The 60,690-nt window shown below is 38.7% G+C and overlaps 1 protein-coding gene across 1 annotated transcript; it reads right to left on the reverse strand.

Moving 5' to 3' along the window:
* Positions 1-632: 632 nt before the first annotated feature.
* Positions 633-52,151, reverse strand: ubxn4 (UBX domain protein 4). The gene is made up of 13 exons (XM_028806544.2): positions 51,974-52,151; positions 50,764-50,866; positions 33,027-33,055; positions 32,461-32,579; positions 31,355-31,535; positions 30,908-31,007; positions 22,059-22,113; positions 21,788-21,952; positions 21,529-21,656; positions 18,057-18,159; positions 7,117-7,248; positions 6,531-6,742; positions 633-1,486 (listed from the first exon to the last, which is right to left on the reverse strand). The coding sequence occupies exons 1-13, from the start codon at positions 52,053-52,055 to the stop codon at positions 1,348-1,350; spliced, it is 1,548 nt and encodes a 515-aa protein (XP_028662377.2). The 5' UTR covers positions 52,056-52,151; the 3' UTR covers positions 633-1,347.
* Between the last annotated feature and the right edge of the window lie 8,539 nt (positions 52,152-60,690).

Genomic DNA, 60,690 nt, shown 5'->3' on the forward strand with positions numbered 1-60,690 from the left:
TCTTCATATTGCATCCTAATTGTTTGAAGCTTAAATTCATTACAATAATTATTTCATTAATTCATTACCATCTCTTTTGACCACGAGAAGGGTCTCTCGTTTTGAATAATCACTGCTTTCCCTGCATCAGCAAGCTGCAACAACAATGAAAAGCATTCCTTGTGAAATTTTCCTTTTTAATATGTTGTTATTGTAAGCCCTTGAGTTATAACAAACTAGACATCCAGTTTAAGTTACAGACTGATCATGTTTGGGTATAATAGTGTTATCATATTTACTTTTTCCAATTCTTGTGTTTTCATTATAACTTTCTCAATTCAACTATAAATTTTATACAACACTAGTAGAAAACATTTTTTTCAAAACGAGTAATGAAAAACATCTTCTAAATACGAAGGTTCAAATGATAACCAGAAAGCCAACAATTAGTCATTAAAATCTCTTTTACACTAATAAACCTAATTAACAAAAAAAAAAAAAATATATATGTAGCAGCATTTAAGGACAAAAGTTCCTGTCCATACTCATGGTGTATGCTGTGAGGACATACATTAGATTCATAAAGGTGTCCTGGTACCAAAACACAGATATATAAAAAGATAACAGATGTGAAGAGACAGGCAAGTGAAGAGACAAAAATAGCTACGCAGCTGGGCTGTTTGTAGTATTTAATTTAGGAATTACAATGCTGAAAAAGTTTATATTCTTATTCCCTTTGGTGACATCTATTGTATTACAAGAGATTTTAAAACTGCAAATTAGGAGTTCTGGAAAAAAAGGTTAAAAAGAAAAAAAAAAAGAATTTTACCTGCAATGAACACACAGATCTGCCTGCATAATCCAAGAACGTAAAGATGTTCTTCAATGCAGTAAGTACCGAGAAAGCAAACGAGCCAATATTAAATGACAGCAGTGTTTTAAATACAGCATCATTGCCTTCTTCCATCTAAAATATTTAGCTGATACCTTAAACAGATCATATTACCACAACATCATTTGTATTAATTAAAAAGCAATATGCACTGTGAAAGTATGAAATTTACCAGTCAACACATGCATAGCTGTATCCTAATTTCCTTATGTAAAGGAAAGTAAATACAATTACTGTGCAAGGTCTGCTTATTTTAATGAAAGCAAACTGGCTTAACAGCGTTAAAGAAATTGTACATACTGCTTGATCCAGTTTGGAGAAGTCTAGTTATATTCCACCATGCAAAAGAGTGGCTAATAATTAAGTTCCACATCTGTACACAAGCAACAATGCCTTGTGTTCACAGATTTGCCAATATAATTTAATTCAACAGTATTAAGTAAAAAATGTATTGCACAATATTAGGTATCTTTAGACTACATCTGCTGGGTGGAATTTCCATTCCATGTGTTGTTGTCATCCTCATTATCTTCCTGAGTCCTTAATCTATAGATTTTCCCATCTCTTTTAAAATCTTCAGTACGTTTCTCAAGGATTCTTTTTCTCATATTTTCTCTGAAATGGTAAGAAAAAATAATGAGGTTTTGTAAAAGAATTAATTCTCTTAATTTCACTTATAGCTCATTATATAAAGAACACCTTTCTCTTTAGCTTATCTTAAGACTGAATCGGATTAGCCTTGGAAGAAATTTTCATGGGGATTTGAAAGACTTTAAAAAAAACAAAAAAAAAACCAAAAAAAAAAAACCAATTAATTATACTGTATGTACTGCTTTTTGAAAATATCCATCCAGTTGACTTTCACCTTTTTTTGTCAAATAACAGCTTCAGTATTTTGGTCCCTTATTCATACAAAGGTACTATATCATATGCCTTTCAGAATGCTGACACTCCTGAAAGAGTCATTTTATTTAAGATGAGCTTTTCAATTCATGCTTATATAACAAAAGAGTCTGAAGTTGAAGGTATGTATTGTGACAGGTTGCAAAATTATGGTTATTTATTGTCTGTGGCAATCTATTTTCTAACCAAGGACCAGTAAGGAGGGCAAAAGAGGGCCAACCACCAATAGAAGCCTTTATGGGTGACATGAGAATTATGGTGTGGTCCATCATAGAAGGCAAGTGGGTATTACAAGAGATTGAGAGACTTTTTACATGAGCAAGGGCGACCATTAAGTTAGGAAAGTCTAGGAGTTTCGTTCTGATGAAAAGTGGACAATAATACCTGGTTCAGAGTTGGTGGAGAGGAAATATTTATGAAATACTAATTCAACTTGGGGGTGAGGGGGGGTTTTAAAAAACCTATGGAAACAATTTGTTAATGTCCTTAAGGACATGACATCTAAGGAGGTGGTAGTGGTGCAGGCAAAAAAAAAGTTGAAAATTAGACCACCACTCAGATCTGCTTCAAAGCCATTTCATCAATTTTATACAAAATATAAACATGCTAGCATAGCAACTCTTATTTATTAACACTGGCTTATTGGTAATGGTAAGTCTGCCTGTTTCGATTGAGCCTTGCATTTATGAACCCCTGTTCATTGGATACACTTTACATCCCTCTTTCTTTGCATGTAATTGCCTCTTTTCATTGGACATTCTAGCTCTTACATCAATCTCTCATTGTGCTTCTTGTTGCCTTTTTTCATTGGCCATTCCATACTTCGTCGTACGCTGTGCAGTTTACTACTTCACACTGGCCACACTTGCCTTTATTCATCAGACATTCCCACCCTCTTGTGTTCACTGGATGACATTACCCCCAGGCAACAGCACCAACAACAGACGTCTTATTTCTTTATATACATACTATCTGTGCTACTTGTCTAACACAGGTTGAAATCTAAGTAATCAATGCACACCTCAGCATTAATGTTTGCAATGCACCATTCAATGCATGTCTTTGTTATATGCCATTTATTATAAGATTGTTAAAAGCAGTGTTGATGTCTGTGATGCGCCTTCTATTACAATGAGAGACGCAATGCATTTTATTACTAAAACCTGTTATAATGGACGGTCACAAAGACAGCCAAACTTCTTTTATTAAGGTAGACTAGCTGTGCTACCTGTCTAAGATGGTAACATTTGCAGTGCACTAGCATTGCATTTGTCATCCCAACAGATGGCATATCGCAAACAATTTTAATAAAATGCATTACTAGAAATGTTTGTAATGCACCATCTATTTGGATGTCAAATGCAATTCATTTTATTACAACTAATGTTTTTGATGCACCATCTGTTTGAATCAAAGAGACGTAGCTAGCAGATGGAGGATACAAAAATACAGACACTCGACCTTCTACTAATATAGATGGATAGAGACCGTACTGTATACAGTTATGGTGCATGCCAGATACTTGATTCTTTTTAATGCATTTCTTTGATTCACAAGAACACACACAGTGATGCTAGAAACTATGTACAGTGCATCCGGAAAGTATTCACAGCGCATCACTTTTTCCACATTTTGTTATGTTACAGCCTTATTCCAAAATGGATTACATTCACATTTTTCCTCAGAATTCTACACACAACACCCCATAATGACAACGTGAAAAAAATGTGAGGTTTTTGCAAATTTATTAAAAATAAAAAAACTAAGAAATCCCATGTACATAAGTATTCACAGCCTTTGCTCAATACTTTGTCGATGCACCTTTGGCAGCAATTACAGCCTCAAGTCTTTTTGAATATGATGCCACAAGCTTGGCACACCTATCCTTGGCCAGTTTCGCCCATTCCTCTTTGCAGCACCTCTCAAGCTCCATCAGGTTGGATGGGAAGCGTCGGTGCACAGCCATTTTAAGATCTCTCCAGAGATGTTCAATCGGATTAAAGTCTGGGCTCTGGCTGGGCCACTCAAGGACATTCACAGAGTTGTCCTGAAGCCACTCCTTTGATATCTTGGCTGTGTGCTTAGGGTCATTGTCCTGCTGAAAGATGAACCGCCGCCCCAGTCTGAGGTCAAGAGCGCTCTGGAGCAGGTTTTCATCCAGGATGTCTCTCTACATTGCTGCAGTCATCTTTCCCTTTATCCTGACTAGTCACCCAGTTCCTGCCGCTGAAAAACAACCCCACAGCATGATGCTGCCACCACCATGCTACACTTTAGGGATGGTATTGGTTTGGTGATGAGCAGTGACGCATGGCATTCACACCAAAGAGTTCAATCTTTGTCTCATCAGACCAGAGAATTTTCTCTCATATGTTCTTGAGAGTCCTTCAGGTGCATTTTGGCAAACTCCAGGCGGGCTGCCATGTGCCTTTTACTAAGGAGTGGCTTCCGTCTGGCCACTCTACCATACAGGCTTGATTGGTGAATTGCTGCAGAGATGGTTGTCCTTCTGGAAGTTTCTCCTCTCTCCACAGAGGACCTCTGGAGCTCTGACAGAGTGACCATTGGGTTCTTGGTCACCTCCCTGACTAAGGCCCTTCTCCCCTGATCACTCAGTTTAGATGGCCGGCTAGCTGTAGGAAGAGTCCTGGTGGTTTTGAACTTCTTCCACTTATGGATGATGGAGGCCACTGTGCTCATTGGGACCTTCAAAGCAGCAGAAATTTTTCTGTAACCTTCCCCAGATTTGTGCCAGAGGTCTACAGACAATTCCTTTGACTTCACGTTTGGTTTGTGCTCTGACATGAATTGTCAACTGTGGGACCTTATATAGACAGGTGTGTGCCTTTCCAAATCATGTCCAATCAACTGAATTTACCACAGGTGGACTCCAATTAAGATGCAGAAACATCTCAAGGATGATCAGGGGAAACAGGATGCACCTGAGCTCAATTTTGAGCTTCATGACAAAGGCTGTGAATACTTATGTACATGTGCTTTCCCAATTTTTTTATTTTTAATAAATTTGCAAAAATCTCAAGTAAACTTTTTTCACTTTTTTCATTTTACTAAATGATCCACATTCTCTTGAACTTCAGTTCACAGACAGATACCCTGACATGCTCCTGTAGAATATGGTGCTACAACTCGGAATTCATAATTCCATTAATGATGGCAAGCTGTCCTGGTCCAAGCAGCAAAGCAGGCTCAAACCATGATCCTGCCTTCAGCATATTTCACAGATGGGATAAGATTATTATGATGGAATGCAATGTTGAATATTCACCAAAAACAATGCGTCTCATTCAAGCCAAAAAAATTATATTTTGGACTCATCCACGGAACACTCTTCCAACAGCCTTCAACCTAATCCACATGGTCTTGAGCAAACTTTAGACAGGCAGGAATGTTCTTCTCGGAGAGTAGTGGTTTTCTTCTTGCACCCTGCCATTCACACCACTGTTTTTCAGTGTTCTCCTGAGGATGAACTCATGAACAATAACATTAGCTAATGCAAGAGAAGACTTTAGATTTGACATTACTGTGGGGATCTTTGTGATCTCCTAGAACATTACATGCTTTGCTCTTGGAGTGATCTTTGATGATCAGCGACTCTTGGGATGGGTTAACAGTAGTGCTGAATTTCTTCCGTTTGTACACAATCTACCCGATAAGGGACTGCTGGAGTCCAAAGTCTTTTGAAATGGTTTTGTAACCTTTTCCAGCCTGGTGATCATGAAAAACATGTTTCGAGGTTGTCAAAAAATTTCTTAGATCAAGGCATGACACACATCCACAAATTCATGTTGTGAAGACTAGATCTGGATATTGAGGACCCAGATTAATGATCTTTAAATAGAGCAGAGCCTCTCACACTAGCACCTGATTGACATCCCATTGATTGAAACACCTGACTCCTAATTTCCCATTAAAACAAACTGATAATAAAGAAGTTCACACCCAAAAATGTGTAACATTAGATCGTTTTCCTCAAATAAAGTAACATGTCTTTGTGTCATCTTTTTAATTAGATTCTCTTTACTAAATTTTAGGACTTGTTTGAAAATTTGATCATATTTTAGGTCATATTTATACAGAAAAAGAATGAACTCTAAAGGGCATCAAAAACTTTCTGGCAGCACTGTAAATGTGTGTATATACACACACAGTATTTCCTTTGCTGTGAGAAGTGTGTGTGTAGGGAATGTGCTGCTACCTCCAAGGTCTGACATCTTGGGTACAAATATGATACCCAGTCATTATCCATGTGGGGTCTACAATGGTTTTCCTCCCACATCTCCAATAGTGTGTGTTAGGTTGATTAGCAATCACAAATTGACCCTGTGTGATTGTGGGTGTGTGTATGAGCGGGTCCTACATTTGGCTGACACCCTGTCCATGGATATTTTCTGCCTTGCTTCAGGTGCTGCTCTAATAGGCTATGGCCCTCTGTGACCCTAAAAAGAAGGTTTTGAGAAATTTATGTTATTCAACTGTATTGTGCCAATTATGGTTGTTCAAGGCCAAGTCAACAAAGATCTAAAAAACTAGTCAGAAAACCAGGCTCTCCACAATACAAAACTTTAATGCAACAGCCCTGTCCACTTAGAGAGTCCCGGCATGGTTTTATAGTATGTGTGGCAGTAAAGCTTTTCAGATTTCAGTTTGGATCAAAAAGACTTTCTCTTTTAAATACCATGCCCAGTTTAAAAAATATGACGGACAAAATGATTATATTAAAACATTTTTCACCTACCTTTTTGGTTCAGTCGTATTAGATGCCATGGCTTGGGAGTTGGTCGACTGGGAAGTCTGCCTAGTAGATGAAACTGTAGATGGTGTGGAAGCAAGCAGAAAGCTAGTGATGAATTTCCAAACTGCAAGCAGAGGATAGATAATTGTCCCAAGAAATACCCAGATTCCTCCACCAGATGACTGGACAACCGATGTGGATGGTCTTCCTGTTTGCTGTTATAAAGTATCAAATCAATTTTAGAACAAAATGAACAGTATCTCTCATCGATTTAATAATTTAAAGATAAACTGTGGCACACTTAATCCAGGTACTGGACCTAGTCAGTGAAAATAACATGTTTACAATTTTTTGGACACTAACTTGAAAAGATGAAGGTTACAGGGCACCAGATGAGAAAAACATACTACATTCAAGGACACTTTAGAAGTGGCACCTTAATGTCTACAAACCCAACAAAACAAAAGCTCTCCTCACCCAGGTACAAAAGTAAACTTTGAAATCAAATTCATGTAAAATATTTATCAAATCATTAATGGTGAGAATGTAATGTAATTTGTTAGTTTAAGAAAACTGAATAAAGGCATACCGGCAGAAGTACTACAGAAGCACTTGGCACCAACTCCAGATCAAGCAATGTTTTGTTTAAATCCTCCATTGTGAATTCTCTCCTTGGAAACATAGTAGCCAGTGAAAAATTTCCATACTTGTTGCCCACTTCCTAAAGAAAAAGAGATAAATAACAAGTAGAATGTGGACTATTAAAAGTAGTCTATCATTTAGAAACACCTGGACTGTTACAGTGGATTTACTGTAAAAAGAAATTACACATGCTTCTAAAGAGAATTATTATATGCATTTTTCAATTTTGTACTGCTTTCCGCAAAAACAACAATCCTAATGAAACTTAAGCTTACATAAAATCCTTTATTGTGATTAATTAATATTTTACCAATAAAAACAAAATGAAAACGTTTAAAATAAACATATTACTGCAATAAAATTCCATCCCAACCAGTACATTCCTAACCAGAGGGGGGGCTTGCTTGTTATTGGAATATATGAAATTTATACCACAGAAAAAAAAAAACCAAATTCCCCAACTTTGAAGTTTCAATTACTGATAGGTAAAACCACAAAAGTGGCTAACAGCAATGAATGGTGCTAAAACGAAAAAGGAGGGCAGGCTTGTAATAATAATAATAGAATATGAGCTAGGTTATACATTATAGGATTTTAAACTATCAGGTACCACCACACACAGGATGATAGACTTAGAAGAAGCATTATTCATTTTAGCAGTGGACATTTCTAAACAGACTGAAAAAAAAATGAAAGAACACAGTAGTCAGTTGAGTAGTCATTAATTATGGGAATTTCCATCTAGTTGGAACAATTTTAGCAGATACAATACCTAATAAGACTCTCTTTTGATGATAAAGGAAAGTGAAGAATTATCAGCAAGGAGAAAGACTGAAAACAAAAAAGGGGGGATTTTAAAGTTTAGCATACAGTAAAGAAATGGGAAACTAAAAATGAGAAGGCAGAGATGCTTGGAAGCTGCCATAATACATGAATGAGAAGTACCAGGAATATCTAGTGAGCAGGAATGACAAAACAGTTCTGAAACCAGGCCCATTTTGGATCACTTTCTAGAAGTTAAGGAAATGTTCTATAAATGATCTGCAGTTGTGAAAACTGATAGTTTCAGTTTCTGGAAGACAAACACACATTCTTAAAGAGAGATAGAGGAAGTGAGGGAAGATCAGACTGTAAGCAGACACCATTGGTCTTAAGAGCATACCTGTGCTAGAGATAAAAGTAAAAAGAGATAGAGGACAAATTAAGCGCCTAAGCAGATCCTAAAAAGAGCACAGTACCAAGTCATTAAAAAGAGTCCCGGGGATGTATATGCATTGGTGTCCTTCAATTAGGATAGATAAATTATTAAATATAGGTGTCTGTGCCATCTTGGTATAGTCTTCTCTCAACAGAGCACCAGCACTGGATGGCACAAGTCATAATATACTCAAAACAAAGTCTACAAGACCTTATGGGAAGCCCACAGAATTGAATATTAGTTTATAAGAGCTACATTAATTCCATTACAACATGTTTAAAAGTAAAATTTAAAAGTATTATCTTATTTGTGAAAAATGATTTGCCCTGGAAATCTGCATTAAACGAAAAAAGCTCCTATTCAAAGCTGCAAACATTCTTGTTTAATGACCACATAATGAAATATTTTTCATAACAGATTTATGTCAGGGTTTTTCCTGAGGCAAATATACAGTCGCGTTAAACACAAGAATTACCAAAGCCTATGAAAAAACTCGTAATCCCGGCCCACTTCAAATCCATTAAATCCATCCGTTTAGATTGGACACCCTACCTTTTACCATAGCAGATCAGTTTAACCCTTTAACCGCCAACTCCCTAAATATTCCCCACGCCAGGCGAAATCTGAACAATTTTCGTTTTTTTACTTTTTTACATTTTTTTTACATTTTTTACATTTATTCAAGCAGAATTGACCACTAAATGTTGTGCAAGTTTAGAAATGGGCAAACACATAATAAAACACAAAATGTACCTTTTCTCAGGCTTCCACAACAATAAACTTTCATCAACTGTAACTGATGGTCCTGGCATGTAGGGCAACTGAAATGCTTCAAATAAATGGTCAATCAAAGGACGTAGCTTGAACAAGCGGTCGCGGTTTGGATCTTTCTTATCTGGCTCATTTCTGTTGTCATTCAAATGAAAGAATTTCAGCAGCAAAGAGAATCAGTTACGTGTCATGATAGCTGCAAAAATAGGTGTTGCATACATAGGATCTGTAGACCAGTACATCTCAATATCTGGTTTTCTGATTATTCCCATCAACATCAAAATCCCAATGAATTTTTTCATTTCGTTTTCATCAGTGTCTACCCAAGCACGAACACAGGAATGTGGAGGTAAATTGGGATTTTTCTCAATAAACTGTGCTGCATACAGATTTGTCTGATGAGCAAAATATCTGATCAAATCAGGTGACACAAACAGCTCATAAAACTGCTCAGCAGTGTAATTGTTTACATCAACAGTAAAGCCACATGTTGCCTCAAACGGATGCAGAAAAGGTAGTTCACCTCGGGCAGCAGTCCAGTTGAGATGCTGGGGATACACCCACTCATCGCCGTCATCCGATGCGTCGTCATTCACAGTATCATGCAGCGCACGTTGCTGATCATCATTGTCGCTAAAATCTTCTTCAGAACTGCTACAATCATGATCAGAATTATTGTCCAAAATCGCCTGCAAAACCTCACTTGAAGTCAGTTTACGTTTCGCCATATGCACAGCTTTCACTTTCGAATCACATCACGTGATCGGCCAATACAAGCGCAGAGTTGTTGAAATACAACGTAGTAATAATACCCATGCCAAACTGTCAGTTGTACTACGCACCAGGCATTCACATAACCACAGGCAAATGTGCCAGATAATTCCGGCAGTAAGGCGTCAGCATTAAAGCTACGATGCCGGATATATCCGGCAGAGGGCGGTTAAGGGGTTAAATACCTAGGGGTAAATATCACAAGTAAACATAAAGCTCTTTATCAACAAAATTTTGCCGTCTGTATGGAAAAAATTAAGCAAGACTTGCACAGATGGTCAACCCTTCATCTCACTCTAGCCGGAAGAATTAACGTTGTTAAGATGAATATCCTTCCTAAACTTCTTTTTTTATTTCAAAACATTCCAATACATATCAATAAATCATTTTTTAAGCAATTAGATTCAACAATAACCTCATTCATTTGGAACTCAAAAACACCCACGTATGCGAAGAGCGACCCTACAAAGACCTCAGGCAGAAGGTGGCATGGCTTTACCTAATTTTCAGTTTTATTACTGGGCAGCAAACACACAAGCCATAAAAACCTGGACATAAAAAAATGAACATACACAGGCTTGGTTCGCAATAGAAGTAAAATCCTGTAGTACTTCTTTATACTCCCTGCTCTGCGCTCCAATAAATGCAAGTTATCGCAAATATACTAATAATCGAATTGTGCTTTACTCACTCAGAATATGGAACCAACTTAGAAAGCATTTTAAGATGGAAAATATTTTATCCGTGGCACTTCTGCAAGAGAATCACCTCTTTCAACCCTCGCAAACATATCTAGTTTTTAATACCTGGAAAAGATTTGGGATTAAAATGCTCAGAGATCTTTATATAGACAACATACACTGCCTGGACAAAAAAAAAAGGTCACACACTCTAATATTTTGTTGGACCGCTTTTAGCTTTGATTACGGCACGCATTCGCTGTGGCATTGTTTCGATAAGCTTCTGCAATGTCACAAGATTTAGTTCCATCCAGTGTTGCATTAATTTTTCACCAAGATCTTGCATTGATGATGGTAGAGTCTGACCGCCTCTCTTCTTACCCTGATGCGCCCATCACTCTGGAACAGGGTAAATCTGGACTCATCAGAACACATGACCTTCTTCCATTGCTCCAGAGTCCAATCTTTATGCTCCCTAGCAAACTGAAGCCTTTTTTTCCGGTTTGCCTCACTGATTAGTGGTTTTCTTACGGCTACACAGCTGTTCCGTCCCAATCCCTTGAGTTCCCTTCGCATTGTGCGTGAGGAAATGCTCTTACTTTCACTATTAAACATAGACCTGAGTTCTACTGTTGTTTTTCTTCGATTTGATTTCACCAAACGTTTAAGTGATCGCCGATCACGATCATTCAGGATTTTTTTCCGGCCACATTTCTTCCCCGAAGACGATGGGTCCTCACTATCCTTCCGGTTTTTAATAATGCGTTGGACAGTTCTTAACCCAATTTTAGTAGTTTCTGCAATCTCCTTAGATGTTTTCTCTGCTTGATGCATGCCAATGATTTGACCCTTCTCAAACAGACTAACATCTTTTCCGTGACCACGAGATGTGTCTTTCGACATGGATGTTTAAGAAATGAGAAGCAACTCATTGCACCAGTTGGTGTTAAATAACTTGTTGCCAGCTGAAAGATAATCGCCCATGCAGTAATTATTCAATAGGAGGCTCGTACCTATTTGCTTAGTTAAATCCAGGTGGCGACTTTTTTTTTTGGCCAGGCAGTGTATTTGCATCTTTTGAACAATTACATTCCAAATTCAACCTCCCACCTACACATTTCTTTCACTATCTTCAAATTAGAAACTTTGTTAAACAGAAACTGGCCGATTTTCCTCACCTCGTACCCTCCACCATGCTGGAAAAAATACTGCTCAATTCCGAGGAATTAAACACCATTTCCGCATTATATAAAATCTTATTAGAGTCCCTACCTTTCAAAGACCCAAGAGGACATTGGGAAGAAGATCTCTTAATCAATATATCAGAAAAGGAGTGGAAGGTAGCAAAGCAGAGAATTCACTCGAGCTCCATATGCGCAAAGCATAGAATTATTCAACTAAAAATTATATATCAAGCTCATCTGTCTCGCATAAAACTGTCCCAAAATGTTTCCAGGGCAAGACCCAACCTGCGAACGCTGCAACCAAGCTCCTGCCTCACTGGGTCACATGTTTTGGGCCTGCACCAAACTAACATCATTTTGGACCAAAATTTTTAAGTGCCTTTCAGACAGCCTTGGGGTCACAATCCCTCCTAACCCATTAACAGCTGTGTTCGTTGTTCTTCCAGATGGACCTGAAGTGGAGAAGGACAAGCAAACGGTGATTGCATTCACTACACTTTTGGCACGCAGACTTATTTTGTTAAATTGGAAGAATCCTAACTCTCTTCTGATAAGTCAGTGGGAAACCAATGTTTTATATTATTTGAAATTGGAAAAAATCAAATTCTCAGTTAGAGGATCTGTACAGAATTTTTTCGAAACCTGGCAGGATCTAATCAATAATATTTTAGAATAAGAGAAATAGCTATTACCGCATTTATTTCCCTTCTCCATTTTTTATTTACCTATATATATTTCTTCCTTTCTTTTGTTTATTGTTGCCTTATTAAAAAGCCCTAAGCAATTCTCCTTCTCAAGGGTGGGGTTTGATTTTTCTTCAATTCTTTTTTGTTATAAATTAATCTATTTGTATGGAATGATTACAATAAAATTAATAAATTAAAAAAAAAAATCTATCCATCAGCATCTTTTGTGTTGTAAATGTGTCAATAAGCACAAGTAGCCTGCTATCCCATCCCCACACCAACACAGAAAGTTCTCTCAGCTCAAGTCTGTTTACCTGTGTGTCAGTTGCCTAGAGTTGTACAGGGTAAATATATCGTAATTTTAATACATGCATTTTATGTGTGTTCCGTGTCCTCAAAAATCTATGTAAACACATTGTTAAAACAGAAACTTTTTCCTGTTTTAGTAATAATTGACAAAATGTAGACATGAAGTGTATAATGTGTGAAGCCTCAAGTCCAAATATCAAATATATACTTTCATAAAAGGTACAAGTATAACAAAACAAGAGAGCTTTTATTCAAAAATATAACTGCAGAAAAAGAACCCGCATTAGGGTGTGACATTGACATGCCTTTAATACGACCGCTTTAGTGGTGCAGTGGTAAGAATTGCTGACTAGTAATCACCAGTTCGATCCCGGACGACTACGTTCTGAGAAGTGAGCTGCTCTTAATCTTACTATTATAGAATAAAAAACACACATTTCATCCGAGTCTGTAACAGCCGGTGTAAATTTATGGTACTTGTAAAGGTTAGCTTTTTTTTTTTCCTTTTTATTCAGTTTTATTCTCCCAGAGACGGTCATACTCCCCCCGATCTGACACTTCTGTTTTCACATAAAGATGTGCTATAACAGAAGTGAACTAAGATGATGATGAAGGTTCTACATTGGAGAAAGAGAACAGAAGCCCAGCCTGCAAGAAAAGTCCACTCACATATAACAACGACGCAGCTGCACCAGGCGTAAAGGCGAAAGATGGCACCGTTTGGATACAACAACAGGTCAGCATGCTCACAAAGTTCATGTATAATGCCATGAAAAGTGCATGCTGACACTTCAGTACGCAAGCAACTTTGAAACAAAATGTGCATGCAGCACTTCACAGAAATTGTACAGGTGCAAAAGTAAAAAAAAAAAATTAAAATCAACTGGGTAAATGACCCAGTCTCCATCCATCCAGCCATCCATCCATCCATCCTCTTCTGCTTATACGAGGTCAGGTCGTGGGGGCAGCAGCTTGAGCAGAGATACCCAGACTTCCCTCTCCCCGGCCACTTCTTCTAGCTCTTCCGGGAGAATCCCGAGGCGTTCCCAGGCCAGCCGGGAGACATAGTCCCTCCAGCGTGTCCCAGGTCTTCCCCGGGGCCTCCCCCCGGTTGGATATGCCCGGAACACCTCACCAGGGAGGCGTCCAGGAGGCATCCTGATCAGATACCTGAGCCACCTCATCTGACTCCTCTCGATGCAGAGGAGCAGCGGCTCTACTCTGAGCCCCTCCCGGATGACTGAGCTTCTCACCCTATCTTTAAGGGAGAGCCCAGACACCCTGTGGAGGAAACTCATTTCAGCCGCTTGTATTCGCGATCTCGTTCTTTCAGTCACTACCCATAGCTCATGACCATAGGTGAGGGTAGGAACATAGATCGACTGGTAAATTAAGAGCTTTGCCTTACGGCTCAGCTCCTTTTTCACCAAGACAGACCGATGCAGAGCCCGCATCACTGCAGACGCCGCACCGATCTGCCTGTCGATCTCACGCTCCATTCTTCCCTCACTCGTGAACAAGACCCCGAGATACTTGAACTCCTCCACTTGAGGCAGGATCTCGCTCCCAACCCTGAGAGGGCACTCCACCCTTTTCCGGCTGAGGACTATGGTCTTGGATTTGGAGGTGCTGATTCCCATCCCAGCCGCTTCACACTCAGCTGCGAACCGATCCAGAGAGAGCTGAAGATCATGGCCTGATGAAGCAAACAGGACAACATCATCTGCAAAAAGCAGTGACCCAATCCTGAGTCCACCAAACCGGACCCCCTCAACACCCTGGCTGCGTCTAGAAATTCTGTCTATAAAAGTTATGAACAGAATCGGTGACAAAGGGCAGCCCTGGCGGAGTCCAACTCTCACTGGAAACGGGTTCGACTTACTGCCGGCAATGTGGACCAAGCTCTGACACCGGTTGTACAGGGACCATACAGCCCTTATCAGGGGGTTCGGTACTCCATACTCCCGGAGCACCCCCCACAGGATTCCCCGAGGGACACGGTCGAACGCCTTTTCCAAGTCCACAAAACACATGTATACTGGTTGGGCAAACTCCCATGCACCCTCCAGGACTCTGCTAAGGGTGTAGAGCTGGTCCACTGTTCCGCGACCAGGACGAAAACCACACTGTTCCTCCTGAATCCGAGGTTCGACTATCCGACAGACCCTCCTCTCCAGAACCCCCGAAAAGACTTTTCCAGGGAGGCTGAGGAGTGTGATCCCTCTGTAATTGGAACACACCCTCCGGTCCCCCTTCTTAAAGAGGGGGACCACCACCCAGGTGTGCCAATCCAGAGGCACGGTCCCTGATGTCCATACGATGTTGCAGAGATGTGTCAACCAAGACAGCCCTACAACATCCAGAGCCTTGAGGAACTCCGGGCGTATCTCATCCACTCCCGGGGCCCTGCCACCAAGGAGTTTTCTGACCACCTTGGTGACCTCAGTCCCAGAGATGGGAAAGCCCACCTCCAAGTCCCCAGGCTCTGCTTCCTCATTGGAAGGCATGTTAGTGGGATTGAGGAGGTCTTCGAAATATTCCACCCCACCGACCCACAACGTCCCGAGTCGAGGTCAGCAGCGCACCATCCCCACCATATACAGTGTTGACACTGCACTGCTTCCCCCTCCTGAGACGCCGGACGGTGGACCAGAATCTCCTCGAAGCCGTCCGAAAGTCGTTCTCCATGGCCTCCCCAAACTCCTCCCATGCCCGAGTTTTTGGCTCAGCAACCACCGAAGCCGCATTCCACTTGGCCTGCCGGTACCTATTAGCTGCCTCCAGAGTCCCACAGGACAAAAGGGACCGGTAGGACTCCTTCTTCAGCTTGACAGCATCCCTCACCGCCGGTGTCCACCAACGGGTTCAGGGATTGCCGCCACAGCTCCGGTCAGCCGCCTCAACAATAGAGGCACGGAACATGGCCCATTCGGACTCAATGTCTCGGGACATGGTCGAAGTTCTGCTGGAGGTGAGAATTTGAAGCTACTTCTGACAGGGGGCTCTGCCAGACGTTCCCAGCAGACCCTCACAACACGTTTGGGCCTACCAGGCCTGACCGGTATCCTCCCCCACCATCGAAGCCAACTCACCACCAGGTGGTGATCAGTTGACAGCTCCGCCCCTCTCTTCACCCGAGTGTCCAAGACATGTGGCCGCAAGTCCGACGACACGACCACAAAGTCGATCATCGAACTGAGGCCTAGGGTGTCCTGGTGCCAAGTGCACATATGAACACCCCTATGCTTGAAAATGGTGAAAAAAGTAAAAGGTAAAAAGTAATCCTAAAATAAAATCCAGAGAAGTGGTGTAGAGATTACAGAATTGAGGAACTACTGAGAAATTCGTAATAACCATAACAGGCTATCAATTGAAAATTCAAGCTGGGTATGAAGTGAATGTTTCAACATGACAAAAAGACTCCAAACATTAACCCCTTAACCGCCCTCTGCCGGATATATCCGGCACCGTTGTTTTATTGCTAACGCCATACTGCCGGAATTATCCGGCACATTTGCCTGTGGTTATATGAATGTCTGGCAAGTAGTATAACTGACGGTTTGGCGTGGGTATTATTACTACGTTGTATTTCGACAAGTCTGTGGTTGTTTTGGCCGGTCATGTGACGTGATTCGCATGTAACAGCTGTGAATATGGCGAAACGTAAACTGACTTCAAGTGAGGCTTTGCAGGCGATTTTGGACAGTTCTGATCATGATTGTAGCAGTTCTGAAGAAGATTTTAGCGACAGTGATGAGCAGCAACGTGCGCTGCATGATACTGTGAATGAAGACGCATCGGATGACGGCGCTGAGTGGGTGTATCCCCAGCATCTCAGCTGGGCTGCTGCCCGTGGTGAACTACCTTTTCTGCATTCGTTTGAGGGAACGTGTGGCTTTATTGTTGATGTAAAGAATTACACTGCTGAGCAGTTTTATGAGCTGTTTGTGTCACCTGATTTGATCAGACATTTTGTTCATCAGACAAATCTGTATGCAGCACAGTTTATTGAGAAAAATCCCAATTTACCTCCACATTCCCGTGTTCGTGCTTGGTTTGACACTGATGAAAACGAAATGAAAAAATTCATTGGGATTTTGATGTTGATGGGAATAATCAGAAAACCAGATATTGAGATGTACTGGTCTACAGATCCTATGTATGCAACACCTATTTTTGCAGCTGTCATGACACGTAACCGATTCTCTTTGCTGCTGAAATTCTTTCATTTGAATGACAACAGAAACGAGCCAGATAAGAAAGATCCAAACCGCGACCACTTGTTCAAGCTACGTCCTTTGATTGATCATTTATTTGAAGCATTTCAGTTGCCCTACATGCCAGGACCGTCAGTTGCAGTTGATGAAAGTTTATTGTCGTGGAAGGGCCGCTTACAGTTTCGACAGTATCTACCATTGAAAAGGGCACGGTTTGGTATCAAGATGTTTTGCTTAGCTGAGAATTCAGGTTACATTTATAGATTTCGTGTATACACTGGCAACTTGCACAACATTTAGTGGTCAATACTGCTTGAATAAATGTAAAAAATGTAAAAAAAATGTAAAAAAGTAAAAAAACGAAAATTGTTCAGATTTCGCCTGGCTTGGGGAATATTTAGGGAGTTGGCGGTTAAAGGGTTAAAGACAGTCCAGCAAAGAATGGCTTTAAGCTGGTGGTCAGATGGGACGTCAAACTTGATGACTGTAGGGACTGCATCTCTTCACCTTGAGCATGCCCAATTGTACAACTAAGAATTTCAAGGGGTTAACTAATTGCACAATGCCATATCAAATGTCCAGCAGTGTCAACTTTCCAAAGTATCACACACAATCAATGTGCTGCTGCCTGATGGCACCACCCTCACATATAAATTTGATGAATGGCACCTCAGCTGTTTTTTTTTTTTTTTTTTTGTTCTTTTTCCAATTCTGTCATAATTTATGAGTAAATAAAGACATCTTCTGTTTACAAGGTCCAAAACACCTGCATAAACAACAGACCACCCCTCTCCTCCACACACATTCCAATTACCATCTTAATTAATATGAATGTACTAAAGGTGTATTTACTCTTTTACCACACATGGTATCTCTATGTTGGTTTATTGGTTGCCAAATAAACCAACAACAAAGTAAAATCTGTCACATGATTTTCTTCACTAGAGATAAAATATTTCTAATTATAAGAACTTACAAGGAGAACTATGACCTGAAATGCTATAAAATTGAGCCACCAAATACTATTAAACCAATACACTGTAACACATTTTTAAAAATAGTAGTAAATACCTGTGCAACAAACTGTCTTGCTTCTTCCAATCTGCTTTCTGAAGGAAACTGATTTGTGACGAAAGATCCATCTGGCAGTCTGAACTGTATTCTGGCAATCGTACTAGAATGTATAAAAACAAACAAGTCTTGAAAAGGACTTTTTCAGAACTTTTAACTTTAGAACAGCTTACAGTACGAGTTGATACTCCTCCAGGGTCCAACGTACTGTGTATGATACTACAAGTCCACCAATGCATTAAAAATTTAGGTGTACAAAAGATGACATCTATTCGTATTGTTTGCCAGTTTATTATTACTACTGAGCCATGAATCAAAGTATTACTTTTATGATATCTGAGTAAAGACTAGCTAGAGTACACTGGCATTTTACATAATAGGACTTGTTCATTGAACATTAAGACTCACTGAAGCTAGGATATAGACAATCGAAAGGGTTAGGACATTTGCGGAGGTTGTTTAAAAATAACACTTTCTGCCCCAGGAAGTTAGTGGGTTGAAAGCAAACGTGAACAAAACAGGCATCATGAATCACACAAAGCTAGTATTGGAATTTTCCAATGTTAAGACATAAAATAACGTTGGAGCATTTCCCATGTGAAAGCCAAAAATTACCTGGTCAAGAAGAATTAAAAAAACAAAACAAAACAAAAAAACAAAAATACACTGGGAATTGAGCACAAATAAGACTATTCCATGTAGCATATAAATTCTAGCAAGAAACAGTAGGATAAATATTGCTCTTATTACTACACAATACTGAAAGGTAAATTAATAAAGTGCTTTTTACCTGTCTTTACCCATCTCAGTCTATGACATTACCTCATTTTTGGTTTTGTATTCTAAAGGGGGTTTCTCCTACATTGCCAAACACTGTAATATTTAATGATTTAAAATCCAGAAGCTTTGATAAAGAACAAAAAATACACACTTAAGAGATGTTTAAAATAATAATAAATATATTCTTTGCCATTAACAAAACTTATACTGCACTGTAAACTTTACTAAAAGATGGTGTTTTAAAAATGATAGCACTGCCACAGAATCTTCTACCAAATGCTCTATACACATTGCGTGTTCCGTTTACTTTTTTCTTTTTAAATATTGCAGTGAACAGATTAATATGATACAGTGGGGCAAAAAAGTATTTAGTCAGCCACCAATTGTGCAAGTTCTCCCACTTAAAAAGATGAGAGAGGCCTGTAATTTTCATCATAGGTACACCTCAACTATGAGAGACAAAATGAGAAAAAAAATCCAGAAAATCACATTGTCTGATTTTTGAAGAATTTATTTGCAAATTATGGTGGAAAAAAAGTATTTGGTCAATAACAAACGTTCATCTCAATACTTTGTTATATACCCTTTGTTGGCAATGACAGGGGTCAAATGTTTTCTGTAAGTCTTCACAAGGTTTACACACACTGTTGCTGGTATTTTGGCCCATTCCTCCATGCAGATCTCCTCTAGAGCAGTGATGTTTTGGGGCTGTCGCTGGGCAACACGGACTTTCAACTCCCTCCAAAGATTTTCTATGGGGTTGAGATCTGGAGATGGTACGCCACTCCAGGACCTTGAAATGCTTCTTACGAAGCCACTCCTTAGTTACCCGGGCAGTGTGTTTGGGATTATTGTCATGCTGAAAGACCCAGCCACAATTCATCTTCAATGCCCTTGCTGATGGAAGGAGGTTTTCACTCAAAATCTGACGATACATGGCCCCATTCATTCTTTCCTTTACACGGATCAGTCGTCCTGGTCCCTTTGCAGAAAAACAGCCCCAAAGCATGATGTTTCCACCCCCATGCTTTATAGTAGGTATGGTGTTCTTTGGATGCATCTCACGACGAGTAGAGTTTTTGCCAAAAAAGTTCTATTTTGGTTTCATCTGACCATATGACATTCTCCCAATCCTCTTCTGGATCATCCAAATGCTCTCTAGCAAACTTCAGACGGGCCTACACATGTACTGGCTTAAGTAGGGTGACATGTCTGGCACTGCAGGATTTGAGTCCCTGGTGGCGTAGTGTGTTACTGATGGTAGCCTTTGTTACTTTGGTCCCAGCTCTCTGCAGGTCATTCACTAGGTCCCTCCCGTGTGGTTCTGGGATTTTTGCTCACCGTTCTTGTGATCATTTTGACCCCACGGGGTGAGATCTTGCGTGGAGCCCCAGATCGAGGGAGATTATCAGTGGTCTTGTATGTCTTCCATTTTCTAATAATTGCTCCCACAGTTGATTTCTTCACACCAAGCTGCTTACCTATTGCAGATTCAGTCTTCCCAGCCTGGTGCAGGTCTACAGTTTTGTTTCTGGTGTCCTTTGACAGCACTTTGGTCTTGGCCATAGTGGAGCTTGGAGTGTGACTGTTTGAGGTTGTGGACAGGTGTCTTTTATATTGATAACGAGTTCAAACAGGTGCCATTAATACAGGTAACGAGTGGAGGACAGAGGAGCCTCTTACAGAAGAAGTTACAGGTCTGTGAGAGCCAGAAATCTTGCTTGTTTGTAGGTGACCAAATACTTATTTTCCACCATAATTTGCAAATAAATTCTTTAAAAATCAGACAATGTGATAATCTGGATTTTTTTTCTCATTTTGTCTCTCATAGTTGAGGTATACCTAGATGAAAATTACAGGCCTCTCATCTTTTTAAGTGGGAGAACTTTTGGTGAACAATTGGTGGCTGACTAAATACTTTTTTGCCCCACTGTAAATGTTCAATTTCCATCAAATTACAAACTAGGTCTGTTATTCAAACTTCATCTGATTGGAGCACTTATTCATGCCAAATTTAATATTCACAAATGAAAGTAATCACAGCAGAAAATCAAGACACCTAACCTACCATTGTTTAGGCCTTTCACTTGTTTCCCATGTGCGACATTATATATATATATATTTTACACACACACACCCATTTGAATGGCAGAAACAATGTATTCACAAAACATACTTCATTTGTGCAAGATGATTTACAGGACTGTCTCAACCTGTTCGCCAATTATGTTCAATACACGTACCATATATGGCACATAAATTGTCCACAAAAATTATATGCAAGTATAATATAGCAGTACCATTAGTGTTAACATAATTTTGGCTCACCCTGTATAGAACTGATTACTATTGCTTTAAATTTTGTATTTAATTTAGATCTCTTTACAGAGATTTGCTTTCACTTTGATCCACAGAAGATTTTTTTTTAATGTCAATGTATAAAAGGCAAATTACATCCACTGTGATGCAAAGTTTTATAAACAAACAATAAAATGTGAAAAATTCCAAAGGGGTAAATACTTTTTATAGGCACTGTACCTGGAACATGCATGAATTAAAGGCAAACCGAGTCATAAAGCGAGAATGGTATTTATTGTTTAAAATAAACAAAATGTATATTTTTTAAATAAACAAATAATAACAGGAGAGCAAGTCACAAATGAACAAATTTTACTTATGATTTGAAGTGTACCTTCTCTCCTTAGCAGCAGCCTCTCTTCTGGCATCCAATTCAGCTTGCCTTGCTTCAAGAGCTGCAGCTTTAGCAGCTTCTACTTCTTCCTTTGTTTTTGCATACCGTGCTGCTCTTTCTACACGATCCTAAGTATTGTAAAAATAATCCATCATCTTATAAAGACAAAGACAGATTTGGTAATATAGACAAGCATACCAATGATGTAGGTCTATGGGGGCATTCAGAAACATGTCACAATAAAAAGAGTGATATTTACCAAAGCAATTTGTTGTTTCACACGGTCTCGTGCTGCTTTCTCCTCTGCTTTCTCCCGGTTTCTTTCTTCCAGCATTCGTTTTGTTTTTTCACCTTCTTGTTTTTTCTTAAACTCCAGCATTTCTTTTCCAAGCTTTCTCCGTTCTATTTCTTTCTTTATTTCATTCTGTCAAAACATTAGAAAATAATTTCTTTATAATATACATATTTAATAGAATCTCAAGACATCAACTGTATGCTAAAATTTACTGTCAAAAATATAAATAACATACTTCCTCTTCATCTTTCTTCTTAAGCTCCCTTCGTGCTTCAAGTTTCTTGGTTAGCCTGCATAAACAAATTGAAAAACGTTATCTGCAATTATAATAATAATAAAAAAAAAAAAAGTATACGTAAGAGCATAGATTTTTCTGAACTTATCTTACAACATTGTTGGGGAGCCAACAATGCATCTGGCAAAAAGCAAGACATTTATTTAAGAAAAGTGAGAAAATGTCCACTGATCTGTTTCAAATCCGTGCAACAAAATTAGCATCAATATAGACACAAGCTTATTACCCAGTTTTACTTTTCATTTGCAACAGGAAAATTAACAAATACAAGTAACTTAAATATTAGGCAACTGCTAGGAGTGGGTGGTATGATCATTCACAGTAAAATTAAAAATTCTGATAATTTTGAGAGATATTCATACAATGTATTTGTAGATGATTTTCAGACTGCAACAAATAAACATATAATTAATTGTGTCCACAGGAGTGCCTTTCATCCATCTAAATATTTGCTAATGCTCTGTTATTCAAAAGAATTTAACAGCAGGTATTCAGCTTTCTTAAACCAATAAAACTTCTTTTCTCATTTATGCTGTCACTAAGCAAACACATCAAATATACAGGTCTTTTACCTGTCCTCTCCAAGGATGTCACGATACCAGAACTTTTGTATTTGATGCCAATACAAGTGGTAATTTACGATACTTGATACAAAAAAAAAAAAATTCTGTTCAATAGCTTTTTATTAAAATACCTTGTTAATGTGAACAATATTATGCATTTCACGGTAACACAGTATAAAATATATAAATACTAATCGTAACAAGAACTTTAAAATACTTCTGTATATCCATCAAGAAGTTGCCAAACTCAAATCACTTAAGTAAACTTGAATTGACATTCATCAATGTCAAAATATAATGCAAGGCTTGAATTTTAATGTGTATCTTAGCATGTGCACATTCTAAATTTATTCACTGACATTTTCTGTCCAGTGACTGAAAACTACAGTTTCAAAGCCACACTAAATATAAAAATTCAAACAAACATTATTATATGCGTACTGTTGAATCTCTGAATTACAAGATAATTCCAAATATTTCTATTAAAACCAACTCCTTAAAGCTGTTTTCTCTGGTTTGTCAGGGAATCATTTAGGTTAATATTTGCTATCATAAGATTTATTACCTGGTTAAAAAAATATTAAAGAGTAATGTTTAACAGATTAGTCAAATTAATTAAAATTTTAAATGTCAAAAACTCATGGGGGTTTAATTTTCCAAATATGTCCCAATTTAAAAAAAAAAAATCAAAAAACATTTGTCCCAATTTTAAACTTTCCTGTGTGAAATCAAACTTGTCAGTTTTACATTAATACTTTATTTCAGAACTCTTGTTAAACATCCTTTGTTTGCTGTTTTAAAGGTTTCTAGCATTACATTCTTCAAAACATCTGGAAGGAGGAAAAGGAAACCTGGAGGTGGAATGAGGAAATACAGGAGAGTATACAGAGGAAGAGGATGGCAATGAAAAAGTGAGATAGTCAGAGATATGCAGAAAGTAGACAAGAGTACAAGGAGATAAGGCGCAAGGTGAAGAGAGAGGTGGTGAAGGCTAAAGAAAAGGCGTATGATGAGTTGTATGAGAGGTTTGACATTAAAGAGGGAGAAAAGGACCTGTACCGATTGGCTAGACAGAGGGATCGAGCTGGGCAGCAGGTTAGGGTGATAAAGGATAAAGATGGAAACGTACTCACAAGCGAGGAGAGTGTGTTAAGCAGATGGAAAGAGTACTATGAGAGGCTGATGAATGAAGAGAACAAGAGAGAGAGAGAAAAGAGGTTGGATGATGTGGAGATAGTGAATCAGGAAGTGCAACGGATTAGCAATTAACGGATTTTGTCATTTATTACTAAAACATGAAAAACGTTTCTGTTTTAACGATGTGTTTACATAGATTGTTATAGACACAAAACACGCATCAAATTATTTCACCTTACAATCCTGGGTAGCTCACTCCCGGATAATCAATCAAAGCAGGAACTGGGAAAATTTCTTGCCTGTTCTGAGGCGGTGGGGGGGATGGTATAGCAGGCTTCTTGCTGCTTGGGCTTATTGACTCATTTACAAGTCAGAAAAGGCTGACACAGAGGTGCGAAGGTATTTAAGGAGGGCTGGATTTACGAGTTTTTTCGTTGGCTCTGGTAATTTCAGTGTTAAATTGGCCACACTCGCCAGACTTCTGGGAAGAATCCGACGCACATCGACAGTCATCCATCGCAGCACTACAGCTAGCCACCTTTTGAAAGTGAACCAGAAATGCCTGTGGTCACAGCAAAAAGATCCACTCTCAAACCAGAGCACGTAGTTTAACTGGAGCCTCATGTATAAACGGTGCATACGCACAAAAATGTTGTGTAAGCCCGCTACCACGCTCAAATCGCAATGTATAAAACCTAAACTTGGCATAAAGCCACGCACATTTTCACGGTTGCTCCAACCCTGGTGTACACAAGTTCTCCGCTAGGTTTTGCAAACTGGTGACACCCAGCGTCAAAGCAGTGCTACTGTTCCAGTGTGGTTTCCCTTTCTTTTTCAGATCCACATCCCTGACGCGGCTTTATAAATACACTGAAATTAACCGCATATTTTTTATTACTTTAAGGCATTTGAATGTAATTAACCTGTAATAATATAATGGTCCACGGAATGGCCAAACTATTCCAAATACCATAGCTGCTTTAGCGTTGTTACTCTCACTGCACCACTCGCAGCAGCTGATCGGAAAGAGAATTATCAAGCACATGCTGCCTCAGCCATTCGCTATCTGAACTGCTCTCATCCGACAAACGCTTCAGAGCCTTTCCTGTATGGACCTCGCGTTTCAGAAAGTTTCATCTCAAGAACTATAAACGCACTCAATCAATCCATCAAGTGCTCCTTATAAAACGGTTTGTACTTACAAGTACAATTTCCTCACTGTAAACTTGCGATAGTTATAATATTGCACAATCTGCACCACTTTTTAAAGCGCATATTTACATACAGTTAGATCCAAAAATATTTGGACAGATACAACTTTTTTCTAATTTTGGTTTTGTACATTACCGCAATGAAATTTAAATGAAACAACTCAGATGCAGTTGAAGTGCAGACTTTCAGCTTTAATTCAGTGGGGTGAACAAAACGATTGCATAAAAATGTGAGGCAACTAAAGCATTTTTTTAACACAATCCCTTCATTTCAGGGGCTCAAAAGTAATTGGACAATTGACTCAAAGGCTATTTCATGGGCAGGTGTGGGCAAGTCCGTCGTTATGTCATTATCAATTAAGCAGATAAAAGGCCTGGAGTTGATTTGAGGTGTGGTGCTTGCATGTGGAAGATTTTGCTGTGAACAGACAACATGCAGTCAAAGGAGCTCTCCATGCAGGTGAAAGAAGCCATCCTTAAGCTGCGAAAACATAAAAAACCCATCCGAGAAATTGCTACAATATTACGAGTGGCAAAATCTACAGTTTGGTACATCCTGAGAAACAAAGCAAGCACTGGTGAACTCAGCAACGCAAAAAGACCTGGACGTCCACGGAAGACAACAGTGGTGGATGATCGCAGAATCATTTCCATGGTGAAGAGAAACCCCTTCACAACAGCCAACCAAGTGAACAACACTCTCCAGGGGGTAGGTGTATCGATATCCAAGTCTACCATAAAGAGAAGACTGCATGAATGTAAATACAGAGGGTGCACTGCAAGGTGCAAGCCACTCATAAGCCTCAAGAATAGAAAGGCTAGACTGGACTTTGCTAAAGAACATCTAAAAAAGCCAGCAGAGTTCTGGAAAAACATTCTTTGGACAGATGAAACCAACCTCAACCAGAATGATGGCAAGAAAAAAGTATGGAAAAGGCGTGGAACAGCTCATTATCCAAAGCATACCACATCATCTGTAAAACACGGTGGAGGCAGTGTGATGGTATGGGCGTGCATGGCTGCCAGTGGCACTGGGACACTAGTGTTTATTGATGATGTGACACAATCAACTTCCTTTTGTTGATTATATCACTGTTTAAACCAACAAATAGTAAGTTCTTCCTTGCCTCCACCTGGTATTCGCTGAAATTCTTCTGTTTTCCCCCGTGCATTTGCCATTGTCTTTTCACAGAAGGCTGAGCTTAAGGGCTATTTATATTGATTTGCATATTCAAAGCGGCGTAATTCTGGGAGGAGTTGGGGCGGGACAGCAGGCATGTGCATTACTTTTCACTCTGACCGGGATTTATGTAGCGGAAGAACGTGGAAGTTGGCGTACGCACAGATTTATGCATCTGGATTTTTTTGTGCGTACGAACATTTCCGCTTTTGTCTGTACGCCAGGTTATAGTGTGAATTTTACACACAGCGTTATACATGAGGCCCCTGGTGTTTTTGCACAAAAACCTTAAATTCCCAAATGCTAAAAACAGTGCTTGTGATGTTTTGCATATTCAAAAAGTGCCCAGTGCTGATGTTAAAAATTTTATTTTGTGTAGTTCTTATTTTGTATTTTGCACAATAGTAGTTTCTACAGAGCAGGTTTCCCCACAGCCAGAGATGAGGTCACTGCAGAAAGATCCACTCCCAAACCAGAGCATGTTGTTCAACTGGTGTTCATATTCAAATGTCCCAAATGCTGAACATTGACTAATTTGTAATTTGTAAATTTGTCTTTGTAATGTTGTCCACTTTCAGGAAGTGCCCTGTATACAGTGCTGTTATTTTAGGTTATAGATTTTACTTTGTATATCATAGCACTGCAGAATGTTTTGTTTTTGAAGACTGACCATATTCATACAAGATGTAAGCAAGGCCTATATTATTTATTTCTGTTTACAATTTAATGTAATTTTCACAATTTCTGTTTACATTTTCAGGTTTTGTTGAATAAAAACGGGAGCTTACATCTCACTGCTTGTATTTGTATTTGAAAACAATGTGAATGTAGAAAAATTTATGGGCTGCATCATGATGCATCGAGATATAGAATCGAATCGTTGACATGATAATCGTAATCGAATCGTGAGACCAGTGAAGGTTCACACCTCTACTGTCACCTCCAGAGTGCAGGTTAGTGTGGGGCACAACAAGATTGCCAGAATCAGAGGACCTTATTGGGCAAACAGGAGTGCAGCAATGGAGAAAGTCACTGATGTAGTCCGGTGCGAGGCCATTTACAGCTTTGTAGGTAAATAATATTTTATATTCAATTCTGTAAAACACAGAAAGCCCTTGGAGGCAAAGTAGGTGTGCTTGTTGTTGCTAGTTTGTGTTAAGACACCTGCAGCAGAGCTTTGAATCAGCTGGAGTTGTGATATAAGATTAGAAGGGACACCTGCCAGTAGATCGTTACAATAATTGATGCGGGATGTGATAACAATATAGACAAGTTTCTCAGCATTCAAAAAGGAGAGGAATGAGCAAACACAGGATATGTTACAGAAGTGAAAGTAAGAAAGTTTCTTAATGTGGTTTATGTGGGTGGAATAAGAAAGGGAGGAATGAAAGATAACACCAAGATTCCTTGCATTAGAAGAAGGTCTGATGAGATCACCGTCAAAATTGACAGAAAAGGAGCTAATTTTCTTAAATTGCGCTTTAGTGCCAATTTGCAGGAGTTCAATTGTGTTGGAGTTTAATTTTAAAGAGTTCTGCTCCATCCAGGTTTTAATTTCACTGAGGCAAGTAGTGAGCCGAGAAAAATCTGATAAAGTTTCGCTTTTAACATTGAAATAGAGTGGAGTATCACCTGCATAAAAGTGATAACCCAGTCCAAAGCTACAAATAATATGGCAAAGGGGAAGTATATAGATATAGAAGAGCAGAGAGCCGACGCCAGAGCCCCGAAGAACTCCTTGTGTGAGCTGGATCTGCTGTTGCCATGACTAACAAACTCTTGTCAATCAGTCAAATAGGATTTGAACCACTGGAGGGCAGTACCAGAATGTTCTCCATTCTGGACTGTAGAGTGTCATGTCTACCAGTGTCAAATGCTGTACTAAGATTTAACAAAATTAATATGCTGGTTTGTCAAGAGTCTGCTGCCATAAGAAAATCATTAGTTACACGAAGCAGAGCAGTTTCACAACTGTGCTGTGCCCTGAAACCAGATTAAAAGGGTTCCATCAATTCATTAGATATTAAGTAATTGGTGAGTTTGGAAGCTACAACAAGCTCAAGAACTTTAATCAGAAAAGTTAAGTGAGAAATAGGCCGAAAAATGTTAAGATTGTCAGCATCAAGACCAGACATTTTTAATATTGCGGTTACAGAAGTAATTTTAAAAGTGGCTGGCAAAAAGTGTCAAGGGATATCTTTTACAGGTAGCATAACTTTACACCGGCTGGTACAGACTGAAATCAAAAGCTTCTTTTTTGGCGCATACACCGTCAGCATGACATTGCCAGATCTAAACACTAGCGTGGCAAATTGCTTGCGTACTAAAGCGAATTTAGCTGCAGATAGAAGTCCCATTTTACTTATGGTGCCAAGGAGAGTTGTGTTGTGGTGCAGCAGTCTATTAGCCAGCAAAAGCGCTGTGAAGAAGCTGTCTGTTGTTACGGTTCTGCCTTTGTCCAGTCTGATAGTGGTCACAGAACATCGTATCTTTGATTGCCGGTACAACAAATAGTTCTGAGCAGGCATTAATCACAGTACCAACTGTGGTCATCGCTGGTCTTGTGAAAAGAATAGAGGTAAATGGCATTAACTCAGAGAGAGAGAGAGAGGCAAGTTCGTTGTGCCACGTGAACATCACTGAGAGAATAAAACTGAATAAAAAAGAAAAAAAAAAGCACTAACTTTTACAAGAAGCCAAAATTTACACTGGGTGTTACAGACTCAAATCACATGTATATTTTTATTATATTATAGTATAATAATAATAATAGCAGCTCACTACAATAAATACGTAATGCCCGGTCTTCTATGTAAATCGAATGCTTTTTTTTTTTCCTTTGGTTATATTCCTGAATAGAAGCGCACATGTTTATTTGATATTTGGACTAAAATCTTCACACATTATACACTTTACATCATTATTACTTTAACATGGAAAAGGTTTCTGCTTTAGGTATGTGTTCAGCATTTCCTTTCATCCTACACTTACCCAGAAATATGTAGACACAGAACTCACATGAAATGCATGTATTCCAAATAAACAATATACTTGTATTATTTACCCTATATGCCTCACACGCAGATAAGGAGTCTTCAGCTGGGAGAACTTTTTGCCTGAGTTGAGCTCTGTCAAGGGGGGTAAATGGGATAACAGGCTGCTTGTGCTGATCGATACATTCACAAAACAAAAGAAGCTGATGCAGAGGTGCGAAGGGATTTAAGGTGGGCTGGGATTACGAGTTTTTTCATAGGCTTCAGGGATTCTAGTGTTAACTACAGAGAACAGAAACGGTTGGTTATCGTGGCTACTTTCTATTATTCTGCCATAATGCATGTTCTCAGCTGAAGTTAATGCATCCCTTTAAGCCCTCAGGTGGTGAGAGAAAGCCTGGGTATGCATAGTGAGGCCAGTCTTATATGACATTCTCTCAAGGCGTCAGCCAGCTATTTTCATAGACCACAATTCTAAATTGTACTATGGAGATGAATGCTTAAAAGAAATGTCATATTTTAAAGGAGCTGTTTTATCTAGTGCTGAATCACAGGCGGAGTTATAAAAGTCAAGACTATCTAGCATTGCTGGAATAGGGGAAGACAGAAAAAGATCAGAAATGGATACAGCAAGGATAGAGGGATAGATATATTTAGGGTTTCTGAAAGAAATTTGACGTTTACAGGTAAGAGTAGGGAGAGGTAATGACAGTGAAAAGTGTCATAAGGCAAAATACAGGAAAGGAGAACCCTGTGGATCTAAGGTTACCATGGTGGGAGACAGGCAATGAGACAAATCAGACCTCTATTTAAAATGGCTGAATACTACAAATATCCACCTCCTTCTTAAAATCACATGGATGCAATGTTTATAACCTCAATGTGTGCATTAATAATCAAAGACATCTTAGCTTGAAAATGGAAGTGTTTAATAAGTTTTACGGATTTTATTTCCATGTTTGGTGCTCTGAAGACAATTTGTTTTTTTAATTTCTAAGAAAAAAAATTTCTCTTAAAAACACAATTTCCAATGGCAACTCAATGCATACTATGACTGAGGGGGACAAAAAAAAAAAAAAAGATTAATTATTTCCATGCACTGAAGCACTTTAATAAACTCCACAGAAAAAAAGACCTGGAAATGAGCCATAGAAGAAACAATTCCATAGAGCATCATAACCCAGCCATGCCCTTCATTCATTGGTCAAAAGTCTGTTTTTAATTCAAAATCAAAAGTGCAAACCACCATATGAAGTGGCTTTCCATATGTGGACTACTTTAATTTTCCAGAGCTGACAATATTTTAGCAAAAAATATATATGTGTTTTGCACATTATGCAGATGACATGAAGTATGGATTAAGCAACTCAAGTAACATGAGCTTTTTTAGGGACATTTTTGATATCATTTATTGTTGTCCAGCTTTCATCACTATTAGGTCCGTTTCTATCAGAACCTTTATGTCTTGTTTCTATGAAAACATTACATTAAAAAAAAAAAACTTCTGTTCCCGGCCACCATTACATGGGGTAAGTAACATGAAAAAAAAACGAGATAAAATATAGATCACTTTTGCTTGGAGAACTCCTTTGACATTAATATATAAAAATCAATAAAGATTATAGTCTACACATATAATATGATAAATCAAAGAAACATGATTTAAATGTTCCTAAATCATTAACACTGAGAAAGAATTACAAACCTTTCCACTTTGACACTGAGGTCATCTTCCAACTGCGATGCTTCATCTGAGGAGATGCTAACTTCTGCCGGACTAACTTGACCAGAACATATTCCATTATCTGCAGACATTCGAAATGAAAAACAAACGTTTAACAAAGCAGCAAGGAAACTTGTTGTGAAATTTGCACACTCTTGAGTACTCATTACTTTCTGACTTTGTGTGTTTTTTCTTTTCTAATGTCCCCTCTGCTGCTATTTGTACAGAACTGAGAGGATCATGTGTTTTTTGATACTAATGCATGCAAAGTTGACCCAACTTTTTCTTTTCGTAAATAATGCATTCAATTTATGATTTATACTCTCTTTTATCACATCTTTATAAAAGATGGTCAAATCACCTGAATGCTATCTTTGAAATAATGCAGTAAACAAAGATGCATATGCTTAAGCCATAAGATTATGATACCTCTTGAAGAATCTGATGCAGCTATTTTTGATGATTCTGAATTGTCATATGTGCTTTCCAACTGTAAACTCCGATTTTCAATGGTTTCCTCTTGCGACACAGAAGAGGCAGTTTCTTGTGAATGAAGTGATGCCGTTGAAGATTCATTGCCTTCATGCTGTTGTACTTTCTCTGTGTGCATCTTTCAAAACATAGCACACATTTAAACTACTTATACATTCCACAAAAATTAAGAATAAAGTCACTAAGAATGCAGATTGTTCAAATAAAATTGTTTGGGGATGTCTACTTTCAGCACTTCCAGAAAACATCTACAAATGGTCTAGAAAGAAGGCTACTCATACTGTAGAACTACAGAAGTATGGTAAATTAATATGATTAAACATTCAGAATTAAAAAGAAGTGCTTTCCCAAATTTGAGGAGATTACTTTATGAAACTCAGAATATTTGGCTCTTAATGCATTTTCATATCTCATACTAAACGTTCCTACTGGCTAACTGGAATGAAGCATGTAATCAAATCCAATATCACTGAAAGCATGCTGGACATATTGCTGGAATGAAAAAAGGTTTTAGAATGCACAGTATGCATTTTTGCTTAAATGTACTGTTAAAAATTTATGGTTATACTCTACATATGAAACTGCTCATCACAGATCAACAACTATAGTGCTCATTACTTCCACCTCCTTCTATCTGCCACTATTTCTTGACAATAAGACACCAAGCAACCAGCTCTTCATTAAAATATCACCATTAATTCCTTTAACCTTAAAAAATATATCAATAAATGGCTTAGCAACAACTTTGACACTTTTTCACATTAAACATAAAACCACAATCCAAAATGTACAGAAATGAAGAATTTGAGCCAGGCTACATAATTATGGACATTTTTATGAAAAATTACAAAAAGCAAAAGCATTTTGGAGTGTCTTGGGATTTTAGTTATGGAGTACTCTTGTGGTATAACTGTAGGAGTGTAAAAGGAGAGGTGTTTGACTCAAGTAACATTTTTTTCTTTTGTATTCCCTTATACCTCCCACATACTCACTGTCCTTAAATCCAATCAAAGTTTATTAAAAAAATTACATTTTTTACTTACCTGTTTTACTTTTTCTATACGCTTTATAAGCTCTTCCACAGGGACACTACCTGCAATAACTTCAAGGGGAATACCATTACCTCCTATAAAGAAGCTGGAAGGTATACATACAACAGGATCTTTTACATGTGACTTAAGGAACTACACAGCTTGGATTAGCTGGAATTTACAGTGAAAACATGCATAACTGAAGAGTCTCTAAACAAAAGGGTATTTGACTATTATTACACAAGCTCACTATTAAAAGTAAATTATTTTTATCCCCACAGAAAAAATGCTTTGATGAAGGATAACGTTTGGGACCAAAATAAAATCATAAAAAGCACACAGAGAAAAAGGTAAAAATGTCAAAAGATAGTAAATTGAGAAATGAACAGGTGTGGGTGACATAAATGCACAAAATAGATGAGTGAAGCAATTTGTGAAAATTAAACAGATAATGTTCAAAGATCAGATAAAACACACATTGGTATTGCAGTTTCCCCAAAGAGTTTGAACAACATTCAAATAAAGGAAAAAAATAAGCAAACACATTTTCAATGTTGAAATATCGGTCAAAAGGATACAAATTTGGGAAAACTGTGTACACGATTCACTAAACAAAAAATAAGAGGAAAAAGAAACATTACTAAATGCCAGAAAAAAATATCTGGAATTATATACTTGTAGTTAAAGTACAAAAGTAAATTATTTTCTGACAAAACAGTTTAACTGCATCTCTCTCTGTAATCAGTTCTAAACTTCTAATAGAGTGTTCAGAGAGTTCTCAGTTGACATAAAGAGTTATAATAATAATCTTTGCATTTATATAGCGCTTTTCTCACTACTCAAAGCGCTTAGCAATTGCAGGTTAAGGGCCTGGCTCAAGGGCCCAACAGAGCATAGTCCCTTTTGGCCTCTTACAGGATTCGAACCGGCAACCTTCTGATTGCCAGTGTAGATCCCTAGCCTCAGAACCACCACTCCACCCATACTTTTGAGTTGCTTTACTTTTTACGATACAAAGGCATATTAAATTCTTAAGTCACATATGCACAAAACAATCTTTCATTTATCTTTTTGTATTTTTTTTTTTTTTTTTTAAAAAACAGCTGAATGTTGCGTCTTCTGTATTTTGTTAGAAGAGATCTTACCATAATTAACAGCTTATAATCACTCTTTATAATTACAAGTTCCTGCATTCATTCTGCCTACATTATAGAAAGGCAGTCAATTTAGGATAAAGAAATATCACTGAGGATGCACACTGTTTATTTCAACTGTATAATTAAATGATTACTTCATCTTTAACCACTTCTATGTGGGGTCCATGCAATGATTTAGGGAGAGAAAATAAAATGCAAAAGTGGGTTAGATTTGCACAAAATACCAGTTTTAAAAGATTATCATATATTCTAGAGTTAAATTAATCCCTACAGGCTGCTGGAAGTCTTCAGAATCAAAATTCAATTTACTGGCCAGGTACACTAATGTGTACAATGAATTTGTTGTGATAGTATTGGTGCAACATACAATGACAACACAAAAGGGCAATACAAAAAAAACAGACATTGTAGGATTAAAATGTCCAGGCAGTCTAATGTGCAGGTATATATAAATACTGAGTACAAGCTCAGACCTGATAAGTAAGAGTAACAGCATGTTAAAAAATACTGTTTAGGCTATGGGTTGTTTTAGCTTTCACTGCACAAAGACGTCAGCCAGTGGGAAGTCTTTGGAATAACCGATGCCTTGTGTAAGCTGGATCAGCAATGATCTTTGCAGACCTCTTTTTATTCTGAACTCATATGGACTCAATGATGGCTGTGTAGAATTGGATCAGTACTGCTCAAGGGAGATTGAATTGCCTCAGCTGACACAAAAAGAACATTCTCCGATAGAATTTCTTAATAATGCATGTGATGTTATTGCCCCACTTAAGGTTTTGTGACAGCAGAGATCCCAGAAAATTAAATGATTCTGTCATCCCAACAGTCGAGTCTTTTATAAGAAAGTGATTCAAGGGCGATCCGGTTCACAAGGATCCGAGCAGCTAGATGAGACTTATTTGTGTTATGTCATCAGCAAATTTAAGAAGTTTGACAAATGAATGGCCAGAGGTACAGTCATTTGTATAAGGTGAGAAGAGTAGTGGGGAAAGGACACATTCCTGCAGTGCACTGGTACTAAAGGGCTAATGGATCAGACATGTATGTGCCCAACTGCACATACTATTTCCTATCTGTACAAAAGCCTGTGATCCAATGGCAGATTGAACTAGACAGGTTGAACTGGTTGAGGTTCTTATCTAGGATGTCTGGAATGACAGTACTGAAAGCAGAGCTAAAGTCCACAAACAGGAACCTCACAAATTCCCCTGGCTTATTAAGGTGTAGGTAAATAAAGCTCAGACCTAAATTCACTGCATCATCGACAGACCATTGGCTCTGTATGCAATCTGAAATGGATCGAGGAAGTCTTTTGTAGCATTCTTAAGATAATTCAGAATAAGGCATTTAAAGGTTTTCACACAGAGGTTAAAACTACTGGTCTGAAGTCTGTAGTCATTTAGGGCTATGACCTTTGATTTTTTTTTTTTTTTTTTTTTTTTTAAACTTCTAGAACAGTGTTTCTCAACCTCAATCCTGGGGACCCACTGTGGCTGCAGGTTTCTGTTCCGACCAGCTTCTGTTTTTAATTGGACTCCTGGGCTAATTAAGTGAACTGTTATTTCCCAAGTTCTGTGTTTTGGGAACAATTTGGTTAAAAAGAAAAAAAAAAAAATATTATATATATATATATATATCTCCATCCATTGTCTCCCGCTTATCCGAGGTCGGGTTGCGGGGGCAGCAGCTTGAGCAGAGATGCCCAGATTTCCCTCTCCCCGGCCACTTCTTCTAGCTCTTCCGGGAGAATCCCAAGGTGTTCCCAGGCCAGTCGAGAGACATAGTCCCTCCAACGTGTCCTGGGTCTTCCCTGGGGCCTCCTCCCGGTTAGACGTGCCCGGAACACCTCACCAGGGAGGCGTCCAGGAGGCATCCTGATCAGATGCCCGAGCCACCTTATCTGACTCCTCTCAATGCGGAGGAGCAGTGGCTCTACTCTGAGCCCCTCCCGGATGACTGAGCTTCTCACCCTATCTTTAAGGGAAAGCCCAGACACCCTGCGGAGGAAACTCATTTCAGCCGCTTGTATTCGCGATCTTGTTCTTTCGGTCACTGCCCATAGTTCATGACCATAGGTGAGGGTAGGAACATAGATCGACTGGTAAATTGAGAGCTTTGCCTTGCGGCTCAGCTCCTTTTTCACCACTGGGTCCCAAGGACTGAGGTTGAGAAACACTGTTCTAGAATGTTAGTGGAGGTCCTCACGCAGGCAGGAACAGTACACAGATCGGTTGAAAATGTCTGCAAATACTGTAGACAACTGGTCTGCACAGCACCTGGGTGTGGAATAATTTGGAAATAAGGTCTGGCACTGCAGTTTTTTCAATATTTTTCTTTTTGAATAATCTGCAGATGTCTTTTGCAGAGATGACTGGAGGGGGAAGGAGAAAAGAGGAGTGTACAGTAGATTAGTAACAGTGAGATCATTGGGTAGATTTATGTCGCATTGTCTTTCAAAGCACCCATGAACTAATTTAACTGATAAGTCAGACTGGGATCAGCAGAAATGTTTTTATTTTTCTTGTAATTAGTAACCCGTTTAAGGCCTCTCAGAAGGATGTGCTGTCATTTACAGACAATTGTTCCTGCAGCTTATCTGAGTACTTTCTTTTCGCACCTTTGATTCCTTTCTCCAAGACAGAATTGGCTTTCCTGTACAAAGCATACTCTTTGTCCTGGCGCAGTTGAGTTCTGGGGTGAACCAAGGACTATCATTGCTAAACTTCATAATTGTTTTTGTTGGAAAGCAGACATCTTGACAAAAACTAATATATTAAGTTACAGCATCAGTGTATTCTCTCAACATTGATATTCTATAGTCCTGGAATGCACCTCTCCCCCCTCATTCATAGGTCAAGAATCCTGTCTTCAATTCAGAAGCACTATATTATGTGAATATACCTTTCCAGTTTACACTGAAGCAGAGTTTTCCAGAAGTATAAAAAATATTTTAGCAAAAACATGCATGCATTTTCCACATTCTAAGCATACAAATGGCTAATGGACATGTAGAGTATGTGACAGGAGTTCTATAAGATTTTTTTTTTCCCCATTGTTGTTTTTCACACTGTTTGCTGTTGTCCAGCTTTGGCCACTATCATGTCCTATTCTATTCCAATCTTTTTAGGTATTTTCTTCATAAAAACACAAGATCATTTTTTTTCCCTTGGCCACTACTGCAAACTGCATGCAAGTAACATAAAAATATCAATTTTGAGTGGAATAGTCTTTAAAATGTGCACTGCTCACACTTATTTACTTTCATAATACTCATTTTAGCTGCCCTTATTTGTATTAGAAATGTATACAAAAATTTAAGCATAAATGTTCTGTACTAAAACAATGCCTATTGATAAATGACTTATTACCCACCATCGTTGGTGATGTGTAATTAGACAAAAGAACAAAACAAATGTAAAATTCAAGTTATTAATGCACTAAAAAAATTCAAATGGTGTTTACATATCAAGAAAAGAAGGGGTACAACCTCCTCCAAACTCTGCACCTTGGTTGGCTACTTTTTTGTATCTGACTACTTCAAAACCTGTGGAACTCCCCGTCTGAGTTGCATCAATGTGTGGTTTTGAATATAAAAAAAAATTTAAAGGTACTGAGGAATGGGACTGCCTCTCTGCTTTACTAAAGTTATGCTACCAAAGGTACATTCAGGGGAGAGGCATAGTATTTTGAAAGAGAATATAAGCCAATTCTTCCAACATTTTAAAACCATATCTTAGAACAGTCTAAGCAAGGGGTAGGTTCAGTATGGTGACAGAGAGGCATGTTTTTGGAATGTTTTCTTTTATACAAACACTATGGTAATAATGCACTCTTCAAATCAGATTTGTCAGAAGGCCACTTTGTCAAGTTTGTGACATTTGCTGTGGTGAGATTTATGTTTATACTAGACATTAAGCCCATTACAATAACGGGCGCTAGAACAGTAGTCCATAAACATTAGTAGGAACAGTCTATATTAAATGGCAAGAGACCTTTTTTCCTCATTAAATTTTTTCTGTAAAATGCCTGTAATCTTCTCCGACAGTAAAACTGGCTTTGCTGTCCGTAATATGCATTTAATTTTCTGTCACAACAGTGGGCAATCAACAGATTCTCTCCAGCAACTGATGTAATGTGCGCGAAAATAAATCTACTTTAATAGTCAATTGTATTGTAATATCATGAAAATTCGTATATTTAGGAAAACCCCTTCAACGACTGACACTTGACACTTTACCGGGCCAAGCTTCTTAATCGTAAATCTGACATCCTCAAGAGTGAACACTTGCACAACAATGGGGCTAAGAAGCTGGTCTCTCCGCGTCTCAGTACCCGATTGGTTTTTCATGTTTTATGTTTTAGGTCTTACCTCATTTACCGAAATCCAATTGGATCGGCTGTGCGATATTTTATAGGTCCCGCCCTCTCTGTCTTGTGTGACGCGTCAGGCGGCCTTTGAAACATCTGCTTTGAAGCATCGCACCGTGCCCTGCGCATGCACACTTCACCAGAAGACACACACACACGGACACTGGACGCACACAGGGGTTTTATTAAAGAGGATCAGTATATGGAGGAGACATTAGATAAATAACACCACTTATGAATGGTAATATTTAATGGACAAGTCATATTAATTCATGTGTCACATACTTAATGTTTTAATTTTTTAAATTTTTTTTTTTTAGATTTGTTACAATTTTAAGACTTGCCAAATTAAGATCATAATTTCAAAATTCCTATAAAACAACTTTGATGCTGTTGTTCTCAAGCTACCCTATAAATCCTGGGTTCACTCCATATAATGTGTGCTTAATCACATTTTAGTTGTACTGATAAACTAATATACATTGTTCATTAGGTTTTTCAAACCAAAGTAATTTGCTGATTAACTTTTAGTAATTAAGTGTGCGATTTTGGCAGCCCTGCTAATTGTGTCTCTCTGAGGTTAACCTTCTCCATCAACACATTACATTTTGAATGAAAGTTTAGTTTGGAATGATGTGTACATGGATGTGTAGGTATGTGCTAGGTTGACACCTTGTCCAAGACTGGATGTGGTCTTGTACACCATCTACCTGCAACCCTGAACTCGGTATGCCAGCTAGAAAATGGATGGTTGAATGGACAACTGCAGGCATGTTCATAATCACCCTATGATGAATCAAGTCTCCATTCCTTTTTTCACAGCTGCACATGCTACTGGATTAAAAAGCAAATAATTTTACCACTCACAGTTGATTGGTCAAATGATTTTGCTGTTAAAGTTTGCACAAATAGTGTACTTTTATTTCTCAACTAGTTGTATAATGACACAAAAGTGGCAACAATAAATGCTGTTTGTTGCCTTGAAAGCAGAGTAATATTTTCCTGCTTTACTAAACCATGCAGATATATATATATATATATATATATATATATATATATATATATATATATATATATATATATATATATATATATATATATATATATATATATATAAAAAATAAATAATAGGAGGGATACTTGTAATCCCACACCTGAATTGAAACCATAGGTCTTTACATTTTCTATTCTTAGACTAAGCATTTGATTTTTATGTAGAAAATAGATGTTGCTGATCTTTGAAAGATCTAATCAATAATTATGTAAAGGTTCAACATTTAAATTAATGCAGCTGTGATTTGATGGAGGAATTTAAATGTAAAAGGCTTTTTTTATTATGAAAAACTAGTATTAGAATTTAAGCCACAGTGTGGTCAAAAATACAATCAATACAGTATTATGAACATTATGTTCCAAAAAAAAAATGTTGTTGGAAGATTATTTAAGATGTAGCAGCTCAAATCATATCTACATCACTAGTGGAACACACAGATCTCCAGTTTTCAAGTGAGGTGATAGTCCACCAGTATAATCATAAACTTACTATATGAATATGTGTGATATTGGATTACTGTTGGCACTGGACACAAATAATAAGAAGCTGGCGGTTCTGTGTAGGTGTTTCTCTGGTTCTCAAATGAAGGGGACTAGAAAATGTAGTCAGAGGCAGTGAAAAGTCCAAAATGAAAAGAAAAAAAGTTGTTGAAAAAAAAAAAAAAAAAAACACACTGAAAACAGAACGACAAACCAAGAAAGAATGCAATGAAATAGTAAATCAAAAGCCTGAAAAATGTTTGTAATTACTTTTGGTTACTGAAAAGCAGATCTTCTGTTGGTTCGTTTCTAGCACATCTAGATATATTCTGTTCTATCATGGTCTCATGTGAACACTGACAAGTATCAGTGTGCTTGCATTTGTTATCCAGTCCAAAATGTGATCTGAATACATGTCAGGGTGGTGCATGCACTTCTCATGACATCAAGCAGTCCTGGTCATTATGCCAAGATTATTTTGAGGGTCTCCAGTTTGCATAATTGGCTTTGTGTCCAACCTGCAGTGTCATCGCTCATCTGTACTTGATGTGTCAGCAATGTAGGACAGTGCTCACTGTTGACCTTGCCTGTCACTGCTGTGTAGAGGTGTGTATGTACTGTTGAAAGGTAAAGTCACAGCTGCTAAGGTGCCCAACATACAATTGAGGGATCACTTTTGTGTCAGAGCAGCGGTATTTTGATTGGCTGTACTTATCGTATCAGTATGCGTGAGGTAGCGCACCGAGTCGTGGGGCCATGCCACATCTCCGGAAGCCATGCAAAGGAAACCCAAATGTGTGTTACACCAACAGTGTGAGGCACTTGACATTACAGGCTATGACTGGACACGCACGCTGCATCCGTGTCAACTGTGAGAGGTACTTGAAGCCCAATTTTGTTTCCACTGTCCCAAAATCATGAAAATCATGGGCCATGTTGCATGACTTGCAGCACAAACTGTCAACTGAAATGAAGATCAAGCTTCAAAGACAAGGGTGCCTAAGGTTTTTGTGTGACATATAGACAAACCTTAGTTATACAATTGACATCTCTAAAGGTCTAGATACCTAGCAATATCCATAGATGTAGTATTATATAGCATAAAGATGGTTGAAATATAGCATTATAATACATTGGGCAGCAAAAGGGAACAGCTCTCCCTTAGGCATGTCTAATACAGTGGTACCATATTTTGAGAGATGAGTGGACCACTGGGTTCCTAATAACTTGATGGTAACTGGTATTGACTGGAGAACAACAACAGACTTATTTCCCAGGTTAACCATGCAGGTATGATTGCATTGCCTTCTGTCTCCTAACTCTTTTGGGGCGGATGTCGACTTTTGTCGACAGGAGGGGTTGAAGGCGGATGTCGACAAAAGTCGACATCCAGGGATAGAGGGCGACAATCAGCTGTTAATGGCGACAAATCTCACTGTCACGTCACAGGCATTCCCTCTGTGCTTGGAGGAATGCTAGACTCGGCAAATAAACATTGCGTGAGTTGCGAAATGTAAACAGGCAAGATGGCACCGACATGTGAAAAGGCAGCGAAGCAAGTGCAGAAAAGAAAACACTCGCATTATGCGCATTTGAGCATTATCGCGGAGTCGGACTCTTGATTTTTCAGAATCGGACTTTATTGGCAGTGATCAGGAGATCGAGCAAGAGAGTTAGAAGCAGGCATCAGCTGATCAGACACCAGCCGATGCCGCGCCAGCGGATCTGCTGCCAGTTGCGTGCCTTCGCGCAGCCGATGCATCTACGGCAAGGTTCGCATAGGATAAATACACAGACATTGATCCGTTGAGAGCTGATCTGGGTACCGGAGTTTACAAGACGGCATGGCTTGCTGTTGGACATGACAGATCACCAGCTGCTGTACTTCAGGCTGCTCTCTCCTGATGCTGCTTTTCAGCTACTGTCAGACGAGACAAACAGGTAGGCAGAGATTTTTTTTGAATCGCGGGCTGCGTTTGCATCACATTCTCGTTTTTCAAAGTGGAAACCCACAACGAAAGACGAGATGAAGCGCGCTTTGGCATTACAAATAGAGATGAGACAGAATTGGTGATATAACTTCAGGGAGCATTGGTCCAAACGTGTTTTGTCCCCTGGTGGCTTAGGTACGTGCTGCTGCAAAGTTTTATTCACTTCTGTAATAAACAGAAGCAAATCCCATGGGGTGAGCCAGGCTATAATGCCATACATAAAGTTCATAAAGTTTCAGAAGATGAAAAGATGTGACAATACGGTTTTCATGCTGGCAGAAAACTTGGTGGCAGTGGCATGGCATGATGGCAAATGGGTGACTTGTCTCTCTACAGTACACACTAACAATATATGTTAGAAAGTGCAGCAACAGACAATTGAAAAATAGGCACCAAAGCAACACATATTGTAAGGAGTGCAATGTGGCAATGACTGAAATTGGCTGCTTTGAGCGAGATCAGACTTTGCTGTGTAAAATGTATGTGACATGTATGTGAAATCATAGAGTATGCAGGCTCATACGACATGCAAGACAGTAACATTTGTCAAAAGTAAATATTTTTTGTTGATTTGATATGTTAAACAATTGCTTTGTGTTCTTTTTAAAAAATGTTAGTTTTTGGAAAAATATTCAGCCCTGGGAGAAAAGAAACAAAAAAAAAATTAGCCCTAAAAGAGCTAAAGTATCACTGTATACATATACACAGCACAGTATGCAAGTTAGGTAGTGCTATGTTACCGTCTGCTTTATATCACTGTAAGGTCCTGTTTAGAATTCAAAACAAAGTAACAAGTGTGTCCGACTTATAAAATATTCATGTGTATATTAGTATGCATTTTAAATGTGTGGGGTGCTCCAAAAGGGATACAGGTGCTTTGGAAGAATGCTCATTTTAACAATATTAATTTTGCTAAGGTAAGATGATTGGATGATGATCTGTTAACATCTTGGTTGATGCTTTCCATCAGGGACATTTAAAAAAAAGGTTCAAGAGTTTGGGTGTGGCATAGGACAAAACTCCTTAAATTATTAGTAGACACTCAAGGATTGAAATATGAAAATTGTCCTATATTTGCATCAGCAGTAGAAATTAATCCAAAAATATTGTACTGCAAGGGTGGAAAGAGAGAAATGAGCCGTGGGTTTTAATAAATGCCTATTAACTGCTGATAATAATGAAGAAGCATATACAGAAATAGTTGTGTTAGCTTGAGAAAAACTGAGCTCCTAAATAGAGATTCTTCAAGGTACATATATGGTTGTTTGAGGCAAGGTTATTATAGTTAACGAAAACTAAAATCAAAATTGAAACTATTATTAAAAAAACATTAACAAAACCAAAATGAAAAACTAAATGAAACTATTAAAGTAGCTAGAAAGACTACCTGAAATAAAATAATAATTTACTAAAATAATTTTAGTTTTTGAATGAATCTCTTGCTGTTATTTGTTAACCCTTATAACTTTTAACTCTAAATCTGAAAGTCATCTACCACGAGCTGCCTGCACATATTCATCCCGTGAACGGTGGCTGGTGATGGAGGGCAGCTGTTCACACAGCAATTGCAGTGACAGAGCAAGCTGAATACGCACGTAAAGCGTGTGGAAAAGAAAGCAATTTACGTACCTCCTTTCTTTGCACTTGTTGTATATCAAGATGTAATTCAAACGCCTGAAATTGGAATGTGCTGGTCAACAAAAACTTTACCGTATGGACAGAAAAATCACGAGTGAGTAGCGTTTCAGTATGTTTCTCAGGTGCCTGCTTTTTGTTGACAGTAATTCACCTGCCACTTCGCACACAAAGTATACAAAGTATAGTAATCATGAAAAAAATTCAACCTCGAGATTTTGATGAATCTTGATGTTTTAGAACTCCCCGCGTCTGAAAATGCTTTTTTTTTTTTTTTTGGAACTGTGTGTGTATGTGTGTGTGTAAACACAATTTTTCAGATACAAATGTAACTAGATAGATGGATGAAATTTGGCATGTGTTTGTTACACCAAAATTGTAGGTCTGTATTAACTTTTGGGCCAAATCCATCAACCAGAAGTGGTACTTCACCTGAACACATTCTCGATTATTTTTTTATCCACGCAGCTGCAGAGTCCGATTTATTCAACTTTACTTTTATAATAATTGTTCAATATATTATTAATTTGATTTGATTTGTTGTTGATGGTTATTTAATGTACATTATATAATCATTGTCTTACAGTTTATTCCTCAAATATCCAGCCGCATATCTGAGTACACGAGAAAGTCTAGGGGAGACCACTCCCGATTTTTGAAAATAAAATGGCACTGATCAAGAGATTGACAAGGTCAACATACAAGATCAGTATATTGTTGCTGACCAATCACTTTTGCTTTAAAAACGTTGTTTAACAACAAAGCGATACAAACTTTGTAAAATTCCTGAGTTGGCAATGTCTCTACTGAACTACAGGTAGGTAGGTAGGCGAAGAGAGTCTGCCAAGTGATGAAAAGCTAAACATACTAATGTGATTTTGTAATTATGCTTTATTTATTAATTTATCTTTTTTTAGTTAATATTCACAGCTCAAAATACCTGATATTATGAAAATAATCCTGTAGCAGAATTATGTTTTAAAATATCTGTCCCCATTTTTTTCCAATGTTTTTCTCTCTCTCCCTCAAAATATATAACTGAAACATCATATTCTTTTTGTTCTTAACATCAGCCATATCATATATATTGCATACCAGAGATTTTTCCTGCCTTGCATCCAAATCTGCTTGGGTAGGCTCCAAGTTTCCTGTGATCCTGCTCTGGATAAACAGGTTTAGATAAGGTATATATTGTTCTTAATTTCAGATGCTGTCTCTGTCACTTTGTGCCTGTCCATACTCTTATTAACTGCTCTTGCTCTGTTCATTATGGGTTTACTGTTCTTATGCATGGGCATTTCTTTATTTCCTTCAATACAGCTAGGTGGGGTCTGCACACTGATTCAAGCCTAAGACTGATGTTCTCCCTAAGCCCCCTGATTTTCATGACCACACCTGTCAGAACACAGTAGATTCTGTTTTCTAATTTTTGATATCTTTTCAGGCCTGCGGGATGCAAAATTGTCTATAAATGGTTTGTGCCAGAGATGGAATCAGGGATCAATATGGCTAGTAGAAAATAACAAAGCCCCATGTTTAAGATTTTTGAATGCAATATTGAAGCCATTCATTATAAACACTTTATCGTTGGAGCAGGATGTTGTATGCTGTAGACATTTAGAATAAAAAACCCTCACACCTTAAAATTAACCTAGCTTTCATTACAAATTGGCCCATTCTGGACAAAGAAAAAAGAAAAAAATGCCAATAGGCAGCGCAGATTTGTTCAGCACAAATGACAGAAAATATTTTGTAAATTATAAAATTGTGTAAAATTATTCATATTCAGTACCTGGTTTTGATTGGTTTTGTTTTTGTCTGATAAAAACAAGCATAAATAGTAAACTGTTGTGTTGTGTAGTAAGCTTCCACTAACATTAAACTCATTATATCCAATCCCATTAAGTGTACAGTTCTATCTCATTGTCCCACAAAAACTAAACTCCATAGTAGCTCTTTAAACGTACCATAATTACTAAAACTGAAACTAATATATATAAAAATAAAATAGAAATGTCTTTGTAAAATAAAAACTAAATTAAAACTAAAAATACTTGATGAAAGAAAACTAAAACTAAACTGAATTTCCAAGTAAGGTCAGAAAAAATACAGAAATAACTAATATAAAAAGGCAAAACTATAACCACCTTGGTTTGAGGATGGAGTGCTTAACCTAAAGTGGTTAAAAACTATTAGAACTGTGACCTATTCCGATGCTTCTTCAGTAAAATGTACAAATGCTTACTCATATTGGTACTTCAGCTAAGTCATGGTCTTCCTTTGGCAAAGACACAGATTAGAACAGAGAATTTAATAACTGAAATGGAAAAAAAAAATATGGAAGAAGCTTTCACAATAATTGCCTGACTGGGCCGTAATTTTCTTTAAATCAGCATAAGTATAAAAAAAAAAAAAAATCTAGCATACTTGTTTAAACTTGGTATTAGCAGTAACCAGCAAGCCCGCGATTCTCGAAAGAATCGCAAATCCAAGAATGGCAATCACTTTCTGTTCCCTCCGATACTTGTAGGGATGAAATATCATGGAGGGTGGATGCGTCCTGGGAAAGTTCATGTAATTAAATAAACATATTTGTACTAAAGAGGTTTCTTTTTGGAGCTGTGACTCATCTGGTTCTGGTGTTTCAGAAGCGCGTTATAGGCGCATTTGTTTATTGTTTTTATCCATGCAGTCTCTTTTTTGTTTTTCTATGGCTGTGTCGTCAGCGAGCAGTCGTTTGCTGATGGCGGTGGATTCGCGTGCTGAAGTGACCGGTGCGGTGGTGTGGGCGGTCGCGTTCGGGCGGCTGTACAACCTGGCGTGCAAGCTTTACCTCAGGTTTAGTTCACAGGTCGTAGCCATGGTAAAGTTTTCATTTAATTAAATAAACATATTTGTACTAAAGCGGTTTCTTTGTGTGTGCGCCTTCGTTCATTGTTTTTATCCATACGGGCTCGTTTACAGGTCGTAGCCATACGGGCTCGTGTTTGTATTACTAATCGTTGAGCTCCTTCCATTTGGAGCCGTGACTCCTAGCCTCTGTGTATTGTTTTTATCCATGCGGTCTCGTCATTGTTGTTCTGTGGCTGTGTCGTTAGGTAGAAGTCGTTTACTGTTAGAAAGCATACTCCAACTTACACACACTGACTGCTGGCACAGTGGATTAGAGCAGGTGTAGTTTACAGGTAGTGGTGTTTGGGCGCCACGTACTGACTCTGGGAACTACGGGCTCGGTGTTGTATTACAAATCGTTGAGCTCTTTCCATTTGGAGCTGTGACTCCTTTGCCTCTGCTGACACCGACTGCTGGCACAGTGGATTAGAGCAAGTTTAGTTTACAGGTTGTGTTGTTTGGGCATCACCTACTGACTCTGGGGCGCTGTGGCGCAGTGCGCATGTGCTTCGGTGCATCCGCCGTGCAGAAGACTGTGAGGTAAAATGGAATAATGCAATTTTCAGTTTCATGCTCTCGTACAACTGCTTTCTATAGGATGCAAATCGACACAACCACCAGCGACTTTAAGTGAAAAGGCAAGATCGGCTAAAGGCTGATTAATACTTCTGTGTCAAACTTACTGTGTCAAGCTTACGCCTTAGCTATGCAAGGACATTACACTGTCAAGAGCAGTTTGTATTAGCTCCACAAGCACATGCCTGAATGCTAGCTGGCAGTGTTTGTGGTATACAAGAAAAGAAAACAATCCATTAAAATGCAGGTAGTTTTGGCCTTCCAGGATCAGCACTCCGCTTGCTACACATTTTCTAGGAACACATTTGTTCCACACATATTTCCAATTTTTTATACACTTAGTGACTTTCAAACCGGAAGACAAATGGAAATGCATTTCAGGAAATACGCAGTTAACCAAACTGGCCACTAAGACTCAAAGGCATCTGCAAAGGGTTTACGTCAATGCAACTCAAAGTCACATTTTTGAGGAATCAGACTACACAGGCGATGATGCGGGGTCAACGCAGAAGTATGAATTAGCCTTTGACCTTACTAACAGAAGGTAGGAGGAGCATGCTTTGCTATATCTCTAGCAAGTGGGAAAAACTACTTCATCTGATAGGTAAGAAACACAACCACTTAGAGACCACACAGGGCAGGAAGTCTGTAATGCTAGTACACAGCTATTATTCTGGTCTGTGTAGCATCATTTATTATCTCTGTGAAAGAAAATATTTCCTGTCTATGTTAGATTTGTTGGGGCAGTGAAGAGTGATGAGGCATCTTCAAGGTGGTACAAGATTCCCCGGAAGAGTAGAGTCTGTAAAGATCTGGCAGAAGTATATCAAGGAGACCAATATGAATTTGGAAAGGGATATAACATGGTACAGTAATCCCTCCTCGATTGCGGGGGTTGCGTTCCAGAACCCTCTGCGAAAGGTGAAAATCCGCGAAGTAGAAACCATGTTTATATGGTTATTTTTATATTGTCATGCTTGGGTCACAGATTTGCACAGAAACACAGGAGGTTGTAGAGAGACAGGAACTTTATTCAAACACTGCAAACAAACATTTGTCTCTTTTTCAAAAGTTTAAATTGTGCTCCATGACAAGACAGAGATGACAGTTCCGTCTCACAATTAAAAGAATGCAAACATATCTTCCTCTTCAAAGGAGTGCGCGTCAGGAGCAGAGAATGTCAGAGAGAGAGAGAGAGAGAGAAAAAAGCAAACAAAAATCAATAGGGCTGTTTGGCTTTTAAGTATGCGAAGCACCGCCGGTACAATGTGAAGGTAGTCTTTCAGCATTTTTCAGAGGAGCGTCTGTATCCTCTAGGTCAGTGTGCGAACAGCCCCTCTGCTCACACCCCCTCCGTTAGGAGCAGAGAATGTCAGAGAGAGAGAGAGACAGAGAAAAACAAACAAACAATCAAAAATCAATATGTGCCCTTCGAGCTTTTAAGTATGTGAAGCACCGTGCAGGAAGCATGTCGCTTGATAAAGCAGCTGCACAGAATGGAGCAACGTGAAGGTAATCTTTCAGGATTTTTAGACGAGCGTCCGTATTGCCTAGGGGTGCGAACAGCCCCCCTGCTCACACCCCTTCCGTCAGGAGCAGAGAATGTCAGAGCGAGAAAGCAAACAACCAAATATCAATACGTGCTGTTTGATCTTTTAAGTATGCGAAGCACCGTGCTGGAAGCATATCGCTTGACAAATCAGCCATATATAAGCCCAGCAAGAAAGAGAGCAATGTGAAGGTAATCTTTCAGCGTATATTGAGGAGCAGCCGTATCCTCTAGGGGTGCGAACAGCCCCCGTGCTCACAATATATTTGAGGAGTTTTATTTAATACGTAATACGTGCTCTGGTTGGGTAGCTACTCAGCCATCTGCCAATAGCGTCCCTTGTATGAAATCAACTGGGCACATCAACTGAGGAAGCATGTACCAGAAATTAAAAGACCAACTGTCCGCAGAAATCCGCGAACCAGCGAAAAATCCGCGATATAGATTTAAATATGCTTACATATAAAATCCGTGATAAAGTGATGCCGTGAAAGTCGAAGCGCAATATAGCGAGGGATTACTGTACTTAGAAAGGCAAGAACAATGAATCAGCCCATAAAAATGATGGTGGCCTCCTATGTAGGGGAGTACCACCAAGATTGGGATTAATGGCTTCCACAGCTCTGGTTTTCCATTAATTTGGCAGTGCATAAAGCTACTAGTGAAACCCCTGCTATGGGACACCAATTAAAAGGCCCTCTTAACCCTCTAAATCTTTTCATTTTGTAATTTTCTTTTCTACAAAGTACTTGCTCAAGTATGGTATAAAGGGTGGGTAGCACTGCTGCCTTACAGTAAGGAGACCTGGGTTTGTGTCATGGGTCCTCCCTGTGTGCAGTTTGCATGTTCTCCTTCTAATGGTCCAAAGACATGCAGGTTAAACGGACTGGTGACAAATTGGCCTCAGTATGTGTTTTTTTTTTTTGTGCTAACACTGCAATGGACTGGCTTTAATCCTGTCTTGTGCTAACTGAAGTAAGGTATTACCGTAGATACTCGCATGTAAGTCGAAAAATTTATGCCTTAAAATTCATTCAAAAAAACAGAATCGACTTATCCACAGGGAAACACAACTGTCCATAGAATTTGGGTAATGACATTGTACACTCAACGCTTCATGGTGTTAAGTCACCGGTCACCTGCCGTTTCCCATGGTCTTTGAAATAATTATAAGCCAGCAATACTATTGCTAATTAGCTAGTTTTTTTTTAAATTTCATTAAATAATTCTTTAAACTGTGAAATACTTGAATTTGAGCATTAGCTTTTGCAGGATTTGGATAACAAACATACCATTAGCTGCCACGTGCAACCAGATTTGGAATCAAAAGAACCAAGGCAACGTATGCTATTAATGCGATGCAAGCGCAGCCCGCGATTCAAAAAATTTCTCTGCCTACCTGTTTGTCTCATCTGACAGTAGCTGAAAAGCAGCATCATTGAGAGAGCAGCCTGAAGTAGTCCAGCAGTGGGTGATCTGTCGTGTCCAACAGCAAGCCATGCTGTCTTGTGAAGTCCGGTAGCCAGTTCGGCTCCCACGGATCAATGTCTGGGTATTCCTTCCACGCGAACCTTGCCATAGCTGCATTGGCTGCACGAATGCGTTCAGCTGGCAGCCGATCAGCTGGCGCGGCATCGGCTGGTGTCCAATCAGCTTCTCACGCTCTTGCTCGTTTCTGGATCACTGTCAATAAAATCCGATTCTGAAAAATCAGAGCCCGACTCAGCGATAATGTGCAAAACATCGTCTGCCGAGTGTTTTCTTTTCTGCACTCGCTTCGCTCCCTTGTGACATCGACGCCATCTTGCCTTTGTTTACATTTTGCAACTCATGCACACGCAAGGATTAGTTGCAGAGTCAACGAGTCTAGCATTTCTCCAAGCACAGAGGGAATGCCTGTGACGTGACAGTGAGTTTTGTCGCCATTAACAGCTGATTGTCACCTCTATCTCTGATAGCTGTCAAGTTTTATCCATCAATTTTCCAACCCACTGAAGTTTGCTGGAGCCAATTGTCAAGTTTTACCCTTGACTTATACGCGGGTCATAACAAATTTCGTAATTTTCGGCTTAAACAATACACTCGACTTATCTGCGAGTATCTACGGTAATATGCATTTTCTTCATGGTATAAATTTGTCCATTGAGAAACACGAACCTCTTAAAGTGTGTTGTAAAGCCCAATAAAGAAGTCTGCATATTTACAGCACTGAAAACCTCGTACTTTAGGAGAAAACAGCCGAGTAAAGATTACAAAATAGTTTTTTGTATAGTTTAGCTGTAAAATAATTCTGTCAAATAATTTATTTGGAAATAGTGATTACTATATTTTATGTTGCAAATGTAATAAAACACCTTGCCCAAAATATTGATATTTTGCCAGTTTCTGCAGCCTTTCTTTGGATTTAATGTTCTGCATTTGCTGGACTTTATACTTGTTTGTTTATTGTGATGCACTGCATAAGAGTAATGCCTTTTAAATTAATTTGTTACAGTATCACATTGGCACTAAGGAAAAACTAGAAAAAAATAATACTAGCTGTCTAAAGACTACCATGAGCAAAAAAAAAAAAATAAAAAAAAAAAGTTTTCTAACTGGAGATTTTACTTACCTTTTGGCATCAACTTTAATTGCAACAAAGGAGTCCCTGGCTGCTTCAACGACTCTGGCATTCTCCCAGGTCGAAACCATCTCTGTCGATTGTTCATCGTCACCTGCAAAATTTATTGTAACACGTTATTGTAAAACGTCTCAGCAGGGCAAAAGGAGCACTAACACTATACATTATTGTGCACTCTTACTTTGCAGGCACTTTTTAGGAACTGAGATAGTAGTGAATGCGTATGTAATGTTTGTGCCTTTCAACACATTTAAGCATATGCACACATAAAAATACATATTTATATATATATATATATATATATATGTATATACACACACACAAATAATATATATATATGCATACACATATACATACTGACGTGCAGTCAGCGCTTGGGAAGTTTAACTACATTGCGGACATTGCGCACAAGGCCAGGCTACGCCCTCCGAGACTCTTAAATAGGAAAATGCAGGGTCAGATAATGAACGTATGGATGGTCCTGCATGACGTTTTGAAATCCGCTCAATACAATTCGGGATGTCAACGCCTACCCTAGCAGCATCAGGCGCAATGTAGAAACTAAGACAGAACGGGACGCAAGTCCCGATAATAATAATAAAGGATCCCAGGCAACTACCAATAAGCACAGTATAATAACTGCATTAAACATTAAGAGTTGAATCAAACCCTTAATACGGTAACTTTAATAACTAATACAGGAATGTTTTCTGATGTCGTCAAACTGCAATATTACATTTACGCTTCCAAGACGATGATTTATAACACGACTCTTTAAAAGAAATGGGAACAACGCGATTTTAAGTCAAAACTACTGAACCTTCACGTTTTTACAGACATCAACGCACAAAGTTGTACGGTGTAATAAGGACCAAGGCCGAGGCGATGCTCAACAGTTCACTTAAGATGTCACCGTAACCTTAAGAGGTATTTTCAACATTAATCACAGGTATTTTAGCTCTCAACGTATTTTATTATTCAACTTCATTTGATGCTTTAATTAGCTATTCAAGGAAAACTACAGCATAACAAATTGTGTGTTGCCAATGTCAAACTTAACGCGCAAAACTAATTTAAGACAGCAAAAGTCCTCACAAACAAACAAACGACAACCACGACAGAGCGCATTTCCTGTTAGGCCTCGTCTATTTCCAGTCAGTCAGTAATCACCAGTTGACGGGAAAAAATGTTAAGAAAATACCTTTAATAAAGACGACAAAAACACAGTTCTTCTCCTTGCTCGAAGCAATAGCTGAAGGTACGGAACCCTCAAACCAAAGCATTTTAAAACAGTTGTTTCCAAACCCCCCCGCCTAGCTGGTGCAATACTCGGTGAACAGCTGTGACGGACTGACACCTCAAGCAGGCACTACTGAATCAGCGTAACGCCGGTGCGATGCACGATGGGAAGTGAAGTCCGCAAGTAGGGCGCGGGATTCTGGGAGGTGTAGGTCATTTCTGCGTTTTCATTCGCAGAAGGTGTCTTAACGTTAAACTGCACGAAATGATCATTTGAAACTATCACCCAGAATGTCAGTTAAAAGAGGTAATGTTTGTTTATCCTTAGACTCATTCTATATTTATTTACCATTGGCTGCAGCGAAAAACAGGTTGATGTGCCCATGAACGCTAGCTGAGCTTACGTTGGATTCGAGATGATAAAGATGTTTCAATAGTGTATGTGTACACATATGTTAACATATAACTGTAAAAGACCCTCAGTTGCAAGATGTTTCCTTGTTTGATAGTCAAGTGACTTTGATGTTATTAAAACAGGTGCACGGTGATGCGCATGGAAACAGTGTAATTAAATATATTATACTCTGCATATATCCTGTTTTTATTTTTGGCTTACTCTCAAGAGTACATTGATAATAATTTTGCCGTTGCAATAACATTTAGTCTACACACCAAACGGTTATGAGCTCAGGACACATGCGAACTAATTAGCATTGGCAAGTAATTTTGAGAAAACGGGATGGTGCGTATGGCTGATGCACAGGCTGCTGGAATCAACAAAGAGAGAACAGGCTAACCGGTGGAGTAGGTCAGCATTCGAAGGACATGAAAACTACCAACTGTGGGAAACAAAGAACATTTCTGGGCCATCTACAGTTACAAGGGCTGAAGAAATGATATTGCACTGAGCTAACTGGAGATGAAGGCAGAGAGGAAAATGCCGAAAGAAATGGTGAGGCTAATGCTGACTTAATACAGTATCTGGACAATAAGAGTTATACGGGAAACTGCAGATGACGGCAGAAAAGCATTAAAAATCTTAAGAGACTATTAAGTTATGAAGACTGAGAAATATAGTATGCATCAGATGATCACGTGATGAGAATATGGGTACAAGAAAAGCCCAGCACTGTAGTGTGAAGCCTTGCAGATATTGTGTGCTGCAGTTGTGGTCAGAAAGGACCTATCATCCGAGCATGTCCAAACAAGCATACCGGACAGACCCAGTGGTGTAGCTGGTGCAAAAGTAAGACACACAGAGATGCAATGTGCCAAAGGAGGCAACAGAACAAAAACAACACAAAGCAAATGGCTGAGGACAACAACGGATGCACTTATGCTTACAAGACAAGTGAAAACCTGAGTTAACCAAAGGTGAAGCTGAAGAGCTTGATGAACTACACAGGAGTGACTTCACACATCATTACAAACATTAAAGGGTTTAAAACATTTGACGACAAGCAGCCAGGGAAGCACACCATGGAATTGGCTGAGGAAACAAGAACCAGAGGAGCCACACAACGGAGAAGAGATACAGAGGTGAAGCTTATTGACAGAAAAGGATGACAGTGCACAGTGACACTTAGAGACACACTGTACTTTCCCTCATAACAATAGAACATTTTCTCTGTGAAAGTAGTGATGGCCAGTGTGATCTTCCAGCAAGAAAGAGATGTAATTCAGCTGAAAGACAGTAATTTATTGGACATCAAAGAGTTAAACAGACTGTACTTCTTAAACACTGGATTTGCTGGTGTGTTTTGGGTCATTGTCCTGTTGCAGCACCCAAGATCGCTTCAGCTTGAGTTGACGAACAGATGGCCGGACATTCTCCTTCAGGATTTTTTGGTAGACAGTAGAATTCATGGTTCCATCTATCACAGCAAGCCTTCCAGGTCCTGAAGCAGCAAAACAACCCCAGACCATCACACTACCACCACCATATTTTACTGTTGGTATGATGTTCTTTTTCTGAAATGCTGTGTTCCTTTTACGCCAGATGTAACGGGACATTTGCCTTCCAAAAAGTTCAACTTTTGACTCATCAGTCCACAAGGTATTTTCCCAAAAGTCTTGGCAATCATTGAGATGTTTCTTAGCAAAATTGAGACGAGCCCTAATGTTCTTTTTGCTTAACAGTGGTTTGCGTCTTGGAAATCTGCCATGCAGGCCGTTTTTGCCCAGTCTCTTTCTTATGGTGGAGTCATGAACACTGACCTTAATTGAGGCAAGTGAGGCCTGCAGTTCTTTAGACGTTGTCCTGGGGTCTTTTGTGACCTCTCGGATGAGTCGTCTCTGCGCTCTTGGGGTAATTTTGGTCGGCCGGCCACTCCTGGGAAGGTTCACCACTGTTCCATGTTTTTGCCATTTGTGGATAATGGCTCTCACTGTGGTTCGCTGGAGTCCCAAAGCTTTAGAAATGGCTTTATAACCTTTACCAGACTGATAGATCTCAATTACTTCTGTTCTCATTTGTTCCTGAATTTCTTTGGATCTTGGCATGATGTCTAGCTTTTGAGGTGCTTTTGGTCTACTTCTCTGTGTCAGACAGCTCCTATTTAAGTGATTTCTTGATTGAAACAGGTGTGGCAGTAATCAGGCCTGGGGGGGGGGCTACGGAAATTGAACTCAGGTGTGATACACCACAGTTAGGTTATTTTTTAACATGGGGGCAATTACTTTTTCACACAGGGCCATGTAGGTTTGGATTTTTTTTCTCCCTAAATATAAAAACCATCATTTAAAAACTGCATTTTGTGTTTACTTGTGTTATATTTGACTAATGGTTAAATGTGTTTGATGATCAGAAACATTTTGTGTGACAAACATGCAAAAGAATAAGAAATCAGGAAGGGGGCAAATAGTTTTTCACACCACTGTATATATGGAACAGCCAGAAGGATTTGAGGTTGAATTTGAGAAAGGAGGAAAGTTGGTGTGCATATTAGAGAAATCATTGAATGGGTTAAAGCAATCAGGCAGGAACTGGTACAAAATGTTACATAATCACTTGTGTAAAAATGGATTCATTCAAAATCCAGCTGACCATTGTGTGAATACCAAAAGAAAGTGGATGTGACAAAGTGACGCTCATTATTTGGGTTGACAATTTGATACTAGCTTCAATTGATGAAAAGGCAATGAAAAATGTAAAAGAAAAGCTCACAGAGAAGTTGAGAATGAAAGACCTGGGAAAACAAACATTTCTTAGGAATAATGTTTGAGCAATGGGATGATTTTGTAAACCTAAAAGAGGTACCAAAAGACCAAAAGAAGTATATAAAGAAAATTTTGGAAAGGTTTGATATAACAGAATGTAAACCAAGAACTTCATCCTGTAAGCAGAATCTAAATTACAAACCAGAAGTATGATAAGTCAGTGGATTCCAGAAAATTTGGAGAACTAGTTGGCAGTTTGATCTATCTAATGACATGTTCTAGACCAGACATATGTTTTGTCATCAGTAAACTGTCACAGTACAACAGTGGGTGACAGCAAAATGTGTTACAATATTTGAAAGGAACTGCTGACTATGCTATATGCTATAGAAAATGTGGAAAACTACAGGCCTATAGTGATGCAAATTGGGCAGCAAATGCAGATGATAGACACAGCATGAATCAGAATCACTTTATTGCTAGCATCTGAAACACACCAGAAATGACTTTGGTTAGGTGCAAAACATGGGATGCAAGACATTACCATTTCAAGACAACAAGATTTCAACCCATCATCAACTCAACACTGTGAAAACCACTATACAAATACAATTTTTGAAAAAAACATTAACAAATTTCAATAGTTAACTCAAATAAATAGAAAAACTATGCAAAATAATATAAATATCAAATAGTACAAATTGAGCAAGAATGAAGTATTTACGGATAGACAAACAACACAGTTACCAGTATATTTTGCAAAAACAATTAGGAGTAACTCTATGTAAGTTTATTTAGGATCTGAATAATTCGAGGAAAGAAGCTGCAGAGATGGGGTGTAGTTTGGGTTGCAATAGACCTGTACCTCCATTGTGATGTCACTTTAATGAACTGGTGGCTGCTGGGGTGGGTGGAGTCAGCTGCAATATTCCTTGCTCTCTTTTTTTCCTCTGGTGATGAACAGATCTTGTAATGTTCGATGACAATAGCCATTGATTTTCTCAGCCAAACAAATCACCTGCTGTAACTGAGTTTTAGAAAGAGAGAAAGCAGAAGGAAACCAACTGGTGATGGAGGACGTCACAATACTCGGAGTAAAAATTTTACAATATACGCCTTGATATGCCAAGCTTCTTGAACTGATGAAGGAAGGACAGTCTCTGCCTGGCTTTCTTGATGGTGGAGGTGATGTGCTTATCCAATTTTAATGTATTAGTAAAATAATCTCCAGGAATTTAAATGACTAATCCACAGACACAGTCTGGCAATTAATTTGCAAAGGTTAACAGTGAGTGAGTTGTTGGCAGAAATCAATCATCATGACTGGATTCTGCTTAGGTCTAAGTAAAATAGTGGGCTTTCATGGACAACAAAGAAGAAATCCACTGTGGCATTATCTACATGTGGCGCTGAGTATATAGCAATTACCACCACAGTACAGGAGAGTATGGAGTACAGGATGAGATAATCCTGCTGTTAGATGAAATAGATTGTGAAACTCACCATGAAGCAGTGGAAATATATGAAGATAATCAAGGAGCAATTGCTCTAGCAAAGAACCGTGTAAGCAGACAGAGGTGTAAACATGTGGACTTTAGATACCACTTTATCAGAGCTATGCTAAATAATGGAAAAATTACTCTGGAGTATCATGCAACAGAACAAATGGTTGTTGAAATTATGACAAAACCTGTAACAAAGATGAAGTTTCAAAAGTTCAATGGATTTATATTTGGCATGTAAACTGTGAAGTCTGTTTTTGTTTTCATGGAAGGTCTGGAAAACTATTATAACAAGAATGCATAGCAATGTGAAAGCAAGTTGAGGTGTTATGACTGTAAAATTCTCTCAATTGCAATATATGTTTCCTTGTTTGATAGTCATGTGATTTTGATGTTATATATTTAAAAAAAAAAAAAAAAAAAAAGGGAGGGGGAGCGGTGGTGTGCATTTTCTTACCATTGCATGAACATTTAGTCTAAGCATCAACATCATCTTTCTTTTTTCAGTTCTCTCCAGCATTTCATGTATTGTTGAGTGCTTCTTGCCTTATGACACTTCAACAGATACAGATAATGTGCTTATTTGGATGAAGAGCAGCTGTTTTATCACAAAATTGAGTTTGCCATATATGTTTTTAGAAACAGCAAAATGAAGTAACAATTCCAAGCAAAAATAGAAAATTAATGCTGTAAATTATAAACCTACCCATTTACTATTTTTCTTATTTATTTTTTCCATTACAGAGGTGTGGAGAAAGGTGATATGGTGGCATCATGGTTTCCATCGTAGCCTCAAGGATCCTGGTGTGCTTGTGTGAATCTCACATGTGGAGTCAGATTTATAAAACTTATGTACACATAAAAAGAGCCCAGAAATGAGTGTATGTAACTTTCCATGCAAAAATTGGGATTTAAAGAAAACTTGATGGGAGAACTTCCATATATTTAAGACAACTTTGACCCATCCCTACACAACATTTTACAGAAGGTGGGAAATGGCGAGACCCTTGGTCAAGTAGGGAAATGCAGTCAAGCCAGCTAAATGACGACTCACGCGCCTAATAGTTCAAATCACTGGAGCCATTATTAAAATGTGTGTAGATGTGACAAACATATTAAACCTCAAAAGTGAAGAATATGATGTATGGACTATTTTAGTTCCCTTTTAAGAATGCCAATGGTGCTTATTTGTACTAAAGAACGTTTTTGCTTTTTCGTCAGTTTATATAGCCGTCTGATAGTGCGGGTTAGCTCCACACCCCTTGGACTTTCATGGAACCTCTTGTACCCGCCACCGTCAATAACATAACCAAGATTTGTTTGGGCAAATCAGGACATACACATCCAGCCAAGGGTTGGTGCAAAATTGAATTAGTGCTTTTATTTAAAAAAAAAAAAAAATGAACAGTGCAGTGTGCAACTTTTCAACAAATAAATAATCCATAAAAACAGTGTGAAGGTTCCTTTAAAACAGTCATGAGCCCCAGTGCTGCCTTCTCTATGTCATCTTCTCCACAGCTTACCTGTGGAAGAAATTAAATTTGGATACATTAATAGAAAAATCTTACCTTAAAATTAGAACCTCTTACCATTAGAAACCAGGCAGGAGAAGAACCATTCTATGCGTCTTTAATAGCATTTCATGAAGAGGGAGCATTCCTCACAAGCAGTCTATTACAGCGTGGTCAGAATGGTCAAAATATTAAGGTAAGGAAATGAATTTACATAACTGTGTCAATCAATGCATACATTTAATCTGGTTAGTTCATCAGCTTATACCCAAATGACTTATATAAAATAAGTCAATTTTATTATTTTTCTGGTTGTTCTTATACCTTTGAGTTGAGCCACTATCCTTGAAATTCCTGTGCATATAGCAACTGTCTATTCTGGTTGTTTACAGGAAATCTGGTGACTTCTTAGTCATCCTTCAGTCCATTTTGAGTATTACATCAACCTTTCTTCTTGTACATATTTTCTTGACCATCTCAGTATTTTTCCAAAACCAATTCTTATATATTTCAATTTTCACACTGCAAACCAAAACACTTAGCTATTGCTATATTTAAATTATATTACCTCTAAATTATTCTCTCACAACCCTATAAAAGATCTGGCAACTGAAGAGATGTCCAACTGACAGGTGCTGTCAACCATTATATCCAGCCTTGGGTCCCCATTACCAGGCCCTTGTTAAACGTGGGGTGCCACACTAAGCCGCACACATCTCCCGCCACCTGTCTCTCAGAGCCTGCGGAACACACTGCATGTCAGTCTGCTCCTACACCCTGGCGATCACTCACTTTTTCTCTCTTCATTTTATTTAACCTTTATCTGTCCCTCATCTTTCTCTCTCTCACTGGCCAGTCTGTTTTCTCTACCCCTTTCTTTCTGTGCAGGCTCCTTTTCAACTATCCTCTCTAATTGGGTGCAGGTGTGACAAGACATTTCCTCCGAGGCACAAGTGAGGTGCCCAACTGATCTGCACATGTATGTGGCACAATGAGCCTGGCAACCCAATTAGTCATGGAGTGAAGCCTGCTTGCACACACCTGCACCCGATTGGAGCCCCAGACATGATTATTTATTTAAAACTGGTTAATGCCACAGACTGTCTCTCACAAGCCTACTTGTTGTCACTTCTCAGGGAACTGGTCAACATGTCAGAAACATGACAGCCAAGCTTCAGCTCCATCATGCCCACTGTACTGGAAGCCATTAAATGACTGATGAGGTTCTACATTCACTTTCCTTATGGTGTTGATGTACATACATTAAACATAACATGTTTTTACCAACATAAAAAAAAACTGCAAACAAAAAAATGCAAGGTTTTCCTAGCATAATCAGGGCAATTAACTAAACTCATATTTCAATAAGGACACCTAATGAGAATGAAGCTTCTTTTGTTAACAGTAAGCAGTTTCATTCGTTTAATGCACAAGTCATATGTGATGCCAAAATTAGACTAACAAATATTATAGCTAAGTGGCTGCAGTCAATCCATGATTTATTTTTTTGAGGTAAAGTAGTGTTGGCAGAGGACTTGCTGATGGTGCTGCATATTATGGGTGTCTTGTTGGTAATGTAACAGGCTGAACCTTCAGTTTTTCATATAGCCTGTATTATTCATTTTAATAGCAGTCATGTCATTATATGTGCCAGTAGCTACCTGCTCAGATTGTGGCACCTCTTTCCCCAGCCCGTAGAGCACACATGAGAGGTGCTACAATTACACGCATGCTCTTGGTGCACTCAGTTACAGAGCACACCCATAGGACTCCTATGGTGGTGGTAACTGGATGAGTCAGGTGGGAGGCTGCTCTACCAGCTAGGTCTACAGAATTGTGATTGCATATGTATGAGGTTCATTAGCATTGTCCATATATGGTAGTTTCATTGTGGCAGCCGGATGGGGTCCAAGGTGCCTTCACATATACACATTTATAAGATGATTGTCACTTTTTTTCTTTTTTATGGCTTAAGTATTTTCCTGTTTTATGGCATACATATACTTTCATGCCTGAATCAATGCAAAGTGTTGTAAATGACATTTACTTATTCTCCCCATGTCCATTTAGATTTTTCTTCACACTTCCCTGCAATGTGTGCAATGAATTAATTATTGAGTTTAACCCAGCACTTTATGACACTTGCAATATATTGTAGATTTGCCCATAAACAACTATCAATTGGAATTTGGAAGGTTTCGAGATGATATGTTACAAGTCAGCCATCCAATGGCGATTTTAGCATGAAAGTTCTTGTGAAGCTGCACAAACTGGGGAAAGACAGAGACACTGACAGAAGGGACAGCACCATCCTGAGGAGCTGTGTATGGTGTGCATGTGTGAGGGAAGCAGAGAGAGAGAGAGAAACAAATGATGAGGCATTTAAAGAGCAGTACTTCTGAGCAGGGCTGGACTGAGATTAAAATTCAGAATGGTGATCTCACACACACCCAGTCTACACCGTAAATGTACACAAACAAAAAAAAAAAAAAAATAAGGCTATGGCA

Source organism: Erpetoichthys calabaricus, chromosome 8, assembly GCF_900747795.2.
Source record: "Erpetoichthys calabaricus chromosome 8, fErpCal1.3, whole genome shotgun sequence".
Taxonomy (NCBI): Eukaryota; Metazoa; Chordata; class Cladistia; order Polypteriformes; family Polypteridae; genus Erpetoichthys; species Erpetoichthys calabaricus.

Coding starts and splice junctions, on each gene's coding strand:
- ubxn4 (XM_028806544.2), bottom strand. CDS start 52,055: ATGCTTTGGTTTGAGGGTTCCGTACCTTCAGCTATTGCTTCGAGCAAG. Junction 21,657..21,787: donor TGAAACAACAAATTGCTTTG/GTAAATATCACT, acceptor TACAATACTTAG/GATCGTGTAGAAAGAGCAGC. Junction 18,160..21,528: donor GCTGCTGCTAAGGAGAGAAG/GTACACTTCAAA, acceptor TATACATTCTAG/TACGATTGCCAGAATACAGT.